Consider the following 60,948-nt stretch of genomic DNA (forward strand, 5'->3'; position numbering starts at 1 on the left):
CAGTAACACTATACTGTACTAAATACCAGTGTGACTGTTAATCTGATCCAAGATGGCGTTGTAGTAAGACGTGTGTGTTTGTCTTTGTCTTATCCCGTGTAAATAGCCGTCCTTTCTCGTATTATCTTCATCTCACTTTCTATCTACGAACTAAATATACTTTCCTGCAACCCACCTCACCCAATGTGGAATGGATCTGCTATTTTATTTCCTTATAACTGGAACTTCCATCAGGAGCTAGCCAGCAAACTAGCTTCCAGTCTTTGTTTGCAACGGCTAGCAATCTTCACCTTTCTCTCAGTCACCATCCAGCCTTAGCTTGGACAACACCTGCCAGTCTGCACAGCGCGATATCAACCCATAACATGTCAGACTGCTTCTCTCTACCACGTCACCGGATTCCTGCCGCTCTGGATTATTACACCGGATCATTGCAGCTTGCTAGCTGCAAATGAGTGGCTACTGTTAGCTAACACCTGTGTCCCGAAACAAGCACCAGCTAACCTTGAGCTAGCCTTGGGTTAGGCCCATATAACAGCTCATTCTAGGGATACAATTCCTCCTTTGCCAATTGAACTGGAACCTTTATTGTTGACACAGAGCCCCGCTGATCCATCACGACTGCACTGCCGACGTGACCGCCCGATATGGTCTCAAAAGGTTATTCTGTTACGATGTCATCGAAGAACCATCTACTAGCCCCGGACCGCTAGCTTTTTGGAATGCTGTGTCCCCTGCTCGCCTAGTGTAGTAGTGACTACTGAACGGCACCCTGACTCACCTATAGCTGCTCTTTTGACCCTATGATCACTTGGCTACACAGCTGATGTCTCCTGGACTGTTTCAATAACACAGTACCTCATTTTGTTTACGTATCAGCCCAAGCTGATCCTGTATCTAACTGACCCGCTCTGCCCATTCATCGCCATTTACCCGTTGTTGTCTTAGCTCTCCTGATCAACACCTGTGATTGCATTATGTCTCTAATGTCAATATGCCTTGTCTACCTACTGTCTTGTCTAGTTCTTATTGTTTTATTTCACCGTAGAGCCCTCAGTCCCGTTAAAAAATGCCTTAGCTCTTCTGTCCCACCCCCACCACACGAGACCTCACCTGACTTAACTGGTGCCTCCAGAGACGAAACCTCTCTCATCATCACTCAACGCCTAGGGTTAGGCGTTGTCTTAGCCTCCAGTTTTATGCTGCAGTAGTTTATGTGTCGGGGGGGCTAGTGTCAGTCTGTTATATCTGGAGTATTTCTCCTGTCTTATCCGGTGTCCAGTGTGAGTTTAAGTATGCTCTCTCTAATTCTCTTTCTTTCTTTCTTTCTTTCTTTCTTTCTTTCTTTCTTTCTTTCTTTCTCTTCTCGGAGGACCTGAGCCCTAGGACCATGCCTCATGACTACCTGGCCTGATGACTCTTTGTTGTCCCCAGTCCACCTGGCCGTGCTGGTGCTCCAGTTTCAACTGTTTTGCCTGCGGCTATGGAACCCTGACCTGTTCACCGGTCGTGCTACCTGTCCCAGACCTGCTGTTTTCAACTCTCTAGAGACAGCAGGAACGGTAGAGATACTCTGAATGATCGACTATGAAAAGCCAACTGACATTTACTCCTGAGCTGCTGACCTGTTGCACCCTCGACAACCACTGTGATTATTATTATTTGACCCTGCTGGTCATTTAAACATCTTGGCCAAGTTCTGTTATAATCTCCACCCGGCACAGCCAGAAGAGGACTGGCCACCCCTCATAGCCTGGTTCCTCTGAAGGTTTCTTCCTAGGTTCTGGCCTTTCTAGGGAGTTTTTCCTTGCCACCGTCCTTCTACACCTGCATTGCTTGCTGTGTGGGATTTTAGGCTGGGTTTCTGTACAGTACTTTGAGATATCAGCTGATGTAAGAAGGTTTTTATAAATACATTTGACTTGAAATTGGATTTGATTACCTCCACTGTACTCACATCCTACCATACCATTATCTGTACATTATGCCCTGAATCTATTCGACCACGCCCAGAAATATGCAACTTTTTTTCTCTGTCCCCAACGCACTAGACGACCAGTTCTTATAGCCTTTAGCCATACCCTTATCCTACTCCTACTCTGTTCCTCTGGTGATGTAGAGGTTAACCCAGGCCCTGTAGACCCCAGTTCCACTCCTATTCCCCAGGCACTATCATTTGTTGACTTCTGTAACGATAAAAGCCTTGGTTTCATGCATGTTAACATCAGAGGCCTCCTCCCTAAGTTTTATTCACTGCTTTAGCACACTCCGCCAACCCTGATGTTCCAGCCGTGTCTGAATCCTGGCTTAGGAAGGCCACCAACAATTCTGAAATTTCCATCCCCAACTAGAACATTCCATCCCCAACTAGCCTAAGGGAGTGGAGTTGCAATCTACTGCAGAGATAGTCTGCAGAGTTCTGTCATGCTATCCAGGTCTGTACCCAAACAGTTCGAGCTTCTACTTCTAAAAATCCATCTTTCCAGAAATAAGTCTCTTACTGTTGCCGCTTGCTATCGTCCCCCCTCAGCCCCCAGTTGTTCCCTGGACTCCATATGCAAATTGATTGCCCCCCATTTATCTTCACAGTTTGTACTGTTAGGTGACCTCTACTGGGATATGCTTAACACCCTGGCTATCCTATAATCTAAACTAGATGCCCTCAATCTCACACAAATTATCAAGGAACCTACCAGGTACAACCCTAAATCCGTAAACACAGGCAACCTCATAGATACCATCCTGACCAACCTGCCCTCTAAATACACCTCTGCTGTCTTCAACCAGGATCTCAGCGATCACTGGCTCATTGCCTGCGTCCGTCAAATGACCACTCCTCAACACTGTCATACGCTGCCTAAAACGCTTCAGCGAGCAGGCCTTTTTAATCGACCTGGCCCGGGTATCCTGGAAGGATATGGACCTCATTTTGTCAGGAGACGATGCCTGGTTATTCTTTAAAAGTGCTTTCCTCACCATCTTAAATGACAATGCCGCAAATAAAAAAAATGTAGAACTAAGAACAGATATAGCCCTTGGTTCACTCCAGACTTGACTGCCCTTGACCAGCACAAAAACATTCTGTGGTGTACTGCATTAGCATCGAATAGCCCCCGTGATATGCAACCTTTAAGGGAAGTTAGGAACCAATATACACAGGCAGTTAGGAAAGCAAAGTCTAGCTTTTTCAAACAGAAATTTGCTTCCTGTAGCACAAACTCCAAAATGTTCTGGGACACTGGAGTCCATGGAGAATAGGAGCACCTCCTCCCAGCTGCCCACTGCACTGAGGCTAGGAAACCTCCAGACGAGCTTCAATGCCATACAACACTCCAACTGCTGTTAAATTCAAATAAAACTAAATGCATGCTCTTCAAACGATTGCTGCCCGCACCAGCCTGCCTGTCTAGCATCACCACTTTGGACGGTTCTGACTTAAAATATGTGGACAACTTCAAATACTTAGGTGTCTGGTTAGACTGTAAACTCTCCTTCCAAACTCACATTAAGCATCTCCAATCCAAAATTAAATCTAGAATCGGCTTCCTATTTCACAACAAAGCATCCTTCACTCATGCTGCCAAACATACCCGCAAACATACCCATCGCCGATCCTTGATTTCGGCGATGTCATTTACAAAATAGCCTCCAACACTCTACTCAGCAAATTGGATGTTGTCTATCACAGTGCCATCCGTCACCAAAGCCCCATATACTTCCCACCACTGCGACCCGTATGCTCTCCTTGGCTGGCCCTCGCTTCATATTCGTTACCAAACCCACTGGCTCCAGGTCATCTATAAGTCATTGTTAGGTAAAGCCCCGCCTTATCTCAGCTCACTGGTCACCATAGCAACACCTACCCGTAGCACGTGCTCCAACAGGTATATTTCACTGTTCATCCCCAAAGCCAACTCCTCCATTGGCCGCCTATCATTTCAGTTCTCTGCTGCCAATGACTGGAACAAATTTCAAAAATCACTGAAGCTGGAGTCTTAAATATCCTTCACTAACTTTAAGCATCAGCTGTCAGAGCAGCTTAACAATCATTGCACCTGTACACAGCCCATCTGTAAATAGCCCACCCAACTATCTCATCTCCATATTGTTATTTCTTTTTTTGCTCCTTTGCACCCCAGTATCTCTACTTGCACATGTATCTTCTGCACATCTATCACTCCAGTGTTTAGTTGCTAAATTGTAATTATTTCGCTACAATGGCCTATTTATTGCCTTACCTCCCTAATCTTACTACATTTGCACACACTGTATATACATGTTTTTATTGCGTTATTGACTGTACATTTGTTCATCCCATGTGTAACTAACTCTGTGTTGTTTGTGTCACACTGCTTTGCTTTATCTTGGCCAGGTCGCAGTTGTTAATGAGAACTTGTTCTCAACTGGCCTTCCTGGTTAAATAAAGGTGAAATAAAAATAAAATAAATGTAGAAGTTTTCAATTAAACAAACTTTTTCTACTCTTTCTCTGCTACTGTAAGATTAATTTCCTAGTATTTCTCTCACTTTCCCGGTCAGGTTGTTACTACTGCTGCTCTACATAATGTATGGTTTGAAACTTAACATAATATTTCAAACATATAATACAGTTATTGTACTGTAATAATAACTAGCAACATGCACAGTTAAAAGCAGTTTTTTTGGTGTTTTTTTAAGTTAACACATGCAATACACCCTATAGACTTAAGCTGCTTGTCATGTATACTCCCTCTCCGGCCTCCAGGTCATCAGGCTGCTGATTATCCCGCACACCTGTCACCATCATCAAGCGCTCTAGCGCCTCATGACACTCACCTGGTCTTCATCACCTCCTTGATTACCTCCTTGATTACCTCCTTGATTACCTATAGACAGAAGCGTGCTACACGGCAGACCAATCCGAACTCATCTCTCGGCATGTCCACCCCCAGCCAATCATGGCTAGCAGGAAGGTTACTTTACTTTTTCTGTGGCTAAACCAATTAGGCTCGTAATTTAACAATTTTATTCATATTTACAAATGGCATACAAGTTTGTTATTAAGGCACATGAAAGTTTACATGCTCCAACAGGCATTTCTGCCAAAAAGCGCATTTCGTTTTTTTTATTTTTAAGTTCACGTTCAAATGGCTCTCCTGTGTAGTAGTGATGCGTGACATACGCCTAGTTTCCTGAAACATATGATCATTCAGATTGATTCACTCTATGACAGATAATCAGTCTATTAACTCTATGAGCTTAGAGAGGCTTGTGATTGTGCAAGTACTTCTGTAGCTAGCCTGTATTCTTGGCTTCAAAACATTCACTATCTGTTTTTCACACATCCAGAACAAGGGATGAGCATTTTAAATAATTTCACTATTCAAATAATATCATACATTTTGGGGGATATCTGGACAGTCAAAGTACATGTGTTTTTTTAAAAACTTTGTTTAAACTTGGACAATTGCTTACTGCGCTGCCTGCGTGACTCAGAAGAGACGGTGCACATTGCTGCAGGGGATGGCCAGGGTCTGGTGTGTGTGACACAGGAGGGAGAGAGAGAAAAAGTAGCCATTGACTTACGCAAACTTGCAAACGCCATAGTTTATCTATCATCCCATCTGGCATGTCTTTACTGCATCAAAACGATGTAAAGAAGCTAGCTAAGATAGCCAGTTAGCTATGTTAGCTGGCCAGGTAGCCAGCTAGCTAGACAAGCTGAGGCTATGTTGCTGTGCTCTCTGTCCTTATCTAGAACCACTCCATTCAGATTAAACAACATCCTGCCTGTCGATTGCTCGTTGTAATCTATTCCTTCTCATTTGCTAACTTAATTACATAATTTTAATTCCATTTATTAGAGATCTCCCAATTCACGTTGCTACTCATGGAGCCACTTTTATTGGCAGATAATAACAACAAATTACACACATAAAACGTGGCTATACGGTATGTCTTTTTATGGGGCACACGTCATACAAACTACATTAAAAAGTTTGTTGTTTTAATCAACTAAAAATTTTAAATGTCATGGTATATCCTTGTGTGCAGCAATGTTGCTTAGATAATTATATTTAATTGAGACAAAGCCTTTTCATTGTTCAAATTGGCCTATGATAAAATGAAAATCATGAATACTCTTTCAAGTATTCAAATCTTTATGTCTGTACGGATATTTGAACATTTGAATAACCGTGCCCATCCCTAGCCAGAACTACCCAGCGTTAAGCTAGTTAGATCAAATCTGACTAAACTGTAAATGTAAAGCTTACTAGCTACTAGTCAGGAGAAGGTTTATAGTTGCCACATTCTTTCTAACATACCAAAGTTTATTCACATGCATACACTTTGTTGTTGCCTACTATATTTACTTAGCGATCGTGGTGCTGCACAGTGCTTTTTCTCACACACTGTCATGGTATTTTTATTTATTTTATTTATTTCACCTTTATTTAACCAGGTAATTAACAACCGAGTGTGAGAATGAAGGAGTCAGTGCGGGAGGGGGATGTGACTCGTGTTCCAGGGGAAGTTCAGGGGGAAGTGACTCACGTTCCTGGAGAAATTCAGGGGGAAGTGACTCACATTTTATTTTATTGGGGGGCATTTTAACTGCTTCTAACATTGGGGTGGATATGTCCCCCTTGTTCCCCCCGGCTCCTACACCCTTGCTTGTAGAATCTATGCCTAGGCACATAGAAGCTGTTCTGGTGAATCTTGGTGGCCCAATGCCCTATTAAAACACTATATGTATGTTGGTGTTTCATTTATTTTGGTAGTTACCTCTACATGTGACCAATGACCCCATGTGAAAGTGCCCCTAGTGTACAAAACAATCCCTAGACAGATAACATAAAGTGGATTTGGAAAGTATTCAGACCCCTTACCCCTTACTTTTTCCACATTTTGTTATGTTGCAGCCATATTCTAAAAGGAATTAAATCGTTTTTTTCTCCTCGTCAATCGACACACAATACCCCATAAAAACAAAGCAAAAACAGGTTTTTAAAAATATTTGCAACAAAAATAAAAAAGCGGGAATATCACATTTACATAGGTATTCAGATCCTTTACTCAGTACTTTGTTGAAGAACCTTTGGCAGTGATTACAGCCTCGGGTCTTCTTTGTTACGACGCTACAAGCTTGGCACACCTGTATTTGGGGAGTTTCTCCCATTCTTCTCTGCAGATCCTCTCGAGCTCTGTCAGGTTGGATGGGGAGCGTTGCTGCACAGCTATTTTTTAGGTCCTCCAGAAATATTATATCGGGTTCAAGTCCAGGCTCTGGCTGGGCCACTCAAGGACATTCAGGGACTTGTCCCGAAGCCTGCATTGTTATGGCTATGTGCTTAGGGTCGAATTCCTGTTGGAAGGTCTTGTTTCTCATGGTCTGAGAAGCTTGAGGTGCCTTTTGGCAAACTCCAAGCGGGCTGTCATGTACCTTTTACTGTGGAGTGGCTTCCGTCTTGGTGGAGTGCTGATCTCCTTCTGGAAGGTTCTCCCATCTCCACAGAAGAACTCCGGGGCTCTGTCAGAGTGACCATCGGGTTCTTGGTCAACTCCACTCCCTTCTCCCCGATTGCTCAGTTTGGCTGGGGAGCCAGCTCTAGAAAGAGTCTTGTTGGTCCCAAACATCATCCATTTAAGACTAATGGAGGCCACTGTGTTCTTGGGAACCTTCAATGCTGCAGAAATGTTTTGGTAGCCTTCTCCAGATCTGTGCCTCGACAGAATCTTATCTCGGAGCTCTGAGGTCAATTCCTCCGACATCAAGGCTTAGTTTTTGCTGCTCTGACATGCACTGTAAACTGTGGGACCTTATATAGACAGGTGTGTGCTTTTCCATATCATGTCCAATCAATTAAATTTACCACAGGTGGACTCCAATCAAGTTGTAGAAATGGGATCAATGGAAACAGGATGCACCTGAGCTCAATTTCGAGTCTCATAGCAAAAGGACTGTAAATAAGCTATTTCAGTTTTTTCAAACATTTTTGGAAAACCTGTTTTTGCTTAGTCATTATGAAGTATTGTATGTAGATTGATGAGGATACAATTTATTTAATCAATTTTAAAATAAGGCTGTAACGTAACAAAATGAGGAAAAAGTCAAGGGATCTGAATACTTTCCGAATGCACTGTACAGTATATTCAACACATTACACGAGCAGGCCAAAATAGCACCTAAACACACACACACACACAGCTTTCATGGTGGCTGTAGATAGGCTGTGTTTCAGGTGTCAGGGGAATCTCTTTCTATTCCCAAACATGAGATCCTTCCTCAGAAGGGTTAACCTGTTTCACAGTAAATTTCACTGATCGTATCAACCTTCTCGAGTAAAAAGACAGGCTGACAGCATGACGCTCAGAGCAGGTTTGACCTACCTGAGTGGGTCCGACTGACATCAGCAGGTTTTTCAGTTGGACATCAGCTGCTGACGAAGAAAGCCCTTCAATTGACACGGCGGACAGGTGAATGTCCGCTGCTTCCTCCCTTTGCTCTCACTCTGTTTGTTTGGCACCAGGCGGCAACGGCCCATCTGGTCCGCTCCGGCACTGCCGCGCCCCTGAACAAAGACCTGCCGCGAGAGCCAGGAGTATGCTGAGCCAACCAATTTAGCTTGCCCTTCTGGTGTCTCGTGATGTTTCAATACATGGGAGATAAGAAACCGGCAACAACAAAAAAATCCACATTCTTGTAGGTCATTTTCAAATGACTTTTTATTGAGACACTCATTGAGAGAGGTGAGATGAACAATTCAAATTGCATTTGCTCCTGTAAGTTTTACAATACATGTTAATGTAGGAGGTTCTGGGGTTCTCACTGTTTGGCATTCCAGCTCCTGTGGTTGTGGTGTTTTCTGCCCTCAGGTGGTCACTGTAGGCAGGTACAGAAAGCGCAGAGATGAGACAACCCAAATAGCACCCCATTCCCTTTATAGTACACTACTTTTAACCAAGACCCATAGGGCTCTGGTCAAAAGTAGTACACTACAGTATATAGGGAATAGAGTGCAATTAAGGACACATCTGTACAAGTAGCCTTATGTGTGATGCCACACATTAATGCAATAGATGCATTGCATTCATGTGCGGTGTCCTATGTAGAGCTACCGTACAACCAGTAATCTGAATATACTGTTGTCCTTGTGACCTTCCTTAGCTGCACGGCCTCTCCTCCTCTCACTGTGAGCCCTCCCACCACAGATCCTTAATGAGAACCCTTGGAGCAGAAACAAATTAGAGAGGACTCCATGTAAAGCATCCACCCACCACACCACGCTGTGCCACACTGTACCACTGAACAGGTTAGTGACTCCATTTGAAAACATCAAGGGAGATATTAAGGTAATGAATTTGAGAAAGAGCAAAGGTGAGACTGGTCACTGGCACTGCAGGGGCAGTAGGCTTACAGTAAACTACAGCAACAGGAATCTTAACAAAAAAGATGGACTATAAAGTAATTGGAATAGATTGATCATTTCCTTTCATAGTAGACTACCCTAGAGGACATTTGTCAGCCTCTATACGGGTTATCATCTGAAATCATACAATGAAAAGGCATAGATGCATATGTTATGTTCAACATTATAGTTCAAACCATCAAGATAAACTGACAATTCCATCTGTTGGAAATACTTCAACATGTCCAGAGACATAACTAAAAGCAGACTGATCAAAATTCCTGTGAAACACCAATATTCAACCGGTTCCCAATCAGCCCAATGAAAACTGGTTTAATCCCCCAGACTTAGACATCACACCTCTTGATTACACCAATCAAATGCTAAGCAGTGTTATCCTGGATGGACAACACTTGACAAAGTCCCCGTCCACTTCCACCTACACTTTGTGCCTTCTGTAAGCTTCATATTATTCCTGATGAAACATTAATTTCCCTTATCTGCAGCTTTAAACCTTTCAATCCAAAGCCTCCATAATGGCAGCTGTTTTCTTGAGTATGCACACACACACACACACACACACACACACACACACACACACACACACACACACACACACACACACACACACACACACACACACACACACACACACACAGAGAGAGAGACACACACATACACACACACACAAAGACAGACAGACAGACAGACAGACAGACAGACAGACAGACAGACAGACAGACAGACAGACAGACAGGCAGGCAGGCAGGCAGGCAGGCAGGCAGAGAGACACACACACACACAGAGAGACACACACACAAACACACAGAGACAGACACAGACACACACGCACATAAAATATTAATTGCACATCTTCAGGGGGTGACATGTACTGCCGTTTACCTGAAGGATATTTGCTCCTCAGGAGAGAGGAGAAGAAGAGAGGAGAGGAGGGGAGAGAGATTACATTGTTAGGCTGCCGAGACTGACAGGAGAACAATGTCCCAAGGTAGCGGCATCTCACAGATCTGCCTTTCAGCAAGCCTACACCATCATGTCAAAAGAAACCCCATTGATTTGGCTGTCTGCAGATATTTCCCTGTGCACAGACATCCACCTCTACCAATCTGAAGACCGACTGTGTTATCTTCATTGCCAGTCAAAAGCACGCAGCCCGTCGCTGCCTTTATTCTTCATTCTATTTGGCAAGAGTGGCGGTTAATTTGAGAATGATTGCATTGAGCCGAGGAATGAATTCAACATGCGTATGATAATCAACATCTTTTCTCCCACCTATGAGAGAGAATTGTTCCATTCATTAGGAATGGGAAGGGCAGGGGCAAAATTCCCAGATTACATACCTAAAATGTTTGCATTAAATGCAATGCCCATCCATTTCCTGTTTCTCCCACTCTGATACACTACCCTAAATGCATCTATACCTCATTTAATCTATAACTTAGTATATTCTGCATTGTAAAAGACTCGAATAGAAGGACCACGTTGAATATTGTTGAAATGCATTAATCAAGATACTCTATGGGTAGGGAGAGGGGCCCCCTCAGCCAGCCTTAGGGTTGGGTTGAGATATAATAACCGTGATGATGCCAGAGGGCACTGTCATGCTGGCCTGGGACATACTGCCGTGCCAGGGCTCTTCTAGGGTGTGCCCACTCCTCCACACTCGGTGGGACTGGCTTTAATGCTAACATACATATATTTATACAGATTACTATGGTCTAGAAGGGTTGCATCAATTTCCAACATCAAAAGGGAGAAAGGTGTATCTGGCAGTGAGAGAGATTGATTGGAAGATCCTCCCTTTGACCAGGGCTATTGATCTGTTTCCAACACATTGTCAGACCTAATAATTGCCTCCAATGAAAAGCTCTCATTGAATCATCTTGACCTTGAGCAATAAGTCTATGTGCTGAGAATACATGTCTCAATTCAATTCAATTCAATTCAAGGGCTTTGTCTCTCTCATTGGCTTGCTTTGTAGGAAGAAGATCTCTTCTTCACACCTTCGAATGAGAGGTACAGGGTCTACCCTGCTATTAGTTGACAAAGATATTTTGAGAAAAACAAATGTTGTTTCTTATGCCTAAATACTTGTTACTTTACACTGTTCTTTGGTAAGAGAATGTGGTGGGAAAAAAGGCTATTATGAGTGACCTATCACTGCATTACAATTCACAGTTTCATGCTAAACATAAACAAATATAAAAATGTATTCTCACGGAACACGGAGGATGGCATAGATGGTTAGTCTCGCTTGAGGTTGTTAAGAGGACAGGCACTCCTCCTCCTTGACTTTTTGAACCCAATTCCACTCTGGCACTTTGGGCACTGACAGCTAGCGCCTTGGCAGAGGGCTATGGCGTGGGTGGAGGGCTTCTGTCCAGTAATGGGCATTCCCCTGGCAACGACCGTGTTCTGGCCTGGCAACGGGCCTGGCCTGCCAGGCAGGAGGGTAGGAGGGAGTCTGCATAGTGGAGCCTAAGTGTAACTGGCTCTCACCTTCGCCAGAGCCAAGGCAAACTCTTGCTGCTGCTGTTGTTGTTGTGTTGAGCTCAACCCTTCAGGATATAATACTAACACTTTTTCAGAGATAGAAGGGTTTAAAAAGGAGATAGCTAAACCTTCGGTGATGGGCAGGATGAGACACTGTAATATATCTACGGCTCTTTTAAAAAGTTACTACTGTAATACCTTTCTCTCAGTAAAATAGCATAGACATTTGTTTCAAGGCAGCACTAGAGGGCAGTATAGCTCTTAGCCAGCTATGAGGCATTTATTATGTTTGCGATACAAAGACACAATTACATTTTAAACATACTGTTTCATTTGATTAGATTATGGTTTATCTGAACAAGTATAAGTAAAGTAAACAAGTAAACAAGTATAAAGATTTAGAAAATGGATCACAATATCCTGAAGGTAACCATTTAAAATAGTTTGAAACTCAATTGAGTACCTCAATATGGTAATCCCTATGCCCTACATATCTGTCACACTTGCGCCATTTGTGTCAACTACTCCTACATCAACATGTATTGTAAGCAACATAGAGTACTGATACATGAGAATAACACAGAGTTACTGGTCATTCACTACCTCTGCCTGTGATCATGTGCTGTGAGAAATAAGGTAAGGCCTGGCTGGTGGTGCATACTACTGTGTCTAGGCGGAGACAGTGCCTGGGGTTGGCCACACCAGTCCCACTCAGACTGGGGCTCCATGCAGCAGACAGTGGGCTTGATGTTGACGGGCCTCCTCGGCAGGAAACTGGGGCCTCCCAGTGTCCCTACGGAGCATGGGGGCTGGCCCTGTGGGTAAAACCCTAGTCCCAGGCTGGCTAAAAGCTATATGGGACCATGGCCAGAGAGCGGACATTACTATTCATGAGTGGAGCTGGGGTCTGCTGATCAAACATATGCTGTCCTGGGAACCTTGGCTCTCTGAATGCCGGAAAAGATAAAAAGAGGGGAAGTGAACATGAGGCGCCATATTGATACACTTCCGCTGAGCTAATGTGACATTTCTACTTCTGTTGCACCTTGGGTGCAGGACAACACTCAGCAGGAGATCAATATATGCATGGCTCTACAAAGCCAAACAACACTATACAGTGATACAGTGACCAGTTGTTTGTGACGGATAAAAAAATCATATTTAACGGATTGAGGAAAACAACCAGTTTTGTTAAACAACAGGAAAGGCAAAGGTGATCATCTGACATGCTATAAAACACCAAATCAAACTGGCCTTATTCGTCTTAAGGAACCTACAGTCCAGCAGGCAGGTTCGGAATGTGATCTGCGCTGGTGATTGAAGAAAACACCTCCACTGAGCAAATCTAGCTTCCAATGTCAAGCCTCGTCCCCATTAACAGACTCAGTTAATCATCCATACTAAGCACCAGACAGACACAAGGAGCACCTCACCATTATGGGCTTAATCATCCCCTCTAAAAAGGTCCGCTCCAACCCTCAGTAGGATTTAATTAAAATAACCACAACAATACAGGAAGGAGCTGCTTGTGAAAATATGATAACCGAGCATGCTCTCCTGATGGCTAATCCTCCATTTACAAAAATATACATTGTTCAATGGGACTGTGGGATGGGCAGTGGAAACACAAGCAATTTGTATGGAGAGAACGGTTTCTATAAGAGCAGTGCTCTCAAATCTTTCGCATCTTGAAATTGGCTTGCATTTGGAGAGAAATTAACAGCAATTGAGCTTGATGCTGTGTGCATAATTCATTTCACAATCTGATCAGACAGCAATAAATGGCTGTCATGCTTTCCTTTCACTACCCAAGAATCAACATACAGTCACTGTACTACCAGCTTCACTTACATACAGTTGAAGTCGGAAGTTAACATAGACCTTAGTCAAATACATTTAAACTCAGTTATTCACAATTCCTGACATGTAATACTTGGTTAAAATTCCCTGTCAGTTAGGATCACCACTTTATTTTAAGAATGTGAAATGTCAGAATAATAGTAGAGAGAATGACTTATTTCAGTTTTTAATTATTTCATCACATTCCCAGTGGGTCAGAAGTTTACATACACTCAATTCATATTTGGTAGCATTGCCTTTAAATTGTTTCACTTGGGTCAAACATTTCGGGAAGCCTTCCACAAGCTTCCCACAATAAGTTTGGTGAAATTTGGCCCATTTCTCCTGACAGAGCTGGTGTAACTGAATCAGGTTTGTAGGCCTCCTTGCTCGCACACCCTTTTTCAGTTCTGCCCACACATTTCTATGGGATTGAGGTCAGGGCTTTGTGATGGCCACTCCAATACCTTGACTTTGTTGTCCTTAAGCCATTTTGCCACAACTTTGGAAGTATGCTTGGGGTCATTGTCCATTTGGAAGACCCATTTGCGACCAAGCTTTAACTTCCTGACTGATGTCTTGAGATGTTGCTTCAATATATCCACATAATTTTTCTTTACTTTACTGTGGATATAAATACTTTTGTACCTGTTTCCTCCAGCATCTTCACAATGTCCTTTTCTGTTGTTCTGGGATTGATTTGCACTTTTTTGCACCAAAGTACGTTAATCTCTATGAGACAGAACGCGTCTCCTTCCTGAGCGGTATGACGGCTGCGTGGTCCCATGGTGTTTATACTTGCGTACTATTGTTTGTACAGATGAACGTGGTACCTTCAGGTGTTTGGACATTTCTCCCGAGGATGAACCAGACTTGTGGAGGTCTACAATTTTTTTTCTGAGGTCTTGGCTGATTTGTTTTAATTTTCCCATGATGTCAAGCAAAGAGGTACTGAGTTTGAAGGCAGGCCTTGAAATACATCCACAGGTTTTTTATTTATTTATTTTATTTCACCTTTATTTAACCAGGTAGTCCAGTTGAGAACAAGTTCTCATTCTCAACTGCGACCTGGCCAAGATAAAGCAAAGCAGTGCGATAAAAACAACAACACAGAGTTACACATGGAATAAACAAACGTACAGTCACTAACACAATAGAAAAGTCTATACACAGAGTGTGCAAATGAAGTAAGATTAGGGAGGTAAGGCAATAAATAGGCAGTAAATAGGCCGTAAATAGGTACACCTGCAATTGACTTAAATTATGTCAATTAGCCTATCAGAAGCTTCTAAAGCCATGACATAATTTTCTGGAATTTTCCTCGCTGTTTAAAGGCACAGTCAACTTAGTGTATGTAAACTTCTGACCTACTGGAATTGTGATACAGTAAAATAATCTGTCTCTAAACAATTGTTGGAAAAATTACTTGTGTCATGCACAAAGTAGATGTCCTAACCGACTTGCCAAAACTATAGCTTGTGAACAAGAAATGAGTGGAGTGATTGAAAAACGAGTTTTAATGACTCCAACCAAAGTGTATGTAAACTTCCGACTTCAACTGTACATATGGGAAATAAAATGCTCAAAGTGAGGGAGCATCCCCTTATCCCTGAGATGTGTGAATGCCTTGGCTTGGCATACATAGCCTGGCTGTGACCCAAACTGGAACCTCATTTTCTCCAGCTACCTTTAGCATTAATAAGCTTGCCCCGCAATGTGTCAATCAGAGCCACCTGATACCAGAGAGATGCCGCCTAGCCTACTGCACGCTGGAGGGGGCTAGATGCCAGATCTCCACAGCCTGTTTAGACTCTCTATAACGTTGTAATGAATCACTTTACTGAACCAGGGATAGCTCAAGAATATACATATTTTTAAACTTTGATGACAATTTCACCAATCCAAAGTTTATGTCCACACCACTTTTTAGACATATATGTTAAAGCTCATAGGCAGACAGCCAAAACAGAGTGATACATGAAAACAACATTTTTTTAGAACCTCTTTTTAGTTTCCATCATTGGGGTACAGCTTGATATGCTAAACCCATGACTGCATCCTTCATCCTTCACAACAAAACTAAGCCCCCACCATTCGCCCTCTAAATTAAATAAATAATAAAATCCCTGAAACTCATATCAAAAATGTCCAGTTGTGCAAGGATGCCTATCAATGTTTACCGATTCTCCAACCGTGTTTAGCCATGGCGGAGCATTAAATAGTACCCCCTCATCCACCGCCCCCACCCCATCGCCCTGTGTGTGTGCTGCCCATGTTGTTGTGGAGAAAGAGCGAGCAGCTGCTACTCTCTGGGTGTCTCTGGGGACCCACAGCAGGCTTGTGTTTGGTTTGTGAGCACATCAAGGGCACACCAATGAGAAGAAGGAGACCATTCGATACAACGACAATGAACAGAACTCTTTCTCTCTGGAAAGCATAGGGGCTGTAGTAGCTATAGGCCTACATAGACATCTTCCATTTCACCTGAGTGGCGAGGTAAGCCCAGGATGTACAGTCCTCTGAGGCAGAATATTAGAATATTGATTGTATAAATGTGTTTTTTGTGAATGTAACACTGTTAAGTAACAGAGCAGTGTCAACTAGGTCCTGGGGAGAAAGCACTTTGTTTTGTACACTAAATTCTATTCATTCAATATCTCAACATTATAATCCAATATCTTTCCAATATTGTCCCATTCCATCCTTCCCTTTCCGTCCATTTTTAGGTGTTTCATATTCTTTGTTCACATTTCAACTTTATCCCACGCAACCTCTTCCCAAAACACATTTCACATAGTTTATGCCTGTGTGCTGTGTTGTGTGGTGAAATAACAGCACAAACGTTATTCCTCGTCGTTACGACCACACTCAGATCATACATATTTAGTTGAGGAGCACATAGGACATCAAATATGTGAAATACCCCGGGGCAGGTATGAGGAGAACACAACCCCATGCTTGAATTGAGCCTGTCGAGGGGTGAGGGAGCGGGGGCACATTTTGGCCTGACGTGCGGAACAAGCCCCTCGGCTGTCTGTGTATATTAAATCTGTGATTGGAGACGAGGCCTGAACTGAAACCAGGAGCAGGACAATACTCAGGAGGAACGCCGGATAATAATGACTCATCAGTGGACCATCCGTGTAGAACACAACCTAGACGGAGGGACAGATATTACACATCCAACTATTTAGAATGAGCGACGAGCTAAATACATCGGCAAAGCTTCATTTAGGAAACAAAACACAAGGATGAATGGACCAGCATATTCATCGTTTGTGAAACGGTATACTATACCGTATGTTTGTATTGTGCTTGTTTTTGGCCAACACTAGAATGAACATGTCACTGTCTGTGGAAGTTATACGTTGTACAGCAGTGGTGTAAAGATCAATTACTGTAGGCCTACAGTTGAATCCCCTGTGACATCCTTTTAGTGAACATCAGCTGGAGCACTGAAGAAAGCCAACAGCCCTGACATGCTCCATATACTGTACATGGATACTTCACATACAAGTATCTGTCAACAGACTGAAAAATTCCACGGTAGATGAGGAGTGTACAGTATTATTCAACAGTGAATAAAGATGTTGACTGTTCATCCATGCTGTTACTCCTCCAGTTGACTCTGCTTTCGCAAGACTACCTCTCTTACACACCGCCTGACAACTCAGAGTATGACTAAAAGGACTATGAAATGGACAGTTATGGTAGACAACTGTATTATTCATTTAAATGCTTTTAGATTCTTAGCTCTAACAAATATTTAATTAAAATCCTAAAAACAAGGAACAATATGCTGAATCTCCGGGAAAGCACACGTTTAATTGAATGTCATGTGCTCACACAATGGATGACTGCCAAGTCATCTAACATAATCCATGTATCAACATGGATAAGAGAAGCAAATTGCTTGGTTTAATTGTCATTTTCTAAAGCAAACTCATACGACACCCACAAGGACATGTCAAAAGAAGGGTAGAAGCTACCTGAAAATCATAACCAGCTTCAGTGAAGATGGCAAACATAGCCACTACATAAACATGGTGAGGCTGGTGAAGCTGAGATACAAATATAAGGGCATCCATAGGGTTCCTGCAGCTTCACACACCAATAGACTAAAAACATGATGGAGAAAGAGAAGTGCTTCTGAGGAGAAGATATTTCCTAGAAGTATTAGTAATACTATTGAAATCCAGGGATGTGCAGTCAGGGTAAGCATAACCTACAAAAAAAAGCTGTTATTAAAAGCCAAATAAAAAATACAATGATCTAAAAAACAACATTTAATTCTTTTTTGTTATCTAAGGTTTTTTTCTAAAACATTCTGGTGGTTCTTCAGACAAGTGGACCGTCCAATACTCACTGTTCACTTGCCTGTCATGTCACATATTGATTTGTAGAGCTCCTGTATACTGCCTCTGTCTGGTTTTAACTTGAATTATAGTTGACGTTCTACTCTTCGAACCCTCCAAATGGCGCACGAAATTATTCCAACTTGGAAAATTGATTGAGGTGCAATATAGTGTCCATTTGTCAGGTTGTTTTTGCTAGCTAGCTAGTTTCGAGTTCGTTCAGTTAAAAGGTTGCAAACGGCAAATGATGTAGACACGTCCCAAATGTGCAGCGCTTACCCCAGGTTATACCCACATAACATGTGTAGGCAATATGTATGCGCAAAATATGAGAGCATTTCGCTACACCTGCTATAACATCTGCTAAACTGTGTACACAACCAATGAACTTTTATTTGATTTGCAACAAATTACACTACTTATCAGCCTATGCTGATGCTGTCTATTATTAGTGACTGTAGTCAGGAATGGCCAGGAATTCAACGATTGGAATGGATTTGAATGGCTGGAAAAAAAAGGCATAATAACGTGCCACCTCCGGAGGTTTGAAAGACACAATTTGAACACTTGAGAATAATGTCTGAAACGTCAGGTCATTAGCAATTAAAATACTTTTTACCCAGACTTTTATACATCTTGGACATTTACTTTTGCTTTGTGGACAGTAATGGGAATGGGAAGTCCTGTTTGTGCTACTGTGAAAATGGAACGCCTTGGGGATGCGCCTCCCATATGACTCGCCCTGCTATGTGCATGCAGAACAAAATAATGGACATGGGGTTATGCTGACTTCTACAACGTGGACACAAAGAGGCTCACCCTGAAGGACAGACCAATGGACTTCATTTACAAGTAAAGGTAGACCTAAATGCTTTTTCCTTTTCAAATGTGTAGGTTAGGCTACATTTTGAAATGCATGTTTCAGTCATTCTGATTCTTGATATGGACATTTCGTTAGAATCTTATTTATTACACACTGTGTGTACAAAACATTAGCAACACCTGTTCTTTCCCTGAAATAGACTAGCCAAGTGAATCCAGGTGAAATCTATGATCGCTGATTGATGCCCCAATCAGTGTAGATGAAGGGGAGGAGACAGGTTAAAGAAGGATTTTTAAGCCTTGAGACAATTTGAGACATGGATTGTGTAAGTGTGCCACTCAGAAGGCGAATGGCCAAGACAAAATATTTGAGTGCCTTTGAACGTGGTATGGTAGTAGGTGCCAGGTGCACTGGTTTGAGTGTGTCAAGAACCTAGAATGTTGCTGGGTTTTTCACACTCAACAGTTTCCTGTGTGTTTCAAGAATGGTCCAACACACCCAAAGGAAAGCCAGCCAATTTGACACAACTGTGGAAAGCATTGGAGTCAACATGGGCCAGCATCCCTGTGGAACGCTTTCAACACCTTGTAGAGTACATGCCCGAATGAAATTGAGGCTATTCTGAGGGCAAAAGGGGTGAAACTCAATATTAGGAAAGTGTTCCTAATGTTTTGTACACTCAGTGTATCGCTTGTGTATCTTGGCTACATTGGTATTTACATTAGATTTTGTTTTTGTCAATTTAGGTTAATAGCCTATGTCACTCCGGTTTGTAGGAGTTATCTGTCGTATGTGAACTTGGGCTTCATCAAGGTTTATTTGTGAGTAAATCTAGATTTGAGAATAGCCCATGCTTACCCAGCCACGATGCCACCGCACATCACTGTTCAAATCAATAACACAGACAATTTGTGAAAATAACCTGGTTCAATAGGAATAGGCCTTGAATTGTAGATGGAAGCTTTAATACATAGTAAAAACATACCATATTATTAAACCTGACAGGCAATCTCCTTTAATACTGTGAATCATCAATTATTTCTCTGGTACTTAATGTCAAGATTAATTCCACCACCCCTCCGTAATAAGATGATTTCAGATGACATCTCCAATCAGTGGGCTTGGAGTGCTTCCAACCGATAAAAAACCTGTCACATAAAGTCAAAAGTGATGACAAAATAGAAATAACATTTGCATTTGGCTCCTCTGAAGACATACTATGAGTTAACACAATATTTCATCTGCCTACATCCAGAGAGGTGATCCTGTGTTTCATCATAGTGCATTTTCAGACAAAAATGTCACATCTGGGTTTCACATTCTCACAGATCAGTGAATGATAAAACAGTCAGCCCAATTTATTTAAATAGTTATCAACATAAGTGTAAACATCAAAAGTAAAGATGACAGAGTGCATCAACAACAGCAATGTGCCTGTCACATTTGTATAGCGACCTATCTCCCTCTGTGACCCATCCCTACTGCCCCCCTCTTTCCATGCATCACCACCCAACCCAAAATCCCCCTCTCCCTGCCCTTTTGTTCCCCACTCCAGACACAAACAATGTGGCTCCCTGCTATAGATGATGGCAAACTAGCTTGGCATAGAGCCTGCAGCATGACCATACTGTGGATCTCACAGAGGAAGCCATCTGTACTTGTTTATCAGGACGCGAGTCCGTCACTAAAAGAGGTCCATCAGTGAGTAACAAAAGGTCATTTTTAAAGATGGACTGGTGACAATGAGTCGTCAGTTTTATTTTAAAAAACGGTGATTAATCAAAGTAGGGGTAACGTCATAGACACGGTATATGATTAAATTCTACAGTATGTCAAGACACAGTCTATGGTTAGGACTGTTAGCTAAATATAAAGTCATAAAATAAGTCAGAACTTATTATCTGGTTGCATACCGGGATTCTAAAAGCATTACAAAACTTTGCTGCAGTGTCCTGCGACGTTATGTCACGAATCCCGCTTCCTAAGTCTGTGTTTGCCTGTGTTTCTGTCCTGGAGTGTGTTTCCGGTGTCCTGGAACGCACCCTGTCTGGTTGCCGGGCAATGTAGCCAGTTGGGAGCTCAGATTACCCGCACCTGTATCCCATCAGCTATCTGCACACCTGGTCCTGATCATCATCTCTCCTCTTCATAAGCCCAGACCTGACATCCATTCCCTGCCGGATCGTTAGCCATGAACAGTATGTTGTGCCAGAGTATCAGCCTCAAGTTGGATAGAATTTGTTTTGTTGGTTTTTACGTATTGCTTGCCTTAAACTTACCTCCGTTTGTTCTGTCTTCAGTTACTCACCCGGATCATTTACCCCATTCCCGCCTGGTCGGAGGAGGATTCCGCTACCCCATTGGATCCACCTATTTACTCCCATCAACTCACCACCGCTGCCCGCTACGCCACCTGGATATATCTACCCATTCACATTCACTTGTAAATAAATACTCACCTTCTTCCTACTCTCCTTGTTCTGGTCTGCTTCTGGGTTCGATTTTGAAAGAACGTGACAGAATGATCCGGCCAAGGATGAACCCAGCGGACCTGGACTCCGTTTGCCATGCCATTACCCAGCAGGAGAAGATGTTGGGACAACACAACACGGCGCTACACGAGATAGCGGGTTCAATCCGGAACTTATCGGATAGATTAACGAGTATCCAGGATCAGCTCAGGTTGCCGGCGGATCATCCACCACCTGTTTCACCCATATCACCTGCCGATTCGGGAGCGGGTTCCTTCCGTGAGCCCAAGGTTCCGACACCGGAGACGTACGAGGGAGATCTGGGAGGATGCCGTTCATTTCTTTTACAGTGTGGGTTAGTTTTTGATCTGCAGCCCTACTCTTACGCCACAGATAAGGCTAGGATAGCTTTTGTTATTGAGCTGCTGCGTGGTAGAGCTCTGGAATGGGCTTCAGCTGTTTGGGAACGACGGGACATACCAGGGTTTCACGGCAGAGATGAGAAAGCTTTTTGACCATCCAGTCCGAGGTAAGGACGCAGCTAAATGTTTGTTCTCTCTTCGCCAAGGAGCTCGCGGTGTGGCAGACTTTGATAGAATTCAGGACATTGGCTGTGGAGAGTGGTTGGAATGAGGAATCACTACAAGCGTTTTTTTTACCAGGGGTTGTCGGAGCAACTGAAGGACGAGCTGATCTCCTATCCAGAGCCTAGTGACCTAGATAGTTTGGTCACCTTAGCTATTCGGGTAGATAATAGAGTCCGAGAGAGGAGGGAGAAGCAGTGGGGTCCATCTAATCAATCTGAGACTCGGTTACCATTCGGGTCAGGAAGTGGACCAGAATGGGTTGATCATTTTCCCTTACACGGGATTAGTGAGGGAGTCCTGCCGCCAGATCCTGAACCTATGCAAGTGGGGCGGCACGGGTTAACTAAGGACGAGCGCCAACGTAGACGTGAGACCAACAGCTGTCTCTACTGTGGTAGCTCGGGACATTACATCTCTGTTTGTCCTCAGCGCCCGTTAAACTGCTCGGCTCGTTAAGTTTGGGAGGTTTGTTAGCGAGCCAGTTTCAACCTCTCAAGAGCCCTGTCAGACCTCGTTTTCCTGCTACCCTCATGAATAAGAATCAGAGTTTAGCGATTAACGCTTTCATCGATTCAGGTGCCGATGACCGCTTCATTGATGCCGACTTAGTGGAACAGCTGGGGCTTTCCAAGGAGCAATTACCGGAAGCCATTGAAGCAACCACTCTGAACGGCAGTAGTCTGGCACGGATCACTATGAGGACTGAACCGGTTAAGATGTTGTTGTCGGGGAATCATTCAGAGGTTATTTCTTTTTTCATTTTGCCCCCATGTTCCTCTGGTTCTTGGATACCCCTGGCTAAGAGAACACAATCCTTCGTTCAATTGGGTGACTGGTAAGGTAACTAGTTGGAGCATTGAGTGCCATGCTGACTGCCCCAGGACTGCCTGTTCTCATGCTGTCCCCAGTCGGGTCAGTGAGTCTGCTCCTGATTTGTCCCTGGTTCCTGAAACATATCACGAGTTGGGTGAGGTGTTCAGTAAGCAGAAAGCTCAGTCACTTCCTCCTCACCGACCTTATGATTGTACAATTAAGCTGTTCCCTGGAGCTGCCTTTCCCAAGGGACGGTTATACAGTATTTCTCGACCTGAGCGGGAAGCCCTGGAGACCTACATAAAGGAGTCTCTTGCTGCAGGTCTCATTCGTCCCTCGTCATCACCCCTGGGAGCTGGATTTTTTTTTTGTGAGTAAGAAGGATGGCTCTCTTCGACCGTGTATTGATTATCGGGGGTTGAATGATATTACGGTCAAGAACAAGTACCCCTTGCCCTTGATGAGCTCCACTTTCGATTCTTTACAGGGTGCTACTGTGTTTACGAAGCTTGCTCTACGCAATGCGTATCATCTGGTTCGGATCAAAGAGGGGGACAAGTGGTTGACTGGATTCAATACACCTATGGGACATTTCGAGTACCAGGTGATGCCGTTTGGACTTTCCAACGCTCCAGCAGTGTTCCAAGGTTTGGTGAATGACGTGCTGAGGGATATGATCGGTCTGTTTGTGTTCGTTTACCTGGATGACATCCTGATTTTCTCCAAGGACCTTTCCAGCCACATCCAGCATGTTAAGCAGGTCCTGCAGCGGTTATTGGAGAACCGTCTGTTTGTGAAGGCAGAGAAGTGTGATTTTCACGCCCACACTACATCCTTCCTCGGGTACATCATCTCCAGGGGTGAGATCAAGATGGACCAAGAGAAGGTTCGGGTGGTTCGGGATTGGGCCCGGCCCGGTACGAGATTGCAGCTCCAGAGATTCCTGGGATTTGCAAACTTCTATCAGAGGTTTATCCGTGATTACAGCCGGGTAGCCACCCCTTTAACTGCTCTGACGTCTTGCACCAGAATGTTCTGTTGGACTCCTGAGGCAGACCGATCATTTCGGAACTTGAAGAGCCGATTCGCCAACGCGCCGATTCTCTCTCAACCTGACACTTCCCGTCAGTTTATTGTTGAGGTGGACGCGTCTGATGTGGGGGTGGGCGCCATCCTGTCCCAGCATAGCTCCACTGACGGTAAACTCCATCCCTGCGCCTTCTACTCTTGTTGTCTTTCACCAGCTGAGAGAAACTACGATGTGGGTAACCGGGAGCTTCTCGCTGTGAAGCTTGCCTTGGAGGAGTGGCGTCACTGGTTGGAGGGAGCGGAGCAACCGTTTGTGGTCTGGACTGACCACAAGAATCTGGCTTACGTGCAATCGGCTAAACGTCTCAACTCCCGTCAGGCCAGGTGGGCTTTGTTTTTTGGACGCTTCAATTTTTCCCTGACGTTCCGACCTGGGTCGAAGAACGGCAAAGCGGACGCCTTGTCCCGGATGTTCTCCAAGACGGATGAGTGGGGCCAAGACTGAGACGATTCTTCCCCAGAACCTTGTCGTGGGAGCCGTTACATGGAGGATTGAGGAGGATGTGATGGCGGCCCTTTGGACGCAACCCGGCCCCGGTAACGGTCCACCCGGTCGGTTGTTCGTGCCTGAGACGGTCCGTTCTTCAGTGGTCCCACGCCAGCAAGATAGCTTGTCACCCTGGCGTTGCTCGGACTATGGCGCTACTGCGCAGACGATTTTGGTGGCCTGCCATGGGAGAAGATACCCGGAGGTTTGTTGCCGCATGTCCTGTTTGTGCTCAGAACAAAAGTACCAATCGGCCCAGCTCTGGGCTTCTTCACCCCCTACCTATTCCTCGGCGACCTTGGTCGCATCTGGCCCTGGATTTTGTCACGGGATTGCCCCCTTCTGTTGGGAACACGGTCATTCTGACCATTGTGGACAGATTCAGCAAGTTTGCTCATTTTGTCCCTCTCTCCAAGCTTCCATCTGCCACGGAGACGTCCGAGATCCTGGTTAGGGAGGTTTTCAGGGTCCACGGATTGCCCAGTGACATTGTTTCTGACCGTGGTTCTCAGTTTACCTCTGCTGTCTGGATATCCTTCTGTTTGGCCATTGGAGCTACAGTCAGTTTCACTTCTGGATTTCACCCACAATCTAATGGTCAGGCGGAGAGAGCCAACCAGAAGATGGAGTCCACGCTGCGTTGTCTTGTCTCCTCTGATCCCACCTCTTGGTCATCTCAATTACCCTGGGTCGAGTATGCCCATAATACCCTTCCTTCATCTGCCACTGGGATGTCCCCCTTCCAATGCCTGTACGGATACCAACCTCCCTTGTTTCCTTCTCAGGAGAGGGATCTTTCGGTTCCTTCTGTCCAGGCCCATATTCGTTGTTGCCACCGGACCTGGCATCGGGCCAGGAAGGTCCTCCTTAGAGTTTCTGACCGGTATCAGATCCAGGCGAATCGTCGCCGTATTCCTGCTCCCGCTTATACCATCGGAGATAAGGTTTGGTTGGCTACACGGGATCTTCCTCTACGGACTGAGTCGAGGAAACTGTCACCGAAGTTCATTGGTCCGTTTGTAGTGGAGAAGGTCATTAATCCTGTTGTGGTCCGACTCAAGTTGCCTGCTACACTAAGAGTACATGCCACCTTTCATGTCTCCTGCCTCAAGCCGGTTCTCCTCAGTCCTCTGTTGCCCCCTCGTCCTCGTCCTCCTCCTCCTCGGATGATCGGAGGTGGTCCTGCCTACACGGTGCGCCGCATAATGGATTCCAGACGACTGGGTCGAGGTTTCCAAGATCTCGTGGATTGGGAAGGATATGGTCCAGAGGAGAGGAGATGGATTCCTCGGCGTCAGATCCTTGATGACGACCTGCTTCGTGACTTCTACCGCCTCCACCCTGGCGCTCCAGGTAGTCCGCCCGGTGGCGTTCGTCGGAGGGGGGGTACTGTCACGAATCCCGCTTCCTGAGTCTGTGTTTGCCTGTGTTTCTGTCCTGGAGTGTGTTTCCGGTGTCCTGGAACGCACCCTGTCTGGTTGCCGGGCAATGTAGCCAGTTGGGAGTTCTGATTACCCGCACCTGTATCCCATCAGCTATCTGCACACCTGGTCCTGATCATCATCTCTCCTCTTCATAAGCCCGGACCTGACATCCATTCCCTGCCGGATCGTTAGCCATGAACAGTATTTTGTGCCAGAGTATCAGCCTCAAGTTGGATAGAATTTGTTTTGTTGTTTTTTACGTATTGCTTGCCTTAAACTTACCTCCGTTTGTTCTGTCTTCAGTTACTCACCCGGATCATTTACCCCATTCCCGCCTGGTCGTCGGAGGATTCCGCTACCCCATTGGATCCACCTATTTACTCGCATCAACTCACCACCTCTGCCCGCTACGCCACCTGGTTATATCTACCCATTCACATTCACTTGTAAATAAATACTCACCTTCTTCCTACTCTCCTTGTCCTAGTCTGCTTCTGGGTTCGGTTTTGAAAGAACGTGACACGTTACAGGAAGCGACATCTTTATCATCTTTATCCGTGCTTTTACACCTGCATTGTTTGCTGTTTGGGGTTTTAGGCTGGGTTTCTGTACAGCACTTTGAGATATCAGCTGATGTACGAAGGGCTATATAAATAAATTTGATTTGATATCTGTGGTGTAGATAAAGAGAGGGTTTTCTACAGTGTCCTTGCACCACATCCTGTGTAAGTAACAGAAAATCAACCACACTGGAGAGGTATCACTCCAACAGCAGCAAGGTAATCCAGTGTCTCATGAGAATGTAAAAAACAAAGTGAGAGGAGCAACAATTATCCTATCACATCCAAGACCTCATTATATTCAACTAAAGAGGTCAATACTCTTTTATCCAGAGAAGAACTTTATCAGATCTAGTCTTAGTGTAGACAGAGGCTGTTGTATTACCTGTCACTGGTAATTGGCAATGGATCTCTGCAGCACAATGCATCTCTCTCCAAAGGGCTTCGGCTCCCAAGGTCAGTGCAGAACGCACCAAGAAGGATGACTGAGGAACGTCAGTTTCTGCCAAACAAGCTGTCAGCACAAACTTTGTCAGTCAGGCCACAGATGGACAAATAAACTGTTAGAGAATGATAATAGATGTGATCGTCTCCAACTCCAGCCCTCCCTCCATGCATCCCCCGGGACTAGTATAGATCTGAAATGGTACCTTTTGTAAAATGCCAATGTCATTTTATCTTTGGAGATTAAAAAGAAAAGAAGACTCACTTAAAATTCATTACCTTGAGAGTCATTGATTTTGATGTCATCTATGTGGGCTTCACTCTGGCCTGGATGTTTTGTCCTTCAGTGTGTAGTTTGGTCTCCATCCACCTCTGCCTCCTCGTTCTCACATCTCAATATTCTTCTGCACTTTCTGGAATTCCCCCATCTTCACTCCCCATTTCACATAGACATCTAGTATGTGGATCCTATGAAGACCTAAGGTTGGCTATGGCATCAATACTTAGGCCTACTGTTAGGCCATGGCTAGAAGAGGGAGAACACCACTGACCACTTTTCATTATGCTGTAATTCAACTCCAGTGATGTACACTTAACTTCCCCCCCAAAAATACTATTAATCCATGTGAAAACTGTTCAGGCATGCTCTTGTGGTGCCAAGCATGTTCTAAATTTTCCAAAAGGATTTTGGTCTACGCAGTTACATAATCGCTGTTTGCTGATTTGTCAGGAGTAGATAACACATCGTGTTTACTCTGACCTTGTTCCCATCCAGAAGCTCTCTGGGTCATAAAAAAGCTAACTTTCAACTAACCACTCACCTTTACCACTGACAGTAGATGGGGAAAAATGGGCGTCCTGCTTACTGTGCTAAAGGTCATAATTCAGCTCTTTATCTGACATACCAGCACAAGATTTACTATCAGTACATCACTATCAGTCATCACTATCATTACATCACTATCAGCATTCACTATCAGGACATCACTATCAGTACATCACTATCAGTCATCACTATCAGTACATCACTATCAGTCATCACTATCATTACATCACTATCAGCATTCACTATCAGTACATCACTATCAGTCATCACTATCAGTCATCACTATCAGTCATCAATATCAGTACATCACTCTCAGTCATCACTATCAGTACATCACTATCAGTCATCACTCATTACATCACTGTCAGCATTCACTATCAACATCACTATCAGTACATCACTATCAGTACATCACTATCAGTCATCACTATCATTACATCACTATCAGTACTATCAGGACATCACTATCAGTCATCACTATCAGTACATCACTATCAGTCATCACTATCAGTACATCACTATCAGTCATCACTATCATTACATCACTATCAGCATTCACTATCAGTACATCACTATCAGTCATCACTATCAGTCATCACTATCAGTCATCACTATCAGTCATCAATATCAGTACATCACTCTCAGTCATCACTATCAGTACATCACTATCAGTCATCACTATCAGTACATCACTATCAGTCATCACTATCAGTACATCACTATCAGTCATCACTATCATTACGTCACTATCAGTCATCACTATCAGTCATTACTGGAGACCAAGTAGTCAATAATAAACTATTGGAATTGTATCACTAACAGACCATTTTACAGGATATACAGTACATGCCGAATGGTTTTAAAAACATACTGTCCAATTGCATTTCAAGATCTATTCTATGGGGGCTCTGTAGAAAGCTTCACATTGATAAATATAAATATACTGTATCAAAATCATGTTTATTTTAACTAATAATTGACTGATCAAACCTTTTTCTTTCAGCACAAAGAACCAGCTCTATCATATCTATCACATTGTCTCATCTATATTGAGAATTCTCAATGTAAACACACTCCCCCTTTATTTGAGAAGGTGATCTGTGGTTAATATGCAGTTACTGGTGAGGAAACCAGGTCAAATTTCCCTCTCAAAGGGACCACCTGTCACTAGCTGGAGGCACAATGTGAAACCAACAGTCATTGTAGCACACCTCTAGTTTGCTAGTAGTGCTTGACTACTTTGAATTACTAACCACCAAAATTAAGAGACTATAATTGTTCATGTATAGAAAATGAGCACCATGATCTCATCACTGCCCATGAATGCAAAACAATTATGTATAAATCAACACAAGCAATTAAATCTCCTTAAGCACAGGACCACAATTAAGCTAAGCTAACATGACTAATTGTTCATCTCTAATAGAATGGGCTGGGGTGAAAGGGTAATCCTAAAAGCCTGCAAGAAAAATTATACCAGCACGCCAATGGTTACTATACAATAAAGTAGGGATACAGTATTGACCATTACCTGTTTTATGAATGTTAAAGGGTTTATAAGAAGTTTACAAACGATTAATTGTTCATTTATATAGTTTAAGGATATGTAATCTACCGTTACAACACATTGTATAAATTGTGTGAGTGATATTGTGGTGCTTGGCAAATTGGCTTCTGTCCACATTTCTGCAGCAATGCGCCCACATGATGTGGGTCATTTAACAAAGAGATCAGCATAGCCTTCATATTGCACTATTGGGCAATTGGGCTTATTCACAAGGGTCAACTGCGAAGGGTATTACAGGATAGGAACTACTTGGAAAGATGGAGAAAATTTGCGCAGCGTCTATATAGTCGACTCACTCATTAACAAGCATAATCAAGTTACTGTTAGCTCAAAAGCAGATTATTGTTGTCGATCTGTAAAGCAACTCAGAGCAACTCGACGCCCAGTGTTCTCAGTATGTTCATTCCCGTGAGGCAGCGTTCAGTCATTGGATATCTGTGCTGAGTTTACAATATCATTGGCTCACATAGCTGTCATTGTTCTGCTTCCTGGCTGAACGTGGCAACGCCTGGAACAAGCACGTAAGTAGACACTGTCCACTGACAGTAAGGTAGATATGATCATGGTTCATTCAAAACAGGCGAACATTAAAAAACGAACTTCACTTTAGCCGTTTGTTTTATGTACAGTCAGCATTCACAACGTTGTCCCTCGCGTCTGAATCCGACTTCACTGCTGTAACATACCGTGCTGAAAAGTTCCTAATTCTTACTCACCTGACTGTTGAATCAGGTAAGTTCCAAGGGTCTATTGTAATCCACTATTATGCTACTGGTGTAATTATTAGAAAATGGTAGGGTAGCATATTTGGCCTTTCTTTATAATGTTTTTGACAAGGGGTAGGCTACATGAAAATAGGCTGCCCCACAACTTTATCTATGCTGAATGCTGCATTCAACCCACCTTCGTTTTTGCCGCTTTTAACGCGCCGCCAGTGATGCATCCCGGACGCAGTCAATGAGAGAGAGCAAGGCGTCTAAAGGCACATTTACAGTGCTGTGGCCAATTTACAGTGCTTTGCATCCAGGATTTTTTATCAAAAAATAATTATTTGTTGAACTTTTTCTTTGCAATGCATTTTAACGAGGGTATAATTTTAACTAATAGGTCTGTGTAGGTCAGTCAACCTATAGTAGGCTATTATAGCATTTCTCCTGCCAAAATCCCTTCTTTCCACCACTACTTTGCTTTCTTCATACTGCACGCCTTTGCTTATTTCAACAGTGATCTACCGGAAGTTGATTTTAAAGATAGAGTCAGTTATATGACTAGATGCACAAAGTAAACAGCAACGACTAAGAGTGTTGGAGCACAGCAAGGCTAAACTTCTCTAATGTTTTGGTCATGGGCAGTAACGCCTCAAACCTTTTGGGGGCCCTAAGCGAGATTTGGTTGGGGGGCCCCCCTCACAGGCATAACATTTTAGCATAAGTATACTACAGGAAGGCACAATTTATAGTCCAATATTTACACATGTTTTGTGAAGGGGGTATTGGGGGGCAAGCGTTTAAATTGTGCACTGTGTGTGTGTGTGTATGTGTGTGTGTGTGTGTCTGTGTGGATGTCTGTGTGGATGTCTGTGTGTGTGCGTGTGCGTGAGTGAATGCATGTGTGCTAAGGTGTGGAGAATCAGAGCAGGTGGTCAGTTCAGTTCAATTGTTCAGAAGTCTGATTGGTTTGTAGATAGAAACTGTCTCTGAGCCTGTTGGTATTAGACCTCATGTTCCAATAACGTCTCCCCGACGTTAAGGTAGTGAACAGCTTGTAGCTGGGGTGTGTTGTAAGGTCTTTGATGATGCTGCGTGACTTCCTCAGGCACCATTTCAAGTAGTCCTGGATGGGTGGGAGCACGGTCCCAGTGATGTACTGTGCGGCCTTCACCACCCGCTGGAGGGCCTTGCATCTGTGGATGGAGCAATTTCCATAACAGGCCATGATGCAACCGGTACGCTCTCGATGGTGCAGCGATAGTATTTGGAGAGGACCGGAGGTGGCATGCCAAATTTCTTCAGCCGCCTTAGGAAGTACAGACGCTGTTGAGGCGTCTTGACAGGAGTGGTGGTGTTGTTGGTCCATGTCAAGTCCTCTGTGATGTGGACGCTGAGGTTCTTAAAACTGCTGGCTCTCTCTACTGCTGTCCCGTTGATGTGGATCGGAACATGTTTCCTCCTCTGCTTTCTGAAGTCAACAATCAACTCCTTTGTTTTTCTGAAGTTGAGGGAGAGGTTGTCCTAGCACCACAAAGCCAGTTCACTTACCTCCTCTCTATAGGCTGACTCATCTTTGTTTCTTATCAGGCCTACCACCGTGGTGTTGTCAGCAAACTTGATGATGGAGTTGGTGTCGTGCAGAGCTACGCAGTTGTGGGTGAACAGGAAGTACAGTGGACTCACCCCTGGGTGGCCCATGCGTTAAGAGTCAGTGTTGAGGAGGTGGTGTTGCCAATCTTCACAGCTTGTAGTCTGCCAGTCAGGAATTTCAGGATCCATTTGCAAATGGTGGTGTCCAGACCCAGGGCTCTGAGCTTGCAGTCGACCTTGGAGGGAATAATGGTGTTGAATGCAGAACTGTAGTCAATGAATAGCATGTAGGGTGTTCCTCTGGTCCAGATGAGTTACGGACATGTGAATACCGATGGAAAGATATCTTCCGTGGATCTGTTGGAGCGGTAGGCAAATTGTAGTGGCAATCAACATTTTTAGCTGACATGGGCAAATTGAGTGACTGTCAGTAAGTACGTTTACATGCCCAGTAATAATTCGATATTAAACTGATTATGGCTGTAGGCGGCTTATGCAATAGTCATGTAAACACATTACTCTGCTTATCTTAATCAACGTAAGGTCAAAATCGAAGTAAGCATACGCAGATTAAAACACCTGGTTTTCAGAGAAATCTTTTGAAATATTAGAACATGTAAACGCCTTAATCGGTGTTCCAGCGGTGTATTTGATCTGTGTATGTGCTAACACCAGCCGAGAGCCTCCCTCTTTAGACCGAATGAAGTGAGTTCGGAAACAACTGAATGTGTGCGTCTTAGAAGTAGTTTTCACATAAACATTTTATGTCCAAACTCAGAATCAAATATGCTTCCCAAAAATAACATGGACGCTGTGGTAGAACGTTTATTTTGATTGGTGATTTTCTGCATTTATCAGATTGCATTCAGTATCCTGATTTCAGATCTGTCCATGGAAACAGGATTATTAAGGAAATTGTTCTTCTTACAAAGCATGTATAAACGTTTCAATAGAACTATTATGTTAATCTGACTATCCACAATAATCATATTATTTTGTGAAGGTAACCGTGCTCAGCGACTGACATAACAAGTGGATAACTGCTGAAGCACTACCACATTTCTAAATTGCACTTAGTGTATTTTTACTTTTATCACTCTTAACAGTAAGTTCCGACCCCAACTGAGTTCCAACATTTTATTTTGATTTAAACATTTTTGGGGTCTGGGGCCCCCTAGCAGTTGCAGGGCCCTACTCACAGTGCGTAGTCAGTGTATAGACAGAGAAGGCACTGGTCCCATAGCTACCACATTGTAAGTGCACATGCACCGATACTTTGTGTGGCTGTGTGCGAGCGAATTCTTGCTTCCTGCTCATCACAATATCTGCTGTGCTGCTCCTGCAACGTCATTTGGTTAATTCTACCGTTAAATATACATTTTAACAGTATCAAGCCTATCAACCCCATAACAACACAATAATGTTTTCTCTCATTCAAACTGTGTTCAGCTTCAGCATCCAATCAAAATATATCACCAAAGACATAAACATATATATTTGTGCTGGAATAAAGGACTCTTGTTTATTTACACTCAACTATTCTAGACTACACAGACTCTGCAAAGATTCATCATTCACTACACTCTTAACTTTTTGCTAGACCAAGGGGCACCTCAAGGACCACTAACCTCAAGGACCACTAACACCGGTTTGTGTTCCACCTCCTTTCACTATTTATCAATACTTCTCACCGCCGTGAAGTTGTAGACTAAGTTCTGTTTGAATATTTGATCTAGAGATAACAGGACTTATGGCCAAACCCCCCCATACCCTTGTGGAGAGGCACTAAGTTTTACGGCCCATGTTAAACCCAGTTTCACTCTAGCTCTGTACAGATGATGTAACTTCTTGGAGCTCAACACATTCTGTTATGTCTAGACAGTTTGTGGAAATCAGTTTTCTTGTTGTTTTGTGTTCAATTAAGGCTACTTCTATAGTAATTTGCCTCACAACCGGATTTCAGAATATGACTCTTGCTAGATAGATTGTGGGTGGCGCTCTTAAAAACAAAAACAAATGTGAATAATGAATTGGCTTTGATTGCCTGCTTTATACATATCTCTTTCCCTCAGGGTACGAATATGGCACCATGGATTATTCAAATTGCCTTGGTGGCAATGAGTATCTTAACCGAAACTACCGAAGGGAAAAAAGACACGGTGCTGTATTGTTCAGGTAAATTGGGATGTTTATTTGTCCACTTTGTCCTTTTCTACCTATGCAATATGCTTTTTTTTCAGGATTTAGGCCTACATGTAATGCAGCCCCTGTTGATCGTCAATACAGACTATAGATTTGCAAAGGGTTGTGAAGTATTGTGATAAAATATATTATTTTGTGAAAGTTAACTCAAGCAAACTAATGTATTGTACGCTTGTTTCCTATCATTTCACCTGCCACCTGCATTTCCTATTCTACATCTGATTGTTTTCTTGATTATCAAGAGGTTTTTTTTTAACTGTGCAATTTCGGACAATCATTATATTCGTAAAACTATTTTGAGGTCTTACTGTTTGTGCATGCAGTTTAAAAAATATATATTTCTGTAACGTCTGCTTCCAATTCCAATTCCAACTCAAACACGTAGATCCCCTGAACGCAGCCCACTTTCCAGCTCACACTCTCAAACACGTGGATCCCCTGAATGCAGATCCCAATCACCTGAATTCTAATCACCTGTTCACACACCTGTATGTCATTATAACACACTATTTAGTTCAGTTCTTTGCCCCCCCACACCCATCACTGTGAGGTATTGTTTGTTTTGCGACACAGCTTTCAGAGCTGTTTTTACTGCGATTTACACAGTGCACCGTGCATGATAGCTTTTGCATGCCTCACTAACGACGCCTTTTGCCTTTTCCCTGCCTGTACTGTTGCATATCGGATTTCCTGTTATCTACCTATTGCCTGATCTCCCGGACTACGTTACTAGCCTTTTCCCTGCCTGTACTGTTGCCTATCGGATTTCATGTTATCTACCTATTGCCTGATCTCCCGGACTACGTTACTAGCCTTTTCCCTGCCTGTACTGTTGCCCTTTTGGACCCCCTGTGTACGACCTTCTGCCTGCCCCTGGACCCAGCGACCTGCCTCCTCCTGTGGTCCTTTACAATAAACACCTGCTGCACCCTGCGCTTGAAACCAACTCTCTGTCTCCCTTCGTGTTCATTACAATTTCTGTTGAATTTCAAACGTGTAGAAGGACAATTTACAATATTCTTTATCTAAAAATAAAAAGGTTCACTAATGAAAACTTTGTCATCATGATAATTAACATTTTCCAGCTATTACATAGTTTTAGCAATTATGTTTTAAAAATGCAAGTTAAACTTGGTAAAAGGCAGCTCATCACATTTAATTGGAGCACCATTTTCTTTCTTTGAACCCAACACTGCAGTCTTACCAAACCTTGGAGTCATCCTTGCATGACTATGTAACACTTCTCAAGCTACTAATACATTAAAGAATCAAAGCTGTGACCGAGGTACTGATAAACAGCCTCTATCTCTAGGCCATCAGACTGTTAAACAGTCACCACCCTGCCCTGCCCTGAAACTTAGTCACTGTTACTAGCCCGCTATCACCTGGTACTCTACCCTGCCCCTTAGAGACTGCTGCCCTACGTACATAGAGTCATTGAACACTGGTCACTTGAGTAATGTTTACATACTGTTTTACTCACTTTATATGTACAGCCTGAATTTAAAATGGATTCAATTGAGAATTTTTGTCACTGACCTACACACAATACCCTATACTTTCTAAATTGAATTATGTATTTTATGTTTTTAAAAGTTAATTAAAAATGAAAAGCTGAAATGTCTTGAGTCAATAAATATTCAACCCCTTTGTTATGACAAACCTAAGTTCAGGAGTAAAAATGTGCTTAGCAAGTCACACAGTAAGTTGCACATATTCCCTCTGTGTGCAATAATAGTGTTTAACATTATTTTTTTAATGACAACCTCATCTCTGTACCCCACACATACAATTTAATGTAAGGTCCCTCAATCGAGCAGTTAATTTCAAACACAGATTCAACCACAAAGACAATGGCGCCGAAAGGGATAGCTGCCGTTTTACGGGATCCTAAACAACTATGCTATTTTGTTAGTTTTTTTGCATTGTTTGTAACCTATATTGTACATAATGTTGCTGCTACCGTGTCTTATGACCAAAAAGAGCTTCTGGACATCAGAACAGCAATTACTCACCTCGAACATGGCCAAAGATTTTTTCTTGAATGATGCAAAGGATATACTGCTTCCCCAAGACCAGGCTCAAATCCCCATCATTAACGTGAAGAAAAGACGGAAATACAGGGGGCGGAGGTCGGGTGCCTTGTGAGAATTCGTCGGCAAGTGGGTAAACCGCCTTTACCATCCATTCTATTGGCCAACGTGCAATCACTGGAAAATAAACTGGATGTGTCTATTTGTCAATGACAGCTGGTGTGCGATGTTTAATATGAAAGAAGTCTCGAGGTATTGCTCACCTGAGATAGAGTACCTCATGATAAGCTGTAGACCACACTATCTACCAAGAGAGTTTTCATCTATATTATTTGTAGCCATTTCTTTTACCACCACAAACTGATGCTGGCACTAAGACCGCACTCAACGAGCTGTATAAGGCCATAAACAAACAAGAAAATGCACATCCAGAATAATTGCTCCTAGTGGCCGGGGACTTTAATGCAGGCAAACTTAAATCTGTTTTACCTCATTTCCACCAGCATGCCACATGTGCAACCAGAGGAAAAAAACTCTAGACCCCCTTTACTCCACACACAGAGGCGCATACAAAGCTCTCCCTCGCCCTCCATTTGGCAAATCGGACCATAATTCTATCCTCCTGATTCCTGCTAACATTCAAAAACTAAAGCAGGAAGTACCAGTGACTTGCTCAATACAGAAGTGGTCAGATGACGTGGATGATATGCTACAGGACTGTTTTTCTAGTCCATACTGGGATATGTTCTGGGATTTATCCAATGGCTTTGAGGAGTATACCACCTCAATCACCAGCTTCATCAGTAAGTGCATCGGCGACATCATCCCAACAGTGATCATACGTACATATCCCAATCAGAAGCCATGGATTACAGGAAACATCCGTACAGAGCTAAAGGCTAGAGCTGCCGGCTGCAAGGAGCGGGACACTAATCCATACGCTTATAAGAAATTCCGCTATGCCCTCAGATGAACCATCAAACAGGCAAGGCGTCAATATAGGACTAAGATTGAATCTTACTACACTGGCTCTGACGCTCGTTAGATGTGGCAGGGCTTCCAAACTATTACGAACTACAAAGGGAAACCCAGCGGTGAGCTGCCCAGTAAGGAGAGCCTACCAGATGAGCTAAATGCCTTTCAAGCTTGCTTCAAGGCAAGCTCACTGAAGCATGCATGAGAGCACAAGCTGTTCCAGACAACTGTGTGATCACGCTCTCCGTAGCCGATGTGAGCAAGACCTTTAAACAGGTCATCATTCACAAGGCTGCGAGGCCAGACGGATTACCAGGACGTGTACTCAGAGCATGCGTGGACCAACTGGCAAGTGTCTTCACTGACATTTTCAACCTATCCCTGACCGAGTCTGTAATACCTACATGTTTCAAACAGACCACCATAGTCCTTGTGTCCAAGAAAGGGAATGTAACCTGCCAGTTCAAGGCTCAAATCAACACCATCATCCCGGAAAACCTAGACCCACTCCAATTCGCATACTGTCCCAACAGATCCACAGATGACGCAATTTCAATTGCCCTCCACACTGCCCTATGTGAGAATGCTGTTCCCATGCCATAGTAACCCACAAGCTCATCACTAAGCTAAGGACCCTGGGACTAAACACCTCCCTCTGCAACTGGATCCTGGACTTCCTGACGGGCCGCCCCCCCAGGTGGTAAGGGTAGACAACAACACATCTGCCACACTGATCCTCAACACTGGGGCCCCTCAGGGGTGTGTGCTTAGTCCCATCCTGTACTCCCTGTTCACCCACAACTGTGTGGCCAAGCTCAACTTCAACACCAACATTAAGTTTGCTGACGACACAACAGTGGTAGGCCTGATCACGACAACGATGAGACAGCCTATAGGGAGGAGGTCAGAGACATGGCAGTGTGGTGCCGATACAACAACCTCTCCTCAATGTGAGAAAGACAAAGGAGCTGATCGTGGACTACAGTAAAAGGAGGGCCCCCATTAACATCGATGGGGCTGCAGTGGAGCGGGTCGAGAGTTTCAAGTTCCTTGGTGTCCAGATCACCAACAAACTATCATGGTCCAAACAAACCAAGACAGTCGTGATGAGGGCATGACAACACCATTTCCCCCTCAGGAGACGGAAAAGATTTGGCATGGGTCCACAGATCCACAAAAGGTTCTACAGCTGAACCATCAAGAGCATCCTGACTGGTTCCATCACCGCCTGGTTTGGCAACTGCTCAGCATCCAACCAACCGTAAGGCGCTACAGAGGGTAGTGCGTACAGTCCAGTACATCACTAGGGCCAAGCTCCTGCCATCCAGGACACCACGTCAGAGGAAGACCCAAAAATATTTCAGACTCCAGTCACCCAAGTCATAGACTGTTCTCTCTGCTACCGCACGGCACATGGTACTGCAGCTCCAAGTCTCGGTCCAAAGGGCTCCTTAACAGCTTCTACCCCCAAGCCATAAGACTGCTGAACAATTAATGAAATTGCCACCCGGGCTATTTAGATTGACACCCCCCTCCACCATCCACTGCCTCTACTCACTGTTTATTATCTATGCATAGTCACTTTATCCCTACCTACATGTACAAATTACCTTGACTAACCTGTACCCCTTGTATATAGCCTTTTTTTCTTAACTCTATTTCTTAACTCTATTTCTTGAACCGCATTGTTGGTTAAGGGCTTGTAAGTAAGCATTTCACTGTAAGGTCTGCACATGTTGTATTCGGCGCATGTGACAAATTAAAAATGCACTTAATTAGATCTGAAAGACCAGGGACGTTTTCCAAGTCTTGGCAAAGAAGGGCAGCCATTGGTGGATGTGTTTAAGAAAAAAAGCAGATATTGAATATCTCTTTGAGCTTGGTGAAGTTATTAATTACCCTTTGGATGGTGTATCAGTACATCCAGTCACTACAAAGATAAAGGCGTCCTTCATAACTCAGTTGCCGGAGAGGAAGGGAACCGCTTAGGGATTTCACCATGAAGCCGATGCTGACTTTAAAACAGTTACAGAGTTGAATGGCTGTGATAGGAGAAAACAGAGTATGGATCAACAACATTGTAGTTACTCCACAATACTAACCTAGGGAAGGATGCCTGTACAGAATACAAATATTCCAAAACATGCATCCTGTTTGCAACCAAGGCACTAAAGTAATACTGGAATAAATGTGGCAAAGCAATTAACTTTTTGTCCTGAATACAAAGTGGTATGTTTGGGGCAAATTCAATACAACAGATTACTGAGTACCACTCTCCATATTTTTAAGCATAGTGGTGGCTGCATCATGTTATGGGTATGCTTGTAATAGATAAGGACTGGGGAGTTTTTAAGGATAAAAAGAAAAACCTGGTTCAGTCTGCTTTCCATCAGACACTGGGAGATGAATTCACCTTTCAGCAGGACAATAATCTAAAACACACTGCCAAATCTACACTTGAGTTCTTTACCAAGACAGGAGCAGTGTTACAGTTTTGACTTAAATATGTTTAAAAATCTACGGCAAGACTTGACAATGGTTGTCTAGCAATGACCAACAACCAATTTGAAAGAGCTTGAAAAGAATAATGGCCAAATATTATACAATCGTGTTGTGGAAAGCTCTTAGAGACTTACCCAGAAAGACTCACAGCTGTAATTCTAACATGTATTGAGTCATGGGTGTGAATACTTATGTAAATTAAATATTTCTGTATTTCATTTTCAAAAACATTTTCCATTTGTCGTTATAATATAATAATAATATATGCCATTTAGCAGACGCTTTTATCCAAAGCGACTTACAGTCATGTGTGCATACATTCTACGTATGGGTGGTCCCGGGAATCGAACCCACTACCCTGGCGTTACAAGCGCCATGCTCTACCAACTGAGCTACAGAAGGACCACTATTGGAGTATTGTGTGTAGATGGATGAAAAATAAATATTTGATCTATTTTGAATTCAGGCTGCAACACAACAACATGTGGAATACTTTCTGAAGGCACAGTATATACTGTGTTCTAGTCATGGCTCATCCTATATAACTACTGCTCTTCACACCTTTTCTATTCATATACTGTCCATACTGTCTATACACACCGTTATATATATATATATATATATATATATATATCCTGTATATATATATACAGGACATACATCTACTCATTCAAGGGTTTTCTTTATTTTTTACTATTTTCTACATTGTAGAATAATAGTGAAGACATTTAAATTATGAAATAACACATATGGAATCATGTAGTAACTAAGAAAAGTGTTAAACAAATGAAAATATCAAGGCAAAGGGTGGCTACTTTGAAGAATCTAAAATCTAAAATAGATTTTCATTTCTTGAACACTTTTTTGGTTACTACATGATTCCATATGTGTTATTTCATACTTTTGATGTCTTCACTATTATTCTACAGTGTATAAAATCAATAAAATAAAGAAAAACCTTTGAATGAGTAGGTGTGTTTAAACTTTTGATGAGTACTGTATATACAGTGCATTCAGAAAGTATTCAGACCCCTTCACTTTTCCACATTTTGTTACGTTACAGCCTTATTCTAAAATGGATTAAATAGTTTATTTTTATTTTTATCAAATCTATATAAAAAAATAAAAACTGAAATGTCACATTTCATAAGTATTCAGACCCTTTAGTCAGTACTTTGGTGAAACACCTTTGGCAGCGATTACAACCTCGAGTCTTCTTGGGTATGACGCTACAAGCTTGGCGCACCTTTATTTTGGGAGTTTCTCCCATTCTTCTCTGCATATCCTCTCAAGCTCTGTCAGGTTGGATAGGGTGCGTCGCTGCAAAGCTATTTTCAGGTCTCTCCAGAGATGTTCGGATTCAAGTCCGAGCTTTGGCTGGATCACTCAAGGACATTCAGAGACTTGTCCTGAAGACACTCCTGCGTTGTCTTGGCTGTGTGCTTAGGGTTGTTGTCCTGATGGAAGGTGAACCTTCGCACCAGTCTGAGGTCCTGAGCGCTCTGAGCAGGTTTTCATCAAGGATCTCTCTGTACTTTGCTCCGTTCATCTTTCCCTCGATCCTGACTTGTCTCCCAGTCCCTGCCGCTGAAAAACATCCCCACAGCAAGATGTTGCAATCACCATGCTTCACCGTAGGGATTGAGCCAGCATTCCTTCAGATGTGCCGCTTGGCATTCAGGCCAAAGAGTTCAATCTTGGATTCATCAGACCAGAAAATCTTGTTTCTCATGGTCTGAGAGTCCTTTAGGTGCCTTTTGGCATTTGCCTTTTACGGAGGGGTGGCTTCTGTCTTTGCCACTGTACCATAAAGGCCTGATTGGTGGAGTGCTGCAAAAATGGTTGTCCTTCTGGAGGAACTCTGGAGCTCTGTCAGAGTGACCATCGGATTCTTGGTTACCTCCCTGTTGGCCTGGCAGCCAGCTCTAGGAAGAGTCATGGTGGTTCCAAACTTCTTCCATTTAAGAATGAAGGAGGCCACTGTCTTCTTGGAGACCTTTAATGCTGCAGAAATATGTTGTTACCCTTCCCCAGATCTGTGCCTCGACACAATCCTGTCTTGGATCTCTACGGACAATTGCTTCGACCTCATGGCTTGGTTTTTGCTCTGACATGCACTGTCAACTGTGGGACCTTTATATAGACAGGTGTGTGCCTTTCCAAATCATGTCTAGTCAATTGAATTTACCACAGGTGGACTCCAATCAAGTTGGAGAAACATCTCAAGGATGATCAATGTAAACAAGATGCACCTGAGCTCAATTTCAAGTCTCAAAGCAAAGGGTCTGAATACTGAATGTAAATAAGATATTTCTAAAAACCTGTTTTCACTTTGTCATTAGGGGGTGTTGTGTGTAGATTGATGATGGAACGATTTCTGTAACATAAGGCTGTAACGTAACAAAAAGTGGAAAAACTCAAGGGGTCTGAATACTTTCCAAATGCACTGTATATTTATATATATATATATACAGGGGTTTGCTGGAGGAGGAATAAGCACATACTCTTGATCATGTCATGTATATATATATATATATATATATATATATATATGGAACATCTCATTCCAAAATCATGGGCATTCACATGAAGTTGGTCCCCCCTTTGCTGCTATAACAGCCTTCACTCTTCTGGGAAGCCTTTCCACTATATGTTGGAACATTGCTGTTGGGGACTTGCTTCCATTCAGCCACAAGAGCATTAGTGAGGTCAGGCACTGATGTTGGACAATTAGGCCTGGCTCGCAGTCTGCGTTCCAATTCATCCCAAAGGTGTTCTATGGGGTTGAGGTCAGGGCTCTGTGCAGGCCAGACAAGTTTTTCCACACCAATCTCGACAAACAATTTCTGTATGGATCTCGCTTTGTGCATGGGGGATTGTCATGCTGGAACAGGAAAGGGCCTTCCCCAGACTGTTGCCACAAAGAATAATCTAGAATGTAATTCTATGCTGTAGATTTCCCTTCACTGAAACTATGGGTTCTAGCCCGAACCATGAAAAAAGCCCCAGACCATTTTTCCTCCTCCAGCAAACTTTACAGTTGGCACTATGCATTGGGGCAGGTAGCGTTCTCCTGGCATTTGCCAAATACAGATTCGTCTGTCGGACTGCCAGATGGTGAAGCGTGATTCATCCCTCCAGAGAACCCGTTTCCACTGCTCCAGAGTCCAATGGTGACGAGCTTTACACCACTCCAGCCAAAGATTGGCATTGTGCATGGTGATCTTAGGCTTGTGTGCGGCTGCTCGACCATGGAAACCCATTTCATGAAGCTCCCGTCTTAACAGTTTTGAGCTGACGTTGTCTTTCAGAGGAAGTTTGGAACTCAGTAGTGAGTGTTGCAACCGAGGACTGATGATTTCTATACACTACCCACTTCAACACTCGGCGGTCCTGTTCTGTGAGCTTGTGAGGCCTCCCACTTCATGGCTGAGCTGTTGTTGCTCCTAGACTTCTCCACTTCACAATAACAGCATTTATAGTTGACAGGAGCATCTCTAGCAGGGCAGAAATTTGATGAACTGACTTGTTGAAAGTCATCCTATGACTGTGCCTCGTCGAAAGTCACTGAACGCTTCAGTAAGGCCATTCTACTGACAATGTTTTGTCTTCAGAGTTTGCATGGCTGTGTGATCGATTTCATACACCTGTCAGCAATGGGTGTGGCTGAAATAGCCGATTCCACTAATTTGAAGGGATGTCCACATACTTTTGTATATATAGTGTATTATGAGTTGTATATGTTTTCTTATCAATAGTTCTGCATACATAATGACTTATTTACTTTTGTTTCTAGTGTGCACCCTGTATTATGAAAACATTTCTATCAAGCTTATTTCATGAGAAATAATTTTATTGTAGTTTTACTTTTGCTTTTCGCTAGCTGTGGGCATAATATGGATCTCTAAATACTTATTTTATAGTAAATGAGTGCTGTGGATTGTTCTAATCTATGTCTGTTTCTTTTAGCATGCAGGGCTATTGTTGATGAGCTCAATTATTCAATCAGTCAGATTGATCCGAAGAAGACAATCCATGTGGGAGGCTTCAGACTCAAACCTGATGGGAGCCTGACTGATAAAAAGGTACCTACCTCAGTAAAAGCATGTTGCAAAAGTAGGAAGTTATTCCAAAGTGCGCTCCACTAGATCAAAACATCTCATAGTACACATAAAGCTATCAATTGAACTTTCTTGAACAAAAAATATTTGATGATTTATGGATTAAGAGATCGATGCATCATTCATACATTGAAGAATGCTTATTCATACTTAAAATACTTGATAAAGCATAGGTCTAGTGGTTTCATAGTAGTTCCTGGTTTCCTGGATCTCATACCTTGAGAAATGGAATTTAGTGTCTTGTGAAACATCCCGGCAGAAGAAAAGAAAGATCAGTATGTAACTTCATTTCAGTTTGGATGGTTGTAAGCATTGGTACCCCCTTTAATACTGTTCCACCTGTATTTCCCTCTGGAATATTCAAAACACTGTATTTCCCCCTGTAATATTCAAACCACTGTATTTCCCCCTGGAATATTCAAACCACTGTATTTCCCCCTGGAATATTCAAACCACTGTATTTCCCCTGGAATATTCAAACCACTGTATTTCCCCCTGGAATATTCAAACCACTGTATTTCCCTCTGGAATATTCAAAACACTGTATTTCCCCCTGGAATATTCAAACCACTGTATTTCCCCCTGGAATATTCAAACCACTGTATTTCCCCCTGGAATATTCAAACCACTGTATTTCCTCCTGGAATATTCAAACCACTGTATTTCCCCCTGGAATATTCAAACCACTGTATTTCCCCCTGGAATATTCAAACCACTGTGTTTCCCCTGGAATATTCAAACCACTGTATTTCCCTCTGGAATATTCAAACCACTGTGTTTCCCTCTGGAATATTCAAACCACTGTATTTCCCTCTGGAATATTCAAACCACTGTGTTTCCCTCTGGAATATTCAAACCACTGTATTTCCCCCTTTTTCGAAGCCAAGCATTGTTGTGGTGTGAAGAGGTCAGACCTGTTAGTGTTCCAGTGTCCTATCACTAGTGTCCAGGGACCGTCATTAGCTGGTCAGCTCCCCTATTGATCTCAGGGGTTAATCCCCTTTTGATGGTAATTGATAGCTAGTAACGTGCTGTTCATTTTGCTAGGCTGTTTGTGGTTTTTCCTCTCCCCTGTGGCCATTTCAAGTTCACTTTCAAGTAAAAGGGATTCTGATATCATATCTCCTAATATGACAACCTGAATTATCTCTCATTCAGATAGATTTGAGTTAAATCAAACATTCCATAGACATAGGATAACAAACTTAGAGTTGGATTCATTTTTTTCTTGAAGTATCGTCTTTACGTTCTCTTTTCAATTCAAATCAAATTGCATTGGTCACCTACACATGGTTAGCAGATGTTATTGCGAGTACCTGCAAAATGCTTGTGCTTCTAGATCCGACAGTGCAGCAATATCTAACAATTCCACAACAACTAGCTAATACACACAAATATAAGTAAAGGGATGGAATAAGAATATATACATATAAATATATGGAAGAGCGATGGCAGAGCGTCATAGGCAAGATGCAATAGATCGTATAAAATACAGTATATACATATGAGATGAGTAATACAAGATATGTAAACATTATTAAAGTGACTAGTGATCCATTTATGAAAGTGGCCAATGATTTCAAGTCTGTATGGCAGGCAGCAGCCTCTCTGTGTTAGTGATTGCTGTTTAATAACAGTCTGATGGCCTTGAGTCAGAAGCTGTTTTTCAATCTCTCGGTCCCAGCTTTGATGCACCTGTACTGACCTCGCCTTCTGGATGGTAGCGGGGTGAACAGGCAGCGGCTCGGGTGGTTGTTGTCCTTGATGATCTTTTTTGGCCTGCCTGTGACATCGGGTGGTGTAGGTTTCCTGGAGGGTGCTCTTGCTACATGAGAATAGTTTTTTTTGCCATCAGTCTCCGTCCTTCCTGATTATTATGCTGTCTATGGATCAGGTGTGTATGTCATATTCACAGACTCTCATTAAGTGTTTCCTAAAATAGGGTTAATTTGAAAATAAATGCTAATTACAGTTTCTATACCCCTGTGAGTCTTGTTCATATTCCATTTTGTTTGCCCTCAAGCTGTGGGGGTGTGCCTCTGCAATACCCCTGTTGTTGTCAGTAGAGAGAGTATATGAATGCAATGATATAGCTCCACTATAATTACTAAATCAAAATGAATAATAGTACGAGAAGAGTTAAGTATTGAATTACGTACCTGGTTTTTACAGTGCTCTGAAAGGTAAGCACACAGACTTTTAAGTGAAACGACCAACAGACCCTGATGGCTGATCAACTCTTTTGATCAACTTCTGTACTTACTGCCCTATGGAAGTGTACCTTTAGCACTAATCACTGGCTTGTTTTGACTTCTGAGCATAAATCCAAGAAACCCTGCCCCCACCCCACCCCACTGGCTTTTGACCCTGTCTGAATCAAGGAGGGAGGGGTATTCAAGCTTAGATGCCATCATAGGAGATTTGCTGGTCTTAAGTCTCCTTTGCTCTCCTCAGAAAGCAGCAGGGCTCCCTGAAGGAAGGTTGACACCAGTCACACCACAAAGTTAAACCTACAACAATGAATCATTAAGCCAAAGACATTGAACTTAGATGAATAAGTTGATGGAAGTTGTTCATGTCTTCTGTTTTTATATTCGTATATAGATTGTATTTCAAAAATGTATTCATTTTCAACGAATGGCTTTCAATGTTCCTGGTTGGACCATGACATTTTTTTTAGTCACTCTTCATTAAATTACATTTCTGTCTTGTCACGATAAAGGTAAATACTGAGGCAATCATTTGTCTGTGTGTTTATGCAAATATTTCCTTTTCTGAAGACTATAACAATATTACACATTGTTGTAAATGGTGGTATTAATAGGTTCTAGTTTTTATGAATTTGTGTGTTTTCATTGGTCCATATTATTCACACCAGAAATTGAAAGCCCCTTTCCAATAATGGCTGGTTTTCCAATGGGAATTCAATGGAGGATAGCATCCCTGAGAAGCCTTTTCTCTGCAAGGTCTGCCCTCCTCATTCTTCAGGAAATGTGTGATTGACAGGTCCCTTTCAAACCCCTCAGACTGGTAAGGAAGGAATTTAATTCCACACCATTTTCAGGATTGCATGATAAGGATTTGGCTTGACGTTGGACTTTTTCATGCTGGATGTTTTTGGTGTGTTTAAAAAACTAAAAAAAAACATTTTAGGCAGATTTTTCTGACCAATCAAGTCAAGATCTCATCATACATATTCATAGAAATACACCTATGGTGTAATAAAATGTAATAATAATCAGAACAGCTCCATTTTTGGTTTACAATTTTTGCAAAAAAATTGCTGTTATGGTTGATATTCCAATTTTTATTTTGAAGTGACTTATTAGTTAAAAGTTAAACATTAATGTTGAAGTAGTCAAACCATTTTTTTGTTGATAGACCATCCTCAATGTTAACTACTTAGCTATCTGTACATTGAAAAAGGAGAGAAATGTGTACCAAGGTTCAGGCAGTTTCCTGAAACCTTTTTATCTTATTTGTGAGCAGATGGCAGTGAGCCACGGAAGCCCCTTTGTGTCACTACGAGTCAGATATAAAAAAAAGAGGAGGGGGAAAATGCTTCTATAATGTAATCAGTGGGTCCGGAAGGGTCCATACTGAGGCTGAAAGGGGACAATAGGGTCAGGGATATATCTACATTGCACAAAATCCAGTTCATCTGCAATATGCCCCCCCTTCCCCTCACCCAGCACCTTTTGACCGGGATTGACAAGGAAAACTTCCTGCTTTGATCATTGGAGGGTGGAGGAGATGAACCGCCAAAAGGGACCAAAGGATGAGACTGAACTGTTTACCCTGCACTTGGCTGCTGTTTAGGCCTCCCCCTGCTCCTTAACTCAGCCCCCCTCCCTGGCCCTTTCACTGCCCCTGCCCCCCGTCACCCTTTCTCCTCTCTCCTTCCGGGGAGGCCACGGGGGCGGGAGCATAGTGCACCTTGACCTGTCTAGACACCATTGCATGTGTTGTCCTGTTTCCAAGGGGAAGGGGTATACTTCTACAGGTTAAATGTCATAGTTCCAGCATAGGGGAAGTAGGGGTTGTTTGTGTGATGGGAATGGAAATTAGGGGTCACCGACATGACCTGGCCGGATCCCAAGCAACTTCATAGAACTGGAATCAAACTCGGTTAAGTATAATTTGTATTTTTTTTTTAAAATATTTTTATCCACCAGGTCCCTCTTGCTAGGTCTGAGGCCAACTTGAGTGAGCTTCTGGATGGAGTTTGTGGTAGCATGAGTGACTATGCTCTTCATGTGGACCCAGACACCAAGATAAAGCAATACAAAAGATTTGCTCCAAGAAGTTCTGATGCTGGGGATTTTCCTGATTTTAACAATTTCAAGTTTGACGGCCCAGAGGGATCCAATGCCCTAAAATTTGTGGTAAGTGTGGCAATAATTGCTAAATTTACTCACATATTTATTTATTTATTTATTTTCACTCATGCTGTACATACTTCAAAGTTCAGGTGAAATTTGTTCCTATGTTCTGCATTTCCAAGTCTGTTTTTCACCTATTAATTAAGTATTTCAAGGTTGAATAGAGATATTGGTAGCAGAGGGAAACTGATTATTATGTTTTGTTAAACAGGATAAAACATTGATGTCATTTAAAGTACAGAACTCAATGTCAGACCTTGGCCTTCGATATCACAGCTTGATATTATCTGAAAATCCATTTACATTATTGATAATTGTGCCCGTAACATTAAAACGTACATTGATATTGTTTTTCCACTTCACTTATGACCTTTCTCATTAAGATATATTGCATGCACCGTAGTCTGTAATATAGAAAGACATTAATTGAAATTATAACAAGAAATCTGAAAACATGTGTATTAAAGCTTGCATTTGTATTTTTCATTATTATTATTATTTTTGCTATTACAATGTAACATTGAAGTTGAAGTTTGTCATTTTGGTGCCAGGGGTGTACTGTATTCTAACCCAAAATGCAGGCAATAACGTGTTTTCCTTTGTTAATTTACAATTATATTGCGGTCTTACACGTAAGTTGCGCATATTTAAGATCAAGTTAGGCATCACAAGTAAGAAATCGTATAATGTGCAAAGATGTCTGTGTGTGTGTGTGTGTGTGTGTGTGTGTGTGTGTGTGTGTGTGTGTGTGTGTGTGTGTGTGTGTGTGTGTGTGTGTGTGTGTGTGTGTGTGTGTGTGTGTGTGTGTGTGTGTGTGTGTGGGTGCGTGCGTGCGTGCGTGCGTGCGTGTGTGTGTGGATTCGCCAACAATCATGTTGCCTATCTAGGTTACATGAGTCATCCAAGATGGCTGAACGGCAAGGCGAGAGGAGAAATGGCAGTCTGCCTCACGGCCATGCCCACTATTGTGTGAAACTACATGCTTGTGAATCTCTCATGTGCGGAGGACCTGTTTTTGCTGTCTGTCGAGTGGCAACCGATCCCCTTTCTTCTGTTACAGTGTGAAAGCATTGTGGAGGAGTTTGAGGATGATATCATCTCGCTCTTTGCCAAAGAGACAGACCATGTGGTCGACAAGTTATGCAATGAAGTATCAGGTACGGTTTCAGACATGTTGTGGTTTCTCTCTGACCAGGCCTCCTGTTTGCCCCTTAATGCATAGATACTACCTAGAACTATATTATTACTCACATCATTACCCAAATGATACTACCTAGAACTATATTATCACTCACATCATTACCCAAATGATACTACCTATAACTATGTTATCACTCACATCATTACGCAAATGGAGTATAGATGACAGCATTGGGTTTTGATTTGCTTTTAGAGTTTATTAAAATGACTAATCACTCTTTTTTTGTATGAACAAATAATCACTGTATCTGGGTGTTTGGGCTTTGAAGAGCTTTGATTTGTAAAGAATAGCGGACAGATGACCTACAAAATACAGAATTTGGTGATGTTAAACATGTTTAGAAGAGTACCGTGTTGCTTCCAGGGAATAGAAACATGACCACTCTTGTTTATTATGCATCTGAAAACAGAATATGAAAATGTATACATCCAGTCACTAACTACCTTTATTACAGCTCTATTTGTAGTGTCATGATTTCCCCCTTACGTAACTGACGTCTTTGATCCACCATTTTGTTTCAACCCTGTTAAGTGAGGGTTCTGAAACAGCAGCTCAACCGGCCAAGTACTATATGAAACTAGTACTCCATTAGAGAAGCTAAAGGGCAATTTTTGTTCAACAAGATCGCGGTCGTAGGCCGATAGTTTGAATGTGCAATGTGAAGAAAGTCAGGACGGATTTGGCCTCTTCGCTGCTATTTGACTATCAGGGTTATATGGAATTCATCATCTGAAAGAAACCACAGCTCCTATCTCTCCTATGTTTTCAATATGATGTCATTCATTTTTCGGCAGGTGTCATTGCAGTAAATGGTGTGTCTTCTACTGGATGTCTGCAATTATCGATAGTTCTTCTCAATAGGCCATCTGAGAAGATGGCGGACTCATTTTTGTCTATATTTCATTTCCAGATCACTGTAAAGGCACCAAATTCCAGAGTGACGAACTATAGTTTTACATGCATCTCTGCTGCCGATGACCGGACCAGTTTAGATATATATTTCAAATGAAAAAATCATTCTTGAAGGATATTGTATCAATCAACTTGAATACTTATAAATAAAGTTTTCTATTTTGAATTGAGATACTACTAGCGTTGTCAAATCCACTGAATTGTATTATGATATAGAAAGTCAGGTGTTTCTTTAGATGTAGTCCTAGTAACTTCCAGCTGGGAGCTGTTGTCAAAAAGTAATAAATTATACATTTCTTAAATATGCAGGAGGAAGAAGTAGCACTCAAAATAAGGATATGATGGGTGTAAAAACAAATAACCAAGACTAAATGTGCTATACTCAGCCTAGAGGGACTGTGGGGAAGCAGCCATGTCAAAAAAGATGACGTGGCATCCTACAGGCAATGTCAAGATGAGCTGGATCAGCATTTTTTTCTACTTTTGTGCTTTCACTTTCATCAGCTGATCAGTTTTAGAATTGTTTGTAATGTCAGAGAATTCCAAATCTGTTGATTGTACAGGCCATTTCTTGTCCAGAATTCAACTGTTGGAGATAGTGGATTTCCGCATGCCAGGTTGCATTTGATTTGCACTGTGTGTCCTGGGTGGAGGAGGGAGTTGATTCTTGATTTTGAAATGGGCTGTCCCCTTACGTTCCATCATCTGCTGTCTCCAACAATTGAATTCCAGTCGTGGTATCATTTTAAACAGTAGTATGTGCTCTGACATATGGGGAAGTATGCCAAGTGTTATGACAATTGATCCAACAATTTTTCAAAAACAGCCCTTTTTGACGATAGGCAGCATTTTCAGTGTTACAAAAAAACTGTGCAAGGTGGGGACAAATAACCTACAGGAGAGCATTGGTAGATATACACAGCCTGATATGCTTATCTCCCTATAAAAACATGTGTAAATCCATAAATCAGGTCAATTATCAACAAAATTGTGATAACATATCTCAGAAAACAGAGGTTGTAAATTCACCATCTACAGATTGAACACACTGCTATATGCCAGGGAACTGCAAAACCTCATGGACAATGTTGTTCCGCTTTCATATAATGACCCTCACAGCTTCATCCAATAATGACAAATAGTCACGTATATTTTGGGGCTTTATGGTCTAAATATTATTGAGAATTTTTGGAAAGTTTTACCCAACATGTATCTACACTTATTTGTGGAAAGATTTAGGTCAGTTTTGGAGGAAAAAATGTCAACCTCCTTTGCTAAGGAACGAAGAACAAATGCATGGGTCAAGCTTTGTATGGGTCAAACTTCCACTGACTACATGTGACTGAAAATAAACCCTATGAAGCAGGCAAGTTAAATACTAACCGGATATATAATTTCGATTATCATCAGGAATTACAGCATTTTCCCCCATTGCACATCCAGTTCTTTCAAAACAAAAGTTTTCAACTTGTTGTATATTCCTAGAAGTTGTGTGTTGGGAGTTTATTCTGGCTTAAAAAAAGTGTCAGCTTTGCTTTGTGTGCATAGCTGTCTCTGGATGTCTAGGGCTTGAGCTTAACTTCATGACAGATCAAGGGTTACCAAGGTGCTGTTGGCAAGGGGCTCAAAGTGGCGGGGCAAACTGGACCACTAAATGCTCATTTCCTACGCATGTTAGTGCCTTTGCAGTATGCTGAGTGGACTCCTGGAGGTTTTTTTTTCAGATGAAATGCAACCTTCACACAGGTAATGAGGACTATATGATAAACCATTTGTACAATTTCTTAAATGCAATTTCAATGGTCCAGGAATACCATCTCATTCAGAAATGTTGGGAAAGTGAATATTTCCCTTACTCTCTATAAAGTTTAGTCACTGATCTGCAGCATTAACTTGTATTCTAACAAGATTAAAATATATTTGTCCTGGAGATTAGCATACTTAAGTCCTCCTTTGCCTTTTTGGTAGTAGTAGTGTGCTTTGATCTGTGTTGCGTGGCAAGAGCCTAGCTTGGGCCCGGCCATCCGAGTGCCAAGTGTGAAATTGGCCTGATGTCATCCCTATTCTTCACCTTATACATCTTTCACCAGCTTAATTATATTTCCGCCACAAAGCCCTAGCGCTTCATTCCATATTCAAGTTTGACTAGGAAGCATTTAAGAACTATGGATAAATAACTCCGTGGGGGGAAGGGACAGGATGGGTCTTTTGTTTGAGAGACACACAAGAGACATCAATACTTTTCTGATATGTATTTTCTTTTTGAGTCAGACTGCCCTTTGCCTCTGCCAATTGGAGAGGTTAAATTTTATGACACGGGATATGTGAACTTATGATAACTAAGATGTAGGGCAGGCTATTTATTTCTTCATTGTCTGTGGGCATTTGCATTTGGACCTTCTTAAAGTCTCGTGACTAAAGTGGTGGCTGGAATGTTGTGGATGAAATCATGTTCATTTTCATGTCCAGAGGCAGAGAATGAAATTGTGGCAGAACTTTCTATCCAAACTTTAACTTTCATCAACATGAAGAGTTATGCAGGAACTTTTTTTGTAGTTGATGCTCAAAAGATATCATGCATCACTGTTATGGAGAGTTGGAGGAGAGAACGTACAAGCTTTTCGAGGATGGAATTTTTGTAGAAATGTACATAATTTAATGAGATTCCTTTTTAGGGACATTTTGAATTCTTAAGGTGTAGAAGAAGTGATGCGTTAAAGGAAATGAGCCACCTGCAGCTGTGACCGAGGGCTTTGACCTTCATCGGGGGATCCCGGCCACAGACTCCATTGAGGAACTAACCGAGTTGCTCAGCTCAGCGTCTAAGGCACCAGCTTTTCTAACCCAGAGAGCTCATCAAGTCAGTGACCGTTGGGCGTTACTTCCACATACACAAGCTGGGCAAGAATAGAAATGCAGATGAGGTTCTGGGGCATTGAGGAGCAGGTCAATGCTGAGAATGGTCCGCACAGATAGCTCTCCCTTTTGTGTTTGGATCCTTTTTCTGTTTTTTGGGGGCCTTTCTATACATGTTTGAGAGCATCAGGTAATACTGAGACTGCAGAACGTTGTGACCTGTATTGGTGACTGAAGTTTGATGTGTTTGTTTATGCATGGCAGTTTTGAAATCCACATGAGTATACTGTATTATGATCATATTCAAAAGGTGTCCTTATTTTTCTGGATTTGATCGATGCATGTTGATGCATGTGAGGGGAAATTGACTTAGATGATGAGAGACTCTGTTACAGTCAGAAACTGGTACTGGGAAAGCTTTCAGCATTCTGGATTACTAGCTCCTCTGTAACCAAACAACACGAGTCTCAAAAAGCTCATTTATGAGGATATGTATTCGATTGAACCTCCTAGTTTCAATGTTTCCATAAGCTTTTCATTCCCTGTTTGTTATTCTGCTGTGGATATGTTTGACAGAGCAAATTACTTGAAGGTGAATGTTATAGCAACTGAGTGGAATACGGAGTAAAACTGCTGTCGTGGGATTCTTAGACCACTTTTGAGATCATTGCAGAGTTATTGCACATCTAATCACTTTTCGGAAGACAGAAATGAGTACTTTACCTTTTTGAGATGCTGGGCTTTCTCTTTAAACTCTATTCAAGACTCCTAAGTATAGGCGGCCTGCATTCAGCATTGTGCACCAATGACTTTAGAGATGTAAACCTGTATTTTGACTTTGGTAGGAGTTGTGGCGGTCACCCGACCACTACTCAATTGTAAAACTAAAATGAGGTATACTCCGCTGCATATAACTTAGACATCATGGTGCACCTTGGTGCAAGTTATGTGTAACTTTTCTTTGTGGTCAACATTTCTTTTTAGTATTTTGCATTTAGTAAATACATTGTAGACGATGTTTGCCTGGCGAAACCAACAGTCGTCCTTTCCATTGTCATTAAAAAAAATGCCATTCCTGGTGCAGGGACAAGATGCTTTCTCTGCATACCAAGTTTGATTGAATTCTGTTCATACTTAAACTTGAAGAGTGCAACTTTTTTAAAGTAATTTGAACTCTGTAGTGATTTAACTAATATTTTTCAGTCCTGTTACTTTACTGTATGGTTACTTTAATTTACTGTTTCACTTACGTTTTCCCTGGTATTTACAAGGACATTATACAGTAACAATTGATACTTCTGTTGCCACTTCCAAGAAATCAACACAACTATAACTACCTGGTATTTTGTGCAAGTGCTGCTTGTTTGAATAAAACCCAAAGAAACCAGAATGCAAGTATGCCTATTAGGTCATTACCAGCATGTAATTTATGTAAACACCACTTAAATTGCAGACTGTAAAACAAGTCTAATACATTATTTCCATGCATGAAATAATGTATTCTTCTTTATAGGTTGATTTAGCTGATGACCACCTGCAAATAGCAAATCACACAATGCAGTCTAGTCTGTATGAGAAAACACGTCCACAATATGTGTATTGAGAGCTAGCCCATGCAGAAAGAGGCATGGGGCAGGCCTTGTATCAAGGAAATGATCATGCATCATACATAAACCCACCAATTGCCTATCAGAGGACAATATTTTTAAGTGGCATTATTTGTTCTGTACTTCGATTAAATTATCCTTGCTGTCTCATTTACCTTCGAGACAGGCCAGTAATTGTTAATCAAGTTGATATTCAGTTATTTCAACATAAATGCGGCTTGGCCATATCACATTTATGCCTTAGAAATGATTCCCAGAGTGGCAGTTTGTGAATTAACAGTAGATGTTAATCAGCCTGTACTTTTAGAGCCCTCTGATTATTGACATGTTGTTTATATCACTATTAAAAAAAAATGATTTAAACTTGTCTTAGTATTCTTGTGGTTTATTTACTTATTGGTTAATTTCACAGTATGATACAAATTATTTACATTTGTCTCATATCAAAGAATACTGACAGAAAAATACAACCAAAACATTGTCCTTCTTTATACATATGCTTAAATATTCTGTTGTAAATGCACGTTGTATACCATCTCTAATGGCAATTGCCCATTCTTGTTATAAACATTTAATGTGTTATTTATTTGTAGCACAGTTCTCATAGAAAAGTTCATTTACAGAATTTTTAAGGCAAAGTGTGTTTTAAATTTGGATTTTAATTTACACACACTTAAGATTGACAATAAAAGATCATTCACATCATAAGACCACAATTTGGTAGATACAGCAACTTTTGTCTCGTGATATACAGGTGACAGATTGCAGGTTTCATGCAAAGGCCTCTAAATGTTTCATTCACAAAAAGAAGTTATTGCAAGATAAATAAGTTATGTAAACATTATTTTAGAGAAACAATATGGGCGCTGATTATTGTTTATAAATATGAACATTATGTTATTTGCAAATAACAATAAATTGTATTTCAAACTATGGAAGGCATGGACAATTTGAGATACATTATTTGTACAGTAGTCTTATATATGATGCCCATTGACGTTACTTCAGCAGTGAAGTGTTTCATAAGAGTATAATGATTGAAGTGAAGATGTTCCATATAGGCCTATGGTACAAAGTTAAAGGTCCTTGCATGGCACTGAAATCCTGATTTGAGTCGGGGTTAAATTGGATTTTGTTGGTGGTGGAAGTGACCCAAAACGGATGCATTTCCATTATAATTCCAAATGGTTATCTGTTCAATTCCCATTGTTGTCATCCACCCCCACCACTCCTCCCTATTTAACCATTGGATATGAGCTACGCGCGCATAACTTGAACTTTGGGGTGAATCATAGCATTGTTAACCAATGGTAGACTTGCAAGAAAGTTCGTTTTACGCGCTTGCATACAAGACAAATATTTCGGTTTATAAAATACTGTTTTGTTTTTCTTACTATATGCTATGGGTATTTCAAGATAGGTCCTTTCGTGAAAGTGAAGTTAGGCTACATTCCTTTTATGACTCAACTCATTTCTATAGTTTGGGTCAAGTTTAACGTAATTTATGGGCCTATTGAATATATTATGTATTTATGTTTCATCAAATCTCAGTTTCATATCAATACATGTACCCAAAGCTGAATTATTTTACTGAATTTATTCATTTTTAATGCTCACGAGATAGCTATAGTTAATGCAGCACTTGAATATAAAAATGCATTGTTATCAGATAATACGCATCATTTAATGCGTATGGTTCCCTCCATATCAACTCAGACAGGCTGTATTTTTACACAAAACAAAGGAGCCTCAGAAAACATATTTTCAACATGAACATCAAAGTACAAGGAAACAGTGTGATAAAAAAAAACGTCAAAACATAGATAAACACTATTTAGTCTATTTAAAATTCACAGTTTCCAAAATGCAGCAGAACAAATCTTTGGACATCAGCATGTTTCCATTATTTCGGTCAAATGTGATAAAAACAAAACTTGTTAAAAACAAAACAAACTTTGATGCTGAAGCAATTCTAAAGTTCCAGGGAGAACATGGCAAAAGTTTTATCACACAAAATGGTTTAAACCAAATCAAAGTGTATTGGTCGCATACACTGATTTGCAGATGCTATCGCATGTGCAGCGAAATGCTGGTGTTTCTAGCTCCTACAGTGCAGTAATAATACCTAGCAAAGTTTAAAAAACAATTTTAAAAAACAACTATACCTACAGAATATTGCAAAATCCTGTTTCATTCATGTTTTAAATATTTGCTGGTGTTTTTGTACACTGGCCCTTTAAAGTTATTTATTGCTTTGTATCTTTTCTTCAATCGCTGTCTGATTTTTCATCCTTAGATGATGTGGCATGATTGTATAGTCCCTGTGCCATCAGGTGCAAGGCTAAAGAGTTTTTATTCCCGGTTGCCTTCTTTATTTTAGCCCTCTTGTTTTGAAACCAGATTTTAATTTGAGATTCGTTGAGGCCGAGTTCTTGTGCCAGACTCTGTCTTCTCTGTTCGGTCAGGTACCGACTAGTCTGAAACTCCGTTTTTAGTCTCTGGAGTTGTTCTGCTGTGAAGGCCGTTCTTGGACGCTTGTCATCCTTGCTTGGGGTCGTCGTCGTTGTCGTGGTAGTGGTCGACTTCTTTGGTTTACGAGATCTTGGCCCTGTAGATTAGAATACATTCAATGATCAGACATTGAAACAGACAAAAATGATGCCTTCAACATCCTCAATAACATCACTAATGCCTGACTCATTCGTATGATTATCATGTCGATCAAAACAGATTCGTAGTACTCTAACATGCTAGAATAGACCTAGTAGGATATCAGTAGTAACCAACTATTAGGCCCAATGGGCCTTTAGTAGCAGAATAAGTATTGTGGTGGTATTAATATTAGCTAAATTGCCAGTATAGGCACAATACGCTGTAGACCTAAAATTGTATTCGAATGTAACGTATTCTAAAAGGGTGCAGGGTTTTGTGTGCATAGGAGAGGATGATGGGTGGGTGTTGATGGGGGTGGGGTTAGAGGGAGGGGGTATAGGCGCCCCTTTCTCGCTGTTACCATAGGAACTACATTTATAAGCTTCATAAATATGTAATGAATATCGTGAACATTTCATAAAACTGTTTTTGAGTTGGCTGGTTCTACACCAAATAAGAGATCGATTCGCAGCTACACGTTTATTGGATTCACAATAGCATTTGAATGTTATTATGATCAATAGGCCGTTTTCTTCCATCGAAGTATATTTTTCCGTACTCCTGCAATTAAGTTTCTTATACCGTTTATTTCGTTACATGCAGACCTATGCTATGAGACCAACATAAAACACAGTGGTAACTTGTTTTGTTTAGTAATGGAACTTTCTTTTGTTACTATTTTCGAGTTGTTCAGAGAAGTTAATGTATTCATTTCAACATGCATAATATAGGGCATATATGTTATACGACGATGGCATATTATCGATGTTAACTTCATGTTAGTGCTTCTAAATAGCAGAATGGATAATCCAATATAGTTTAACAATGTGCTAATTTTAAACGATGTTAGCTAGAAATTAAATAGCCTCGAAATGAAAACAGACAGTATCTATAATTGTTACTTTGATACACTTTTGAAGTGTATTTACTTCGACATTATATGAAAAAGCTCAAAATATAACAAACATTCGGCTATAGGCCATAATGGAAGATCTGATAATCACATCCTACAGCAGTAGATATACACTTATGCTAGGCCTAATATCCTAATATGAGAATAGTTTAAGAATAAGATAAACTACAGGCAGAGGAGGGAAGTAAAAAGTAACTATAAAACGATGTCTTTATTCTTAATATCTGTCAAATTTTTCTCTCGAAACGTTGCACTCTAAAAGTCTGATTGCGCGCATCTCAGTCATTTCGCATATAGATGGAATACTTTTTGCCTTGCTCCATTGTCAAAACAATATGCTAATTAAATATTAACAAAGACGAGTGAGGAACAATGGCGTTAAACTGCGTTTCAATACTGATTTAAAAGTTGCTTTACAAGTTAACTACTTCAATATGTTTAATACTTCGATACTTTCAAACCTTTTTTTTCCTCCAAAAAGTATTGAATTTTCTCCTTTTTTTCATCCTTTTCATTGTTTTCTTTATTAGGGCTACTCAAACGGAATTGTCAGCTTGATAATAATTGCATGACTTGACAAATATTTTTAAGGAGATACTTATAATAACAGTAACAATACGATGACATTGCCTCTAGTAGGCCCTATGCCTAATATTTGGTTTGTAACCGCCATTATCATCCAATCAGAATTCTAGGTCAATCGAAATCTTCCTTGTCGTTATGGATAAATAATAATAATAATAATAATAATAACATTACTTGGCAACCAAAAAATAATTTGAAAATAATTTGATTATTTTCTTAAAAGTTTCGGACAAATAGTTGAAAATGGGCTACACAAAGGGATAGTTTTTATGTTTGTATAATGCGGCTGCAGGAGATCGTTTCAGGTTTATATTTTGACTTATTTAGTTCACTGAGTCAGTTTATATTGCACAAGTGATCCAGTGGTTCATGGTATTCCTATTCTTACTTTATAGTAAGGCAAGGAAAATACTATACTTTACCTGAGGATGGCCGGTCTGAATATCTTGTACAATACACCCAGGCTGGCCAGAGCATAGGTTTCGACGAAGGTGCAGAATTGGCTTGAGAACTATCCGAGTCGGAGCTTAGGCACTGATCTCCAATTTCTCCTCGGGACTTGAGAGGCGCATCTCCAACAATATCTTTTTTTGGCTCACCGACTGAACGAGAATTCGATGTTCCTTCCCCTGCCACGGTCCCACCTAATTGCCCAGATTTTGGGGGAAGACGAGGACTATTCTCTCGTCTATTGAGGTGATTCTCATCATAATTAAAAGTCCCGTCTTTCCGCCGTCCAAAGTCTGGTCTCAAAATATTATCAATGTAAAAGTTCGTGATTCGGTGCGGTTGCTGGTTCCCAGGTGCTTGAAGAAGAGGAAGAATAGCTCTGTTGAATTCTTCGCCCGAATCTTGACGCTCTCCATTGCGATTATCATCTTCTTCCATGGTGAAATACTCAATGTCCAATTCTGGTAGCCTACCTTTCTCGCTCTCCCACACAAAATTATGAATTCCAATGAATGAATGTTTTAGCTTTCCTTGTCCACTGCGTTTTTTAAATACAATGTAATTGGAAATAAAAACGAAATCCGTTTTTTTTTCAGTATCTAGTTTTGGTAGTAATAAAACCACGCCTCTTGCCTTTTTCACAAAGAAAAAACATACTTCAAATGTATTTTTCCGGCTTGCTGCGATCAATCTATTTGTTGAGAAAGTAGACTACCATTTAAAATACTGAGTAGTAGTAGTCCCCTTTCAGAACCAATCCAATCTTGATGCTTCAACTACTAAACTACGAGTAGATAAAGAGGCGCTAACTGCTCCTGAAATACTTTCACTATGGATTTTCGTTCTTATTTTTAATAGGCTACGAGTCCCCCCAGTGACGTTGCAGTCCGGTATCTAAGACACGTGCCTTGAACCAATAGAGTTCGTGAAATATTACCACATGACCAATGACTCCAGAATACTAGAAGGCCGATGACAGCACCCCAACACCTCACCCAATCCTCAAAGCTGAAGTATTCAAAAAAACATAAACAAGTTGGACACCATTTCTGATTCAGTCAGCCTTTCCAGTTTGTTTTTTATAATAAAAAAACAAACTATTTTCTGCTGAGAGTTTAAAAAAAAGTTTTTTGTTATAGACATATCTCCACATTTCGTTGGTTCTTCGGTTCAAAGCGCACACAAGACTTGCCCATGAAAATGGGGTATCCTCGAATGGGGGAGGGGTGTGAAACCTCAAATATGTTTCTCAATCTTCCCCCCAAAATTCTGGATGATTGAGGAATATTTCCAAATAGGGATGAGCCATCACTCCGCAAATGCTTTAGCAGTCCCCAACATTACTGAATAAGTTTCCAACGGTGTTTCCCAGAGTAGCGCATAGTTGGCTAGGGGGACACGATGGGTGGTGCACTTGCTAGGCTACTCGTTTCTTCGTCTATTGCACGTGAAGTAGCCCTATGTCAAATTATATATGAATGCATCTTAATATTCCCCTATGTTGTCAAGGTCGCCTAATCAAATATGGTGCGTAATAGTCATCCATTGGTCTCTGGTTATCCAATATTATCTATAACCACTATAGGGCATGGGTAATGTAGTCTATAGTTTTTATCATACGATTGTTGCTCTAGTGGACGCGGACAATCTGTTTGGTCTTTAGTCCAGTCAATAGCCGAAATCGGTTTGCGCGTAAAAAGGACCGTGGCGCTTTAAAAATTGGCGATGCCATCAAACAGCTGTGATATCAGATGTTGCGGTGAAGAATTGAAGACTATTCTTCTCTCGGTGGCCTATGCATATGGGTGATGACTGTCGTATACAATCAAACTGGGATATATTTTGACATATTGATGAGCGAAATGAGCTCAGGTCAACAAGCGCGCATCTTGCTCTCTAAACATGGTGAACTAGGTGTGCATTATATATAGTGCAGGCGTATTGAACAAATTGTTATTTTCTATTTGATAGCCTATGTGTCATTCAGTGCCTATGGCATCACCAAAAACATGATGTTGCCTTGTTGTTGGGATTGGCCATAACATGTCTGAATCCATTATTTTGTGTTAT

General features: G+C 41.8%; 2 protein-coding genes across 4 annotated transcripts; one reads left to right on the plus strand and one right to left on the minus strand.

Annotated features, from left to right (window-relative positions):
- The first annotated feature begins 29,705 nt into the window (after positions 1-29,705).
- On the plus strand, positions 29,706-49,985 carry cnpy1 (canopy FGF signaling regulator 1). Of its 3 annotated transcripts, XM_035799949.2 has the most exons (7): positions 29,706-29,919; positions 33,088-33,135; positions 33,560-33,662; positions 43,169-43,284; positions 47,496-47,705; positions 48,763-48,859; positions 49,814-49,985. In XM_035799949.2, exons 3-7 carry the CDS (start codon positions 33,569-33,571, stop codon positions 49,852-49,854), a joined length of 558 nt encoding a protein of 185 aa, XP_035655842.1. In that variant the 5' UTR covers positions 29,706-29,919; positions 33,088-33,135; positions 33,560-33,568; the 3' UTR covers positions 49,855-49,985. The 3 variants fall into 3 exon arrangements, with proteins under 3 accessions (XP_035655842.1, XP_035655841.1, XP_035655843.1); XM_035799948.2 differs by lacking the exon at positions 33,088-33,135 and having other exon boundaries at positions 29,707-29,919; XM_035799950.2 differs by lacking the exons at positions 29,706-29,919; positions 33,088-33,135 and adding an exon at positions 33,305-33,474.
- A 4,402-nt stretch (positions 49,986-54,387) lies between these two features.
- Positions 54,388-59,646, minus strand: LOC118402077 (homeobox protein engrailed-2b-like). The gene is made up of 2 exons (XM_035799947.2): positions 58,851-59,646; positions 54,388-56,886 (listed from the first exon to the last, which is right to left on the minus strand). The coding sequence occupies exons 1-2, from the start codon at positions 59,314-59,316 to the stop codon at positions 56,546-56,548; spliced, it is 807 nt and encodes a 268-aa protein (XP_035655840.1). The 5' UTR covers positions 59,317-59,646; the 3' UTR covers positions 54,388-56,545.
- Between the last annotated feature and the right edge of the window lie 1,302 nt (positions 59,647-60,948).

Source organism: Oncorhynchus keta, chromosome 23, assembly GCF_023373465.1.
Source record: "Oncorhynchus keta strain PuntledgeMale-10-30-2019 chromosome 23, Oket_V2, whole genome shotgun sequence".
Classification (NCBI taxonomy): Eukaryota; Metazoa; Chordata; class Actinopteri; order Salmoniformes; family Salmonidae; genus Oncorhynchus; species Oncorhynchus keta.

Coding starts and splice junctions, on each gene's coding strand:
- cnpy1 (XM_035799949.2), top strand. CDS start 33,569: ATGGCACCATGGATTATTCAAATTGCCTTGGTGGCAATGAGTATCTTA. Junction 33,663..43,168: donor CACGGTGCTGTATTGTTCAG/GTAAATTGGGAT, acceptor TGTTTCTTTTAG/CATGCAGGGCTATTGTTGAT. Junction 47,706..48,762: donor CCAATGCCCTAAAATTTGTG/GTAAGTGTGGCA, acceptor CTTCTGTTACAG/TGTGAAAGCATTGTGGAGGA.
- LOC118402077 (XM_035799947.2), bottom strand. CDS start 59,316: ATGGAAGAAGATGATAATCGCAATGGAGAGCGTCAAGATTCGGGCGAA. Junction 56,887..58,850: donor TTCAGACCGGCCATCCTCAG/GTAAAGTATAGT, acceptor TCTAATCTACAG/GGCCAAGATCTCGTAAACCA.